This window comes from Carettochelys insculpta, chromosome 7 (genome assembly GCF_033958435.1).
Source record: "Carettochelys insculpta isolate YL-2023 chromosome 7, ASM3395843v1, whole genome shotgun sequence".
In the NCBI taxonomy this organism is placed as follows: domain Eukaryota; kingdom Metazoa; phylum Chordata; order Testudines; family Carettochelyidae; genus Carettochelys; species Carettochelys insculpta.
Genome location: NC_134143.1, coordinates 60401312 through 60473400, shown reverse-complemented (window position 1 = coordinate 60473400; position 72089 = coordinate 60401312). Strand labels below are relative to the sequence as shown.

The window sequence follows — 72089 nt, the reverse complement described above, 5'->3', positions numbered from 1 at the left end:
ACGTATTTACGCTAGCGAGACTAGGTAGGGGAGGAAATATCTTTTATGGGATCAGCAGACATCCAACACAGGTTTGTGTATTCCATAAAGCATTTTAATTTGCATTTAAATGATGGTGGAAATAAAAGGCTAAAAAAGGAAAAAATTAATAGTTACTCAAGAAGTCAAGATTTCAAAAGCATGTCAATGCTCAGGTGCCCATTGTGAGACACTTTAAAAGGGAGCAGTTATTCAGGAACTTCAGTGTGCCGGACCTCTGAAAATCAAGCTTGTATGTAGTGTGTTGACTATGCAACCAAAAATTATTGACGTCAGTGGAGAATGACAGTCCATTTTTGGACTGCATTTCTGCTGTTGAATGAGCATGTGTTGCTCCTTTTGGACATCATTTGGCCCTGGACCCATGCATCCAATAGCAAATTTCAGACCTTAGTACTTAAATCTGTTTAATTCAGTTAATCTAGGCCAGTTGTAGCAATAGTGGTGAAAGTGGTAGAGGAATAGCTATTTCCAAACTGCTGAGGTCAGCTGTTTACACCATTTTTCAAGGAAGAAACATTTCACATTGCATAATATTTATCCCTACTTACTTGCTATATATCCCTATGTTTCTGACATAGATTAACTGCTCTTTTATCAAGTCATAATTCAAAAGGAAAAGGCTCTTTTGTGGAACCCTTGGAAAGAGCATAAGGGCAAGAGGGAGATACCAGATCTTCATGCCTCCAGGTAGTTCAAAGAGGAATCCCGTGGTGAAGAGTATGAAAGCATAAAACCCACAGCAGATGGAATCCTGGCCCCATGAAGAAGATGTGTACCATTGACTTAGGCTATGTCTACACTAGCCCCTTCCTTTCGGAAGGGGCATGGTAATAAGCCACATTGGAAGATGCTAATGAGGCACTGCCATGAATATGCAGCACCTCATTAACATAATGCTGGACATGCGCGGTTCAAAAGTGCCACTTTTGAATCGCATGCTGCCTGTGTAGATGGGGACCTTTCAAAAGGACCCCCTGGACTTCAAAAGACCCTTCTTCCTATTTAGTTTTAGGAAGAAGGGGCTTTCAAAGTTTGGGGGGTCCTTTCGAAAGGCCCCTATCTACACGGGCGGTGTGTGATTCGAAAGCAGCACTTTCAAACCGCACGTGGCCGGCATTATGCTAATGAGGCACTGTACATTCATGGCAGCACCTCAGTAGCATCTGCCGATGTGGCTCGTTACCATGCTCCTTCCAAAAGGAAGGGGCTAGTGTAGACGCGGCTTGACTATGATTAGATAGATACAGTAGATACAGCCAATGAACAAGCACTTTGCACTGAATACTGGATCAGCACCTGGGCAGAGAAGTGTCCAGCCATTATAGAGAGAGGTGCACAGTGCTCTGCAAATTGTGCATAGCAATATGTGCACGCTGCGTTGAGGAGAAAAAGTGGGCTCAATAGACATGCAGAAAGCAAGAAGCTATCAGCAGAACATGGGTGTCCTGCACTGGCAACCCAGTGAATCTTGTGGGCTTGATGCAGAAGTTAAAAAAAAAAACAAAACAAATCACATGGTTTCAGAAAACGAATATGAAACTATTGCTGCTACCAAGAAACACTGTGTACACAGCGCAGCTAGGGCTACACTGAGTTGTAGATGCTCATTTACATAGTCATGTGAGATCACCCTGCTGGCAGAGGCTGCTGCTGGCAGAAAACAAGTAATATAGACATGGTTCTGCTGGAAAAAAAAAAACACTTTGTTGGCAACCTCTTATGTCTGGAAAAAATCAGGGATAAAGGGCTGACGACAAGGGTGGCTTTTGCCCGCAGAACCACACCTACACTAGTTGTTTTCTGCCAGCAAGGTGATCTCATGTGAATATGCAAATTAGTTGTAAAATATGCAAATAAGCACCTATTTGCATATTTTGAGACTGCTCATTTGCATCAAGCGGCCAGTATGGCTCAATGTAACCCTAGTCCACATGTATGCTGGCTTTCTGTATTAACATTTCTTACAAATCATGAATGGATCTAATTAAAATTTGTTTCACCTTTCAGCTATTTTGCCAAATTTTATTTTTCAGTTGAAAGAAAAAAAATCCTTTCCTACACCCCTGAGAATCAAAGCTGGGGAGGGAAAGAAAAAACCTCCCTAGGGCTTGGGGAGTGGGGACGAACAGGAAGAAGAAAGGTAGAAAATGCTAAGAGTGCCAAGGCCATAAATACTTTTGAAACATAAAGATCTATTCTCTCATTACTGAAAAAGGGGAATTACACATATAACTACCATTAATAGGATTCACCCACACAAATCCTTCATACATCAATGGGAGACTAGATCCTGTGTAACTGTTGGTATGGTGCCTTTCACTGTTTCCTTGAAGAATGTGTTTGCCATCATATACTCGTTGAATCAGAAATGAGTAGGTCAAATCTTTATGTGACAGTTCATTGTCATCTGCCTTTTAAAGGACAGTTTTCAAGAAACTATTAGGTAGCAGCATCTTAATATCATACTCTACTACCTTCTACTTATAGCCTATAACAAAGGAAGAAGCTGATATGGTATAAAAATATTTTCATAACGGATTTTTCCCTCTTGTTGTGCATACCATACCGCACTATTTCTCCACAAACAAGGCCATGCACTTTTCATACATATACATATTAAAACCTACACTGAATCTCTTATACTAGGGCAGGGCATACGTGAAGTAAAAAGTTTTATTTGAGGAACGTAGCTCTTCGGTTGTGCCCAGATTTTACTTCTTACAAATGTGTTTGTTATTCAGTGATTAGCTTTAATTCCTGTGAGCTTTGTTTTGTAGCAGCTGCTAGGTCTATGTTATTACAAGCTAGTAAGAAATGGTTTACAGACACCATAGGTCTGTAAGAAATCTTGGATGTTCCTTTGTAAGAGAAATTACTTTCTCTGAAGTGAGCTTTCCTTTGTGTAAGTGAGGAAAGTGTGAATGTGTGTGCAATGAAATCAATCTCTGAAGCTGGCCTGTTTGGACCACAGGCTGCCATCAGCATCTTGATAGCCAGACACTAATACACGCTGAGCCCTGCAAAAGAACCCACCCAAGAAAGAGAAAGAGAAGATTGAAGTCCTATGTGACTCATGGGCTACGTCTACACGTGAAGCCAACATCGAAATAGCTTATTTCGATGTAGCAACATCGAAATAGGCTATTTCGATGAATAACGTCTACACGTCCTCCAGGGCTGGCAACGTCGATGTTCAACTTCGACGTTGCGCGGCACCACATCGAAATAGGCGCTGCGAGGGTACGTCTACACGCCAAAGTAGCACACATCGAAATAAGGGTGCCAGGCACAGCTGCAGACAGGGTCACAGGGCGGACTCAACAGCAAGCCGCTCCCTTAAAGGGCCCCTCCCAGACACAGTTGCACTAAACAACACAAGATCCACAGAGCTGACAACTGGTTGCAGACCCTGTGCCTGCAGCATAGATCCCCAGCTGCCGCAGAAGCAGCCAGAAGCCCTGGGCTAAGGGCTGCTGCCCACGGTGACCATAGAGCCCTGCAGGGGCTGGAGAGAGAGCATCTCTCAACCCCCCAGCTGATGGCCGCCATGGAGGACCCAGCAATTTCGACGTTGCGGGATGCGGATCGTCTACACGGTCCCTACTTCGACGTTGAACGTCGAAGTAGGGCGCTATTCCGATCCCCTCATGAGGTTAGCGACTTCGACGTCTCGCTGCCTAACGTCGAAGTTAACTTCGAAATAGCGCCCGACGCGTGTAGCCGCGACGGGCGCTATTTCGAAGTTGGTGCCGCTACTTCGAAGTAGCGTGCACGTGTAGACACAGCTATGATTATACAGAGTCCTGGGCCAGTGTTGATGACTCATGGTCATACAGCATTCTGAAGCAGAGGGACAGGACAAAGAACTATGAACAAAAACATATAAAAATATGGGTGTAAAGCTATAGGGGAGTTCTTCTTGCCATTACCACTCTGGGAAGGCAGGAGGACACCCAGGGCCCTGGTCGTCTCCCTGTCACCCCAGGATGGATGGTACTGACTGCTTCTGAGTACGCTGCTGACAAAAGAGCGCAAGCTGACAAGAGAGAACAAGCTGACAAAGACGTTGTAGGATAAGCTTGCTGCCTCATGTTCATGAAATATTAAGTGGAAATCTGTTTTATTACTCTATGTATTCTAGTAAAAGTCATTAATGCTACTTTAGGAACTTGATGGCTTGATGATCAAGTCAATGACCCTACAAAGACCTATGGTGAGGCCACCTGATGCTGGAACCCATTTTTTGGACCCATTTGCTGCTGCTAAGCTGTGTGACAAATTTCCTGACACTGGAGCTTGTCTGCCTTACAAAATCCTTCCACTCCAAGCCTGTCCTAACAAACAATCCGAGTTCCCAAGTTCCCCAGAGACATCTTCCTGAAGAGCCCAGGTCTCTCCTGAACACTTACAGCTGTTAAGTTCATTGGTCCTTTAAAGAGATAATAAACCACAGCTCATTAATTTAAACAGAGTTTTACCAACATTTGTTTCAATCACAGCACTGAACTAGTTAGTAATAAAACCAAAACAAGTGTATGTAATAAAAATTCTTACGATTAAGTGACCAGGTAAAAGTTATAAAGAGATAGGGTTACACACAGGCAGAAGTATATGTGTTGGAGGACAAACCTGATTTGCCAAGTTGAACTCTTTGTCTGATGTCTGATTTGTGGCTGTTTATCCTTTGGTGCAGAGACTGCCAAAAATGGATCATACATAAATCTTTAGGGGAATACTTTAACCTCCCTGGACTTTCAATAAAGGGTTTAAAAGTAGCCATTCTGCTAAAAACAAAACAAAAAAAACCACCTTCAAAACTGGATAACAAAGGGAAATAGCTGAATGGGAGCTCAATTGCAAATTAAATACCATACAATTAGGTCTCAGTAAAGGACCTTAATTAAGGATCTTAATCGGTGAACGCTCTACAGAGGCAAGTTCCCCCTGATGGACATGCACATCTCCTCAATAGCTACATTGAATGGCTGCAATCTCCCTGACTGATCACCGTAATTTACAATGGATAGTAACTTCTTTCTTTTTCAGTTATTTTCTTACACATACCTGCCTTTGTATTTCAGCTCCAGTTCATCTGGAGCGGCAGTCAAACAGGATGTTATTAATCATTAAAAAGGAGATAGAGGCTACGATGGAGAATATCTTATTGCCTTTATATAAAACCCTGGTATGCCCACATCTTGAATACTGCGCACAGATGCAGTCACATCTCAAAAAAAAGATATATTGGCATTAGAAAAGGTTCAGAAAAGGGCAACTAAAATGATTAGGGTTTGGAATGGGTCCCATATGAAGAGAGATAAAAGAGAGTAGGACTTTTCTTTTTAGAAAAGAGGAGACTAAGCGGGGATCTGATAGAGGTATATAAAATTATGAGTGTTGTCGAGAAAGTGAACAAGGAAAAATTATTTAATTGTTCCCATAATATAAGAACTAGAGGACACCAGATGAAATTAACGAGCAGTGGGTTTCAAACAAATAAAAATAAATTCTTCTTCATACAGCACACAGTCAACCTGTGGAACTCCTTGCCAGTGGAGGCAGTGAAGGTTAGGACTATACCAAGGTTTAAAAAACAGCTAGATAAGTTCATGGAGGTTAGGTCCATTAACGGCTATGAGCCAGGATGGGTAAGTAATGGTGTCCCTAGCCTGTTTGTCAGAAGCTAGAGCCGGATGGCAGGAGAGAGATCGTCACCTGTTTGGCTCATTCCCTCTGGGGCACCTGGTATTGGCCACGGTCGGCAGACAGTATACTGGGCTAGATGGACCTTTGATCTGACCCAGTATGGCCATTCTTATGTTCTTATTTAGTGAAGTAGGTTTTACCAATGGATGCTTATGCACTAATAAATCCATTAGTCTTTAAGGCTATGTCAACACAGCAAAGTTATCTCAAAATAACTTTGCAAGCATCTACACGATGGTCTTCCAAAATCAATTCAAAAGAGCGGGTGCATTATTAAGAGGGGGTGCATTATTTTGAGTTTTGTAAACCTCATTGCAGGAGGAATAATGGCTATTTTGAAATAGTTATTTTGAAATAGACGTTGTTCATGTACAAAATAGTGCTATTTTGAAATAAGACATAACGGCGTCCAATGGCACTATTTCAAAATTGGCACTGTGTGTCCTGACATGCAATTTCAAAATGTGTTCTTGTTTGTAACTGTTATTTCAAAATACGCTATTTTGGAATAGCTATTCCAGGATGGTTTATTTTACCTAGCCTAAATGGGTTATAGGATTCCTTGGTGTTTTCACAGACACAGACTAACACAGCTAGCCCTCTGAGTTGTCTTTTTCAAACAATTGTTTCTCACAATCTTTTTTCCAGCATGAGTGATTAGACTCACTTGCCAGGATACTTCCTGGACCTCCAAATGCTTTGGAAGCCTTCACCTGAAAAGGCACAGGAACCAAAGGCCTTTCTGTCCTTGTTTACATCTTCCCAAGTTCGAAGGCCTTGTTTTAGGAGGCAGGAAGCTCTCCTGAGGCTGCAGCTTGCTGTATCCACCAGTGAACAGATACCATGTTAAGTTTTTTGTTGTTTTCTCCCCTTATTGTGATAGCCTATTAACTAACCCCCCTTGCTTTGTTGGTGGCTTTGTATAACTTATGTAAATGCATTTCCAATCTCTCTCAGTTTACCTTGGATACACATTTCCTTGCCTAAGGTGAGGTGTTTTATCTTTTCTGACAAGCTTTTTAAGACCATAGTTTCAGAACGTCTGTAATTTTATGTAAGTTATTTGTACTTACCTCAGGGAATAATAATAATCAGTGAGCTGGTTTTCCAAAAATGCAACACATGCCATCTTTTAGGTACAGATTCTGATAACTGTGCAGCATGAGGTGGAGTGAGATCATCGGGCCTGACAAGGGTAACTGACAGAGTAGTGAATCACCAGTGGGTCTCTGCATTACACGCCCACAAAGTTTTGCCTTCACAATCTAGTCTAGGCCTGATCACATTGTACCAAGACCTTCCTATGAACACTGTATTATTAGGTAGTATATGTAAGGCAGCACCTAGAAGCGCCGGCCCAGATCAGTGCCCCATCATCCTGGCCATTCTGCAAACACAGTCTCTGCCCAGAAGAGCTTACAATTTAAACAGACAAGATAGAGAAAGGCTAAGGGGAAAAAACAGAGGCACAGAGAGGTGAAATGTCTCTCCTGAGGTCACACATCAGGCCAAAGTCAGGGCTAGGAATAGAACCCAACCACGGGTCTCTCAGTCCAGTACTTTACCTGTTAGTGGGTTCCGCTTCCAGCCTACCAAAGCTGGGATGCAATGTCTAAAAAGTCCAGAATAAGGGATACCCACCAACAGGTCCATTCCTAAGGGGATGCAGGGCTGTGGCATGAGCGCTGATTTTTTGCTGCCGGGTGTGGTCTCCCTTTGCAGTGTCCAGGTCCTGCCTCCACTCCACCTCTTCCCCCAAAATCCCACTCCTCTCAGCCTCTTCCTGCCCATTTCTGTCCCATCCTCCCCAGTGCCCCCTGACGATGTGAAACACCTGATCCAGGGTAGGCACTGGGAAGAATTGGCCCCCAATCAGCACCTGCCCACCAGCAAGCGGGAGATGCAGGTTATAGTAGAGGGGGCTGCTGGTGGTTTCTCCAGCCACAGAGCCCACCAAATTGTGGGGCCTGGAATGTTCACCCTCTTTCACTATAACCTAGGGACTACTCCGCCTACCAATAACCATCATCCATGAAGTATAACTAAGATATGTGGGATTCAATTCTTTAACTCTTTCTCCTTGTCATGGTTCTTCGTGTTTGATGAAAATACTTTCCAATGATAAAAGTAAGGAGACAGCATAGCACAGGGAGCTTTTGGATTAACGTAAGTGGCATTTCTGGCAACAAGGAACACCTGAATTGTGCACACTGCCCAATGAAATTGTTTAAAATGGTGGGTACCTCTAGCGGTATCAAACCCTGGTGTTGCTGACACGCCTGTGTCTTAATACCTCAAGATACATTTACTGTTACATTTTTCTTGTGTGTAAGCTATTGAAGTGAGTTGGTTACCATTATTAGAGCTACATTCTGCCAAACCTGATCTATCAGACTGAGCGACATGGTTATATTTCTTAAAAGAAATGTATGTACTAAGACAGCTCAAGAGTATGCACTGTTTAATTATGTAAAGAAATAATTATTTGCTTACTCATAATCATTTAGAAAAATGGTTTAGTACATATAACATATTGTGCCAGAATGCAATTACTTTTAAATAGAATAAACCACATAATGGCTAATAAATCCTCTTGTCCTCCAAAAATAGATCCTCTTACCCTATTTTTTACTGATGCCAGCTTGAAGCTTTATGTTCTGTGAGACAATCTATGTTTGTGCCTCATGCACAGAACTTACATTCCTTGCTGTAGTGCAAAACGACCTCAGTTTTTGATCCTTTCTAACTTGCAAGGACAAAGAAACGCTGCAACACTTAACTAATAATCCTCAGCCGACAAAGGCTATTATGTCAGGTGCTGATCTCAGCCCTAATCACTGAACCATTTTTTACTTTCGAAACACACAATTATCTAATTCATTACAGACATACTGTATGTGCTAACCTAATTTTACTCACATAATCTCATAATGGGCATCAATGAATAGAGGATTAGTCAAAACCTATTAATAAAAAGATATAACAGTCCCTCACATTTTTCCGTTTAAAATGCACAGTAAGCCCCAAATTCTATTTCCAGTGCCTGAGTAGTTGGACTTCTCAAGGGCAGTAATAACTTCCTTAAAACTGTGGAGTAGAACCAAGTCTACCTTGTAGTTATGAGTGCAACTTGTAGCAGCCTCTCTGTCTTTGCAGAGCCCCCAACTCAAACCACTGCAACAAATTATTAAAGACCTACAACCTATCCTTAATCAGGGTGCCACACTCCAGAAGGCCCAAGGTGACAGGCCTGTTCTCTCCTACAGACAACCTCCCAACCTTATGAGGATCCTCACGAACAACCACAGTCTATACCCCAGGAATACCAGTCCTGGAACCTTTCCTTGCAACAAAGTCCACTGCCAGCTTTGTCCACAAATCTTCTCTGGAAATACCATCACTGGACCTAACCAGGTTAGTCACACAATCATGGGCACTTTCTCATGCTCCTCTACTAACATCATATATGCCATCATGCGCCAACAATGCCCAGATGCTTTGTATATTGGACAGACCTCTAACTCCCTTAGACAAAGGGTTAATGCGCACAAAACAGACATCAAAACACTCCAGATCCACAAACCAGTTAGTCAACATTTTAATGGAATGGGGCATTATATTAATGACCTAAAGGTATGTGTGTTACTGAAAAAGAATTTTCGCACCGTTCTGGAAAGGGAAGCAGCCGAGCTGGCTTTTATATTCTAATTCGGCTGAACCGAGATGGGAATTTTCTGAGTCACTATAGGGGCTCGTCTGCACACTTGGCTTAATCTAATTCTTGACCCCCCACCCCACACCCCTCCACTCTCTGATTTGCTCACCTTGATTATCTTTTTCTGATTTGTCCTCCTTGCTTACTGTTTTTGGTTCTCTGTCTCTTAAATGTTGAGTCTGTTCTGGTGTGACTATTGTCTGAAGAAGTGGGTCTGTCCCATGAAAGCTCACCTAATGAATTATTTTGCTAGTCTTTAAAGTGTTATCTAATTATTGTCCTCCTGTGATAGAATACACCCTGTATTCACAACCTGCACCTTATTGTAATAGTCATTGTACAAAGAATGCCTTGGGAGGTATCATTTGAAAACTCAATTTGCCAGACAGTGTTGTTTGGATAAAAATACATGTGGCAACAGAGTGTGTGAAGTTATAATATTTCCCTGTACAATTTTATTAACATTTTTCAAAGCCTCATTTGAGCATTGACCTTGCAAACCCAGGGTTGCAAGTTCAATCCTTGAGGGGGCCACTTAAGGGTATAAGGAAAATAAATTAATCTGTCAGCGTTGGTACTTGGTCCTGCTGAGAGAGCAAGAGACTGGGCTCAATGACCTCTCAAGGTCCATTCCAGTTCTATGAGGTATGTATGTAAAGCCAAAGCCCTGCCCAAACAGACGTCAGGTTTGTCCTAAACAAGTAAGGAATGCATGCTTGTCTGAATTAACATTTAAGAAAAACCATCATCATCAAGCAGGGAGGGAAAACTAAGGAAGTCCAAACAGATGAATGAATGAATAAATAAATAAAACCCAACCCAGCAGGAAATATCCTTCACGTGTTCACTTTGTTGCCTGGTCCTAAGGTGGGAATGTTTTTTTTCCCCACAGAGGGCCCGAAACTGTAACCACAATGGGCAACCCAGGCCAGTGAGTGCACTGCATGAGTGGCACTCAAGATCATTTTAACCAAGACGGTCTTCCAGGATAGGGTAGTTTTACTAACTGTGCCTACATTCCTAGAATTTGCTGGGTGTGCAGACTTAGCCGTTGCTGCACTTTGACTGGATACAGAAGGAGCAGATGGTTCTTACCCTCAAAGTTGTGTGCAGTCAGCATGCACCTTACTTCACGTGCATGTCACTTTAGCAATACCTGCAGGGAAAAAAAGACAGACAGAAACCCGTGGCATCTGGCAACCCTGCACTGAGCAACAGTAAACAAAACATCTTGTGGGCCACACACAGAACCCTGGTAGGCCAAATGTGGCCCTCAGGATGCAGGGTGACCACTGCTGAGAGAGGGGCAAGTATCCTCAGCCTCTTCTCTCTCTCCCCTGTCCATCACGTTCATTGCAGGTGTGTAGACAAAGCAACCAGCCGTTGGGTTCTAGGGAAGGGGTCTTGACCTGGGAGTTTGGTCAGTAATCTGTGGGAACAGGTGGAACTAGTTTGCTTTGCAACTAATTATTTTCTTAAGTGGTTAATAGTTAACATTTACTTTTTATTTTTCTTGCAACCCGGGGGCCAACAGACTTGCAGGACCTGTGGCCAAGGTTGGGGGAGGACAGCTGTGTACTCTCAGAAAGAGTCAGGCCTCAGGTGGAAGGAGAGGGGTTCGGGAGCTGGTCTAGCCTCCCCGTCTCTCCACAACCCTTCAGTGTTGACCATGAGCACACCACCAGCGACTCAAAGGTCCCAAGACTCTGGCTGCTGCATCGCAAGGCCCCAGGGCAGTTCCCCCTGTCTGCCTCCCTGCCCTATCAGCAGGCCTGCTTGTAACCATTTCTGGCTTTATGCCTCATTATTTGTATTCACTTAAAATCACCCTTTGTAGTTAAGAAACTTGTTTTGTTATTTTATCTAATCAAGTGTGTTCGTGTTTAAGTGCCCAGGTAACTCCATTTGGAGTAACAAGTCACGTGCATATTATTTCCTTAAAGGACCAGTGGACTTGGTGTATTTGTATTGTGCAAGAGAGGGCTAGGTGTTTCTGGGGGGGCAGAATCTGGGCCTGGGAGTACGTTGGGGTCATCCTACAGCATAACTCAGGCTCATAAGAGCCAAGGTGTAGCTGACTGCAGCTCATATGCAGACGTAACTGGAAGAGGCTAGAACCACACTGCCACAGAAGAGCAACCCTCTCAGAGTCGATCTTCCGGAGTTTCATTTTGCACATGGGAAAATGACACTTTCAGGGGTCAAAGTCAACCCCAACACTCCTTGCGAGATGCAAGGGATAAGAAAGGTCAACAAAAGAAACGCTCTCATTGAGCTTCCTCCATGTAGCTCTGTGTAGACAAAACATGGCAGTTGACCACTGATAAGCTGATTTTAGCTATGCAATTGGTGTAGCTAAAATTGTGTATCGACAGTCAACTTTGAAGTCTAGCGTAGACATAGTCTTACACGCTCTAGGCTGCTTGTTAGCTGTGCAGGCTGGAGACAACAGCAGCTACACATTGTAAAGGGCACTCCAGAATACATGTGACATAGCTACTCATTGGTCCGGGTTGTAGTCTGGGATGTCACACACTCATGCTATTTGAACCAACAGCAGTAAGCTGTATTTTTATCATTATAGGACCCACCTTCATCTGTAAAAACAAAAGCTTGAAATGGACAAACCAAGAGTTAGTGAAGGGAAACTAAATTATTCCATTCTGCCCACCCAATTCAGGAAGAAATTTTGGGCGAAATCACAGACCCACTGAAGTCAGTAAAGTAACTCTAAGGATACTGGTGCTGTTGCATTTCCCAGCAAGCAAAGTAGTGAGAATACATTTACATTCTCCTTTAAGGGATATCATTTACCTAAAAGCACTTCTCTTTCCCACTCCCAGTCACCTTCCCAAGACGGTGACAGGGTTCTTCCTGTGCTCCTGTCAGCAGGGCAGGAAAAAAAATAATTGAAAATGGTTGAAAAACTTCCATACTTTGGATTGTAGCGTTTCCTTCATCGTAAACCACTAGAAGGAGCAGAGGAAAGTCTACTGATTCACCCAAAACCCACAGTAATGTCTCACTGAGAGCACATGAGCCAATGCCTGTTAAAATCCTTGGGAAACATTTTAATCCCTGCAGTGAGTTTTGAGTTGGACTCTGAAAGACGCATATTTCAAAATATTACATTTCACTTTTTTTAACTAAATATACAAATTTTGGTGCTGAGACCAGAGAAGTCACCAAAAGAGATTACTAGCTCCTCTTCCATTGCAGTGCCTTACTTCTGAAAATGAAAATTCATTCTCAACAGAGAAACTTTGCATGGGAAGTGAATGATTTCAGTGTGAGTGACAGAGCCATACAAAAGTGTTGAAGATGCCTTGTCTACCACAGGCGACCTCGGCTATGACACTTATTTGGAGTGTTCCAACATAGACTAGTCAACGAATAGTGACACTAGTACAGATCCCTAGAGCAAGAATAGCCTATTTTTTTTTGCCAAGGTCCACATTTCATAATGAAAATCACCAGAAAATAACAATTTTGAAAAAGATACATATATAAGATGATTTCTGGGTCCATGCCAGTGTTCCTTGTAAGCTGAGTGCTTGGGCAGCTGCCCAGGAGAGATTCAGGTCCTGCCCAGCTGATTAGGAGATCACCCAGAGCAGGCAGTATGCATTTCTATTGGTAGTACACATCTGCATGTGCTTTGGTGTATATAACATTCATTCTGCCCATGCATAGGGAAAAAAAAATAGTGGGACCACAGGTCCATGCAAAAGAGTCTGGTGGTCTGGTTTGGACTGTGGTCCACTAATTGGTCCCTCTTCGCTCGAATAATCAAGCAGAGCTTGGATTTGTACTGGTGAAAGTTATTCCTGCTTGGAACCATGGTAAAATGCTTGAGATCAAAATCTTCACATGAACCTCACCCGTCTCTTCCCAGCCACAAAACCCCAGCCTCACCTTAGCAAGCCAACAAATATAAAAGCAACAACAGGACTTATTCAGAACAATATCAGAAGCAAATTTATTCAGTGTGGCTGGGGTGAGTGGTGGGCCACATCCCCATCATATGATATGTGTTTATTTCCAAGGACTTTTAGTGTTAAAACTCCTTTTGTTTCACAGAAGGCAGATTATCCCACTTCTGCATAATTTATAGTCCCTGCCTCTGAGACACCTGGCACCAGCCACTATCTGCACACTGGACAAAGATGACCATTGGTCTGCTCCATAAGGTATTTCTGCTGTCTGTAGGTTGCATACAATCTCCAGTGCTCTAGGCTGTTTTGCAGGACAACTTCCTACCCAGCTGCACTTTTTGGGGTCTTCTCCACTTGTTTGCAACAAGCCAAGGAGGGGTGTTGTATTATCATGAAACTTAATGGCTTAAAAGTAACTCTGAAAAGCAGGTCCCAAACAGAGGTATAGCTAGCCAAGTGCTTTATTTCACAAAGCCCGAGAATTGCTTTGTTGTGATAGAAGCCATTCGTTACACCTTCTAGAAGGGCTGGCTGCAGCACTCTTTGAGAACTGCTGGCTGATGGATTGAGTTGTCCCTTTATTCTGCACACTTAACTCCTGTTAGTGTTAATGGGAGCTGTGTCTAAGCATGATGAAGAGATCATGGCCACCCAATATTTACATATTTGTTCCTCATCTATTATATTTTATGCTATTGTCACAATGCATAACCCAGAGGTGTCATCTGCAGTTCACAGTCATTCTGTTTGTATTGTGAGATATATAGAATGCATGTGGAATTCAACAATGGCTAGAAGGAGTCACTCACTGTAACTTGAGTTGTTTATTTTAAATATGAAAATTTGCTTTCCTTAACTAAACACTGCCGCAGCACAGCCTAGATTTCATGAGCTTCATGTGACCCACAGAGCATTTTCTCATGCGCTGCTGTTGCCCTCATCAACTTCTATCACAAATGCTTTGCAGCAGATATCAAGACCTCCCACACTCCCTGGAGGATGGCGGCTCCATTATGCTGGTGGTTTACAAACATAGAGCTGAAGGGGAACCAGTGAAGTGTTGTGTGAATAGCCACGTGGTTCTCAAAACAGAAAACCAGTAAGATCACTTGTATTCTCTGCAGGGACTGTGGCAGGATTGATTTGTACATTGTGTTCTGCTCAGCTTTTTTCTGTTTTTGCTTTTAAGCAACCCCAGTGATGAGGCTTTCTTCACCTACCTTAGGAGATTTCTCCCCAGGCTGATGATCAACTCCATTAGAAGAAGTTTCTGCTGATTTTCTACATTTTCTTAAATTTTATCCAGGACTCACAGCCAGGCAGCAGGGAAGGGGATGTAGAGGCAGAGGGGGGTCCTACCAAAGGAATTGGAAAGGCTCATACTAGCTGCTAGAGGAGAGGAGGAATGAAGGAGACATTGTGAGTGGGCCTAAGTATTGTTCCACTTCCACCCACTTCTGGACACTTCTACCCATATTTGAGGTAGCCACATTGTATCCATTCAACCACTACCACATTGTGCCCATTCAGAGTCAGGCACTTCAACATTGCACCCCCCTTAAAAACAGAACCATTGTACCTGCTAAGAAAGCCTCATTCAAATCTACTGCTGTTTTGAAAGTACATATACTGGAAAGCTACTGATCTGAAAGTGAATGCTCCTTGGAGAGCGATTCTGTTGGAAACACAGCTTGTCTGAGAAGTGCTCCACTTTCCCTTTTAATGGTATCATTGCTGATATCCCCTCCCTTGGAACGATCATCAACATTGCTCCATGAGCCAATGTAAAATAGGAACTCGTGGTGTTAAGGGAAGAGGGTGCTGGGTTTATGGTATCAGAGGTCTGGGTGTGTGTATTTGCAGTCAGAAATCTTGTGGCATCTTATAGACCGACACATATTTTGGAGCATAAGCTTTCATGGGCAAAGACCAGCTTCATCAGATGCATCTGATGAAGCGGGTCTTTGCCCATGAAAGCTTATGCTCCAAAATATCTGTCAGTCTATAAGGTGCCACAAGACTTCTTGTTGTTCTCGAAGCTACAGACTAACACAGCTACCTCTCTGATACTTGTATTTGTAGTGTGTGCTAAAAAGTCCTCTGACACCTATTGGCAAGAGATGTAATCACATGTGGCTACTTATTTAGATTATCTTGTACCAACCTGTGCAGCAGGGAAGTAGGATTTGAGGTCAGTGGAAAGGACTGGGTGTTAGAAAGCAAAGTGGACCTATTCCACCGGTTGCTAGCGCAACAACACTGTTTGCTGCAAAAATAGGCTGCATTCTCAGACCAACAAACATTTAAAAAAGTGAATTTGCATTTTAGTATATTAGCGCTAGGCTGCCTTAGCTAGTGCACAGGCTAAAACACACTGACACCTCCAAACACAAGAGTTGTGCTGTGCTTTTTGTTTTTGCAAGTACAGTTTAACAATAGTTGACAAAGCTGATGGTCAAAAAGTTCAGGTTGGACCCTGTGCGTAATTCATATCTACACCTAAATTTCCATAGTTCTGGGATATAGGACTTTTTATGGCATTTTTTTGAAAAAAAACCATCCCTTAGGGAAAAACAGACAAAATATAAAGCCCAGATGCTAGTTAACTAATAAATTAAACCAATGAACCCACTAAACCAAGTTTAAAGCAATATACCTACCTCTCAGAACTTTCTACCAGCCCCATATGGGTGACCGTTGAGGCCTGCACCAGAAGGCACGTCTGCTCATTTTTCAGGATAATGCTGTTTTCAAGATCCAGCACTAGTCTGGAGCTTGCTACTACATTAGCAGCAAACCCCGTGACCAGTGAAGATTTGATTGCTTCCCAGCATACAGCAATGAACTTTGGAACGGTGAGAGTGGTGGAAAGTAGGCTCAATTTCCCATTATAAGAGCCCCAGGAGACAGGCCAATTTTACGTTAAGTTTTTTAAAGTTCTCTGTCTCAGCTGGAGTCCCAGTAATGCCTTGAGCTTCTGTCTAAAAGTTGCCTAAAACTTAATTTAAAAAAATAAAATCCAAGCTTGAGGCTGAAGTTGCAAAAACTGGCAAATTCTATTAACATTTAGATCCTGGAGTCCTTATGCTGCTAAAAACCTCATTGCAGTAATGGCACAGTGTGGCGGGGGAGCTTCGATGGGGGGCTGGTACAGTGTGTTGTGGGTGGATGAGACAGACCCCACGCTGGTATGGGCCCTGTGCTGGGTGGGGAAAGGGCTGTCATGGTGTCAGGGTTGGTGGGGGCAGCTTCATTGGGGTGATCCTGGGCCAGGCCCCCTGCTGGCCAGGGGAGGGGCTGAGGCCAGCAAAGTGCAGTGGGAGGACATGGTAGAACCTTGCCCAGCCAGCCAGAAGGATGGACAAAGCAAAAATGATATTATGATTATGGAATGCTATAAAAAATAATCAGACTCATCAAGACTCCATATGATTATACCAAATATACGGTTAGTGATGGGGACGACATCAACCAGTGGTTTGCACTGACAACTGAAGCAAGGCAAGGGGGTTTTCTATAGCCCCACTATTGTTTGCACTGCTCATTTTACTGTGTCATGAGACAAGTAACCCCAGAATACAACTGAAAGGAAGATGGAAGAAGGAATTTGAGCAATGTGTTCTTTATAGTCACTTATATGGAAGGGGAAGAGTTTCAGGGTGTGTCCATATAAATAAATAGTTGCTTTGCTTGCAAGACCTGCTGGGTAGCCCAAGAAGCAGTGGTGTTTCACCTATAGTAAACAGCTTTTTGTTGTAAAGGCACAAATTAAGCTATCGCCCAGTGTAAGAATTGTGGAATATCACCAATGCTTGGAATTATTGTTGGGCTACAGGGCAGTCATCACCACTGCATAAGATGTGGATTGCACAGGGCACTCAGCAGAGCACTGTGGAGAAGGGGATACTGGTCGAACCAGCCAGCTGGAAGCCTTTTAGCCATACAGCCATAAAACTGTCTTGATTACCCTTCCCTGCCCTATTCTGCTCCACACTCTTCAAAGATAGAACTAAAACCTAGACCATGGTTTCCCAAACTGGGGAGCAGTGAAGAAATTTGAGGAGGGGCATTAGGTGACCTTCTCCCCATCATTCCTCCACCCCAAGAAAGAGATGGCCTTTCCTTCTGGCTCTCAGCCCCTGCCATTTTATGTGGGTGACCCGGCACAGCTGCTATAAAAAGCAGACAGACAGCAAAGACCCACGTATTGCTGGCTGCCTCCTACAAAGGTGAGTGTGCGGGCTGGGGAGAGAGGATGAATAGGAGGGGGTTAGGTGGGGGGCTGGGAGTGTCTAGCTTAGGGGAGGGGGATGGGGTAAGAGAAGGGGTCTAGTAGTGCCTGGCTTTGGGGGAGGGGAGGTGCAGGGCTCAGGTGGGCAGCTGATGGGGCTCAGGCTGGCAGCTCACAGGGCTGGCACTGGCAGCTGGCCCCAGAAGCAAGGGGTGCAGGTGGGTGACTGGCCATGGCAACACAGGGCTCAGGCAGCTGGCAGCCAGCTGGTCCCAGCACTGCAGGGCTCAGTCAGCTTGGGCAGGCAGCTCTGGAAGCACAGGGCTTGGGCATGTGGGCAGCTGGCCTAGGCAGCTCTGGCAGCAGACACAGGGCTCAGGCAGTTGGCCAGCTGGGGCTTCACCAGGCACTGGCAAGGGGCCAAGAAAAAACTATTTGTGCTTATTTTTTTAATTTAAAACAACATTTTTATATCACGTTTGTGTTTATTTTAAATTACAAATTGAATTTTTTGTTAAAGGGGGGTTGGATGATGGTAAAGAAGAGGCAGGGGGCATGATGCTGAAAAGCTTGGGAACCGCTAGCCTAGACCAATGCTGGGGCCTGTAGTTATTCTGTGAGAATCCACCCTGATGGATACTGAGATTCTTGCGGCTCGGTACGGAGCTGCAGCCACAGAGAGTTAAATTCTCTGAGTTTTGCTAGAGCCAAACCCACAAAGCAACAGCTGCTATTGCACGACAGGGAAGAACTGTCTTTACAGGGACCCAGCAGGTTGGTTGACATTTTCTCACATTACTGGATGGGGGCTTGAGCCACTTGGTTGCATTATGGATGAAGTCCCCTAGGAGCTGAACCTGGCCCTTCTGTCACCTACCACTTAAATATTGAGTCTGTTCTGGTCTGGCTATGGTCTGAAGAAGTGGGTCTGTCCCACAAAAGCTCACCTAATAAACTATTTTGCTAGTCTTTAAAGTGCTACTTGACTGCTTTTTGTTTCACTAACAGAAGGGTTACACAGCTGAAAAATTTTACGGACAAATGATAAAGCACAATTGGATGACCTCATGTTGCTGATGGCATTGTTCTGCTCAGTTCAATACATTGCTTAACGGAAGAAAAGACATCTTTTGGCTAACAAAACAAGCTGATATGTTTGTCAACAAGAGGAAGACAAAATATATGGCTATCAATGCCCCTAAAATAACCATCAGTGAAGGGAGAAAGACTAGACATCAGACATTTTTCTTACCTAGGGAGTGAGCTATGTAATATGAAAAGATTTGAAAATGTAACACGATTGGCACAGTTACCAAAAATACACCGTTTAACATTGGCACCACATCTGCTTTCCTTTAAAGAGCAGAGCCCTGGCAATCAAAACAGAAACTGATAAGGAACTCATTCCAAAACGAAAGCCCTCAGATCTTCAGGGTCTAATGGACAGAGTTTCTTGCAATGTTGGATTTGTTTGCTCTGCTCAGAATTTCTAGAGCACCAATATGGGAAGATGATGACAATTTAGGATACACCAGCATCACTTCCACACCAAATGATAATATGGAAACTACCTGGGAAGAGTGAGAAGATGATCAAGAGAAATATTATGCAGAACAATTATGAAAGAAGCTGACTCCACGTTCTCAGGGGTTATGTAGATAAACAGACCAGCACAAGACCAAAATATGGGGGGTAAACTGATAGACCTAAGGTTGTGTTGTGGAACGATGATAAAGGAAGAGCCAGGCTGGAACTTCAATCACAGTTGCTGCTTTGAAATTCCAAAATATAACCTTTTTATTATAAGCACTGATTAAATCTTTATCCTTGATGAAAATAGATGTTCAGACATAATATCTCATTACTCACTTATTATTAAGATTTTTATCAATAACAAATTCAACTCTCTGGTGCTGCATTCAACTTCTTTTTATGAACCTTCTAACAGGGTTACATGTACAACTATCATATAGGATAAGCATATAACTGTGAATGCATGTTGTGTGTCCACCGAAAGGGGCAATACACCTCTATACTCTGTAGATAACAAATACTGAAAATAGTCATGTATTTATATTTGTTTCTATAGTAAAGGACCAGAACTTTGAAATTTGGAGCATGTTTCTGTCTTGAATACAATCCATGCAAATGATCTACCCATGGCTTTTGCTGTCTGGACATTGGGGTACAAGATCATTATGCAGTTGGCGCTGAGATACAAAATTGAAAGGTACCTTTAAATACCATGGACAGATAGACGTGCTTCATTCCACAATGCTTTGAAATCTACATTGGCTGATGGGATGTGCGAGGTTTTGGCTCCCAGTGGTATCTGCTAGCAGAGTGTTCTGTCCAATGTTTGCTTTAGCAGAAGGCAGACATCAATCCAGGGACTTGCCCCATAGGTCTTGCCCTGTAGTAGGACTTTCATCAACCAATTAGAGAGTGAAGGCACTGTCCCAACTTCTGAGCAACACCATGAGGGTAACTGGAAACAGCCTGCTCTTGACAGTTGCATTCATAGTAGCTTTCATTGCAAGAACTCAGGTGACTAAATAGCATGACATTGGTCAAGTGGAACAGATTTCCATATTTCTGTCTGTTAGGTTATGTCTACACAGCAGCATTATTTCAGAAGAAGTTTTCCGGAATAGCTTATTTTGAAATCGCACATCTACACACAAAATGCATATTGAAACAGAGCTCTGCTATTTCAAAATAGAGCATCCACACACAATACAGCCTATTTTGGATTAGAGCCCCTGGAAGCACGATAGCTTATTTCAAAATAACCTCTATTCCCTGTCTATACAGCCCCTATTCCAATATATGTATGTCGGAATAGGTGCTATTCCTTGCAGAATGAGGTTCGCAGAATTCGAAATAAACTGTCTGCTATTTCAAAATAGCAGTTTTGCTGTGTTGGTGCTCACAAAGATATTTCAGAACAGCGGTTGTTATTCTGAGATAACCTGCTGTGTAGACACACCCTTGGTGATTTCCAGTGGGAGGAAGATGGATCTGGCCTTGTGAGCTGACAGTGCTCGAGGCCAGACAGAATTTGTGGGATTTGCTTCAACACAGAGCCAGTTAGGGATAACTGTACTTTATTAAGCTTACCTACTCCAAGTTACTGTGAATTATTCACAAGGTAACACATTAGCGAGCAAAGTACAACAGGATGTATGTGTTTGGACGAGAGGCTATTTGGCATGCCTACATCCCTTTCTACCACAGGGAGTTCCATTCCCGAAGTGCCTCACATCAGGGCCACAGTGGATGTTGCTCCAGCTGGGGAAAAGTCTGAGGCACTCCTGAGGCAGAGTCTCCTTGGTGAAATTCAGCTCCGGGCAGGACCTCACAGTGATTTTATCCCTTAGCTGTTTACTGGCTGTGTGCATACTGGCTCAACACCACTTTTAATGTTCTCATGGGACTGAAGCCAAAGTAACCATCCTGGTTACAGCTCCCTGTAGGTACCCAGGTTCAAACACAAGTGTCAGGGCTATCTCAAGTGTTGTGGCTATCTCACATTTATGTTTATGGGATTTAAGACTGTAACACAGGGATGGGAACTTGGTTGTGCCCCCAGCATGAAAGTTCCCACTCTTGCTCTCTGAGGCCTGGAGGCTGCTCTTTAAGGCCTTTAGGCCTGCAGACAGGTCTGTTGGCATGTTACATGGCAACCATCACCTCAATTTACCAAAGACATATTACATGAAGGATGGTTTTCCCTCTGGAGTGTGGTGGTGGGGAGTTGTTTAGTCAGCATAGAAGGTACAGGAAGCTTTGCCTTTCCATTGTGCTAGCTTCAGGCTACAGGTCATTGACATGGGTAGCATGCCACTGATATGTTTTCAGTGTTACTAAAGAAAGGCTGTGCCTTCATCCAGTGATGTTTGGAAAAATAGAATGTGGACTCCCTGAGCAGGCAAGGCTGGCATGACTGGGCTTGATTTTCAGCCTGTGAACAGGTGGCATTGTGACTGTCAATAGTTCTACATCAGGGCAACCCGGGAATACTATTGTTATCCCTTTTAATTTGTTTCTCTAGTACCTTTGGCACACAAAGCACCATACAGACATAAACCCCCACAATCTTTGCCCCAACAAACTACATTACAGATATTATTCGGTTGAACTAGCATCCTGGGTGAATAATTTTGTTCCCCTTTTCTTCTAGGATCAAGTACATTAAAACCTCCCTCTCAGGCCACTTAGGCTACGTCTACACGTGCAGCCAACATCGAAATAGCTTATTTCGATGTTGCGACATCGAAATAGTCTATTTCGATGAATAACGTCTACACGTCCTCCAGGGCCGGCAACGTCGATGTTCAACTTCGACGTTGCTCAGCCCAACATCGAAATAGGCACAGCAAGGGAACGTCTACACGTCAAAGTAGCACACATCGAAATAGTGATGCCAGGCACAGCTGCAGACAGGGTCACAGGGCGGACTCAACAGCAAGCCGCTCCCTTAAAGGGCCCCTCCCAGACACAGTTGCACTAAACAACACAAGATACACAGAGCTGACAACTGGTAGCAGACCCTGTGCCTGCAGCATAGATCCCCAGCTGCCGCAGAGGCAGCCAGAAGCCCTGGGCTAAGGGCTGCTGCCCACGGTGACCATAGAGCCCCGCAGGGGCTGGAGAGAGAGCATCTCTCAACCCCCCAGCTGATGGCCGCCATGGAGGACCCAGCAATTTCGACGTTGCGGGACGCGGATCGTCTACACGGTCCCTACTTCGACGTTGAACGTCGAAGTAGGGCGCTATTCCTATCTCCTCATGAGGTTAGCGACTTCGACGTCTCGCCGCCTAACGTCGAAGTTAACTTCGAAATAGCGCCCGACGCGTGTAGACGCGACGGGTGCTATTTCGAAGTTGGTGCCGCTACTTCGAAGTAGCGTGCACGTGTAGATGCAGCTTTAGAGTGTTAGCCACAACTTTTTATACTGGTATCACAAGTAAGTGACAACCTAGAGGCAAGACTCAGAACTTGGTTCCAATATTACCAAGGCCCTGGTAGGCTGTCGAGCATTAGTGAGAGATGGTCGGAAATAATTCCTTGCTGACACTTAGACGATGCTTGCTGTGTCACAGGTTAACATCTCATCCTTCCAAGGCCAATCAGAAAGGCTGTACCAGCAGACAGGGCTGTTACCAGTACACGTCCAAAGACTGTTTGTGGCAAATACCAGAGCTCTAAGCCCAAATTGTAATCATAACCTTTGGCTCCTTTCATTCTGAATTTAAATGTTCCCTTTTAAACTATTAGCTGAAGTAGCTTTACCACAAATAATGTACTCGACGAGTTTAGTCTTTTTCCTGCTAATCAGCTTTCCTTCAGTAACATGGTCAATATTTTTACTCTATGCTTTGATCGTAACTCTTGGAAAGTCAAGCTGTGCTATTAGAAAAATTGCATGGTATTATTTCTTTCCCTGACTGGATGATCCTGCAAGCACTTCCAGTGCAATTTCTTGCTCATAAATTTAAAAGACAATTTCCAAGAATTCTTACTTATGTAGCAGAGAAATGCATTCCCACTAGTCATTTTGCTAGTAAATCTCAATAGCACAAATGCACATGGAAACAAAAAACCCCAAAGTGACTTATAGTGGGGGAGAATGCACCATTGTGTATAAGGCTGTCATAGGAGGTCATGTACTGACAATTAGCATTTGTGAAATTTAAATGCTGGCCTTCTTCAGGGGACTAAATTTAACATTTGAAAACTTGAAGCAATATTCATGAAGCTTTTTTTTTTGCATGTTTCACACAGCCCTTCTTTGAAACTTGAAATAGAATAATTTGTTTAAGTGTGAGTGATCTTAATCAGGCATCAGCAGCCAAAACAGCAAGAAAAGCCATTTTTTCCAATTCAGTAAAAAATTCAATAATTCAAGAGCCACAGTGCAGGTGACTGAGAGACATTAATTAATAAATAATGTCAAACTAAACCCCCATGTTAAGAACAGCAACCACACAACGATTCGTAATGTGATGCATGTTTACTGCAGGACGTTAAACTTTTTACATATTCTATTTCCTCACACTTTACATGTGTCTGGGTTTGTACCACTATCTTCCTGACTTTCACTCCCAAACCCTCTCTCTCTCTCTCTCTCTCTCTCTCTCTCTCTCTCTCTCTGAAGGCCACTAGGGGGAGTTATCCAACATTTCAAGATAACATAGCATTTGCTATTTAGATAAGAGTTTGTTCTGGGGCTTTTAGATGTTCACTGTTGATCACAAATAACCAGGAGGTTTTTATTTTTGCTTTGCAATGATAGAGTCGGAAGCCATAAAGAAGTCCTTAGAGAGCCACAGGTTGCAGACCCCTGGTCTAAATGAATTCCAAAATACAACAAGTAATGCCATATTAGTTATGGACACCAGTTTCTCAAAATTCTTTCAAAGTCTGAACCACTTTGGCCCCAGTCCTGCAAAGGCTGGAAGTCACTGGGATGATATGTATGTGCAGTTAAACACCTACACAAGTCTACATAGGTTTGTGGCCTTAATAAGTACTTGGTAAATAACCACTACTTTTTTATTTTTCCCCAGTCTTGTGTTATTCCCTTATCAAAACACATTATGAACATGTAAAGGAAAATGTCTGATTGGAAATGTGTCTAGGGAATGCATTTGGATGGTTTGCAATATCATCTATCTTAATACTAAAGAAAAAAAAAATCTATCCCCTAAAAACAAGTCACTCGGTAAATAACTACAATCCTTTTTCATTTGAAATGCTTCTCTCCATGGGGCCAGTAATCCAAGACTATTTCCGTAAAACTCCATTGTTTTACCAGCTGCGACTATGGTATAAGGTTTCACCTTTGGAGCCTTTACGCACTTAAAGCCTTCCCCCACCAGCTGATGAAATGGCTTATGATTTACTAATTCCCCTCAATAATCATTTGTACACGGGAATATTTGAAGTACTATGCCCAGAGAAACATGGAGATGCTCTTGTTGTGTTCCTTGTTTCCTCTTTATGGTAGATGCTGCATTTTCTTTCTTTAGTATTATTTGTTTTACAGTAGTATTAAGAGGCCTTAATAAGATCAAGGCCACATTTTACTAGATGTTATACATGTTTCTCAGGTCTACAAAGTGGAGGTATATTCACCAAATTATTTACATTTCTCAGGACAGAGCTCATCCTCTTTCCACCGCTCTAATCCTCCTGGCAATTGCAAGAATTTGTGGGTAAGGTGTGAGGGTTCAGGGAAAAGAACTGTGTGAAGTTCCCCAGTGGTGTTTTCTCTTGTCTGCGTGTGTATGCAGTCAGGGGGTACAACCACCCTCTATTGCACTCAGATTCCCCAAGATCCTTTTGGATTCCAGGGGGTATGGAGGTCTCCAGAGACATCTACGCAAAGGTGCTATGCCTCTGCGCAGCCTGCAGGCATGGTTCTATAAATTGAACCTGTCTAATCCAGAACTCTTGTCCAGCAAACTCCATAGTCTGGAATGATTTTTGTTAGCTGGATGACCACTTATCATCGGTGTGACCAAGCATCCCATGGTCCCATAAAGTTTGTTTACACCCACTAGTCCTGGCTGTCAGTGTTCTGTGCTGTTATTTAGCTGCAATTTACCCCAAAATGTCTTCTAACAGTCTAGCAATCAGTGGAAGTGCTGGTAATGTGCTAGAAAATATTGACCTCCCCTCATCCAGCAAATTCTCTAATCTGGCACTGATCTTGAGGTTGCTGGACAAGAGAAGTTCAACCTGTACTGGAATGTGAAGGGGATATTGTACAGAAGTTAATACAGCTCAGGGATGCATTATATATGGAGTAAATTTACCATTGCAGGACAGAAGGCAGAGGAAAAGAGACAGGTTTCCATTTTCATCTTCCGCAGCCCACACCCACATTATATTCTTCAGGCTCCAGAACAGCCCAAAATAGCTCCCCAGAGACTACTAAACCTTACTTCTGAACATGAAGGTGGAGGCTGGAGGTGGGAAGAATTTTATAGATGTTTTTCACCTTTTGACACCTACAGCACTAGAATGTAAGTGAAGAACCTACCGTTCTATAGCTTAGGGTCCTTCATCTTAAAGGTGAACTGAAGCTCTTTTTTAAAAAATATAAGCTGCTTAAGGATCTTAAATGCTATGATCCTGCATCTCTTTCTTAAGTGGGTAGGTCAGTTGAAAACCCCCCTAACTCTTTATTTTATCTAACATATTTGTTAGTCATGTGCATTTTACCCCTTGAGAGACAGTGAATTTTGCTTTGACAGGAATTGAAACAGAGGGTAACATAACTATACCATGTGAGAGTTCACTAGCCCATGCCTGAACAACAACATAATTATTTTGGTGGGAGATGCTGCATTTTTTAGCTATAGTAGCAAGACCACCAGCAGAGCAAGGCTTGCATGAATCACGGTGCACATTAGACTAACTCCTGTATCAAGCACACAACCGTAAGTGACCAGGCAGGTAAAGCCTGCTGTCTTCCATGGCATGGAATCTCCTTCCCCTTTTCCCACCCCCAGCCACAGCTGACACAACACAAAGGTGCTGCCAGAGCTCCTGCATTCTGCTGGATATTCTAGTGCCCTCAGTAAAAATGTTGGTTTCCTTTGTTTTCTGCCCATCTCTCTTGGCCTCTCTTGGAGAGCTAGTAACCACAGGAACCAGTCAGCAAATAGACCTGTTATTCTGTTCAAAGCCTAGGTACTGACTAGAACAAATAGAATGTAATTGAAACTTTTCAGTTTGGATGGGGAGGCTAATGGATCCACATGGTCATAAATCCTCTGGTGCCATCACTTTGTCAGCCCTCAACCTGGAATGATCTTCACAGTGACTGTCACAGATTTCACAAGCGAGACAGATCCTTAATGCATAGATTAAGAGTCATCCCCACCTTACTGTGTACTCAGGTAGCAAAACTCTATAGATTTTACTGTCTTCCATGCCCAGATGTGAGGCATGAATGCTGGATTTGCCCCACTCACATCTGAAAGAACAGAAAAAGCTCCTTTACACTGGTTCAGAACAGAAATACAAGGACCATTCTCAGAATTAAAATTAATCCCCAGAATAACTGACAAGTGCAGTTGTGTCTGTGTATGAATATGTCCCCAGATATTCACATTTCCTCATTATACTTGTATCACTTTAAAATTACAAAAAATAAAATAAACCCTTTCAAACCCTTCTTCTCCTGCCCTTTGTTTCTTCTTTGTATTTGGGATACAACAGACAAGTCAGTGTGATTTCTAATCATGTGCACGTTCTGGTTCCCACAAGTCAGCATAGTATTGTGCTACATCTGTTTAAAGTATCAGAGGGGTAGCCATGTTAGTCTGTATCCACAAAAACAACAAGAAGTCCTGTGGCACCTTATAGACTAACAGACTTTTTGGAGCACAAGCTTTTACGGGCAAAGACCCACTTCAGCAGATGCACAGATTTGGCAGATTAATTGATGTACTCACAAAGATGGTATCCCTATTCCATAATAAACTATATGTTTGTAACTCACTCCTCAGTGTATTTGTCCCTCTCTGGGCCTGATCGGAGAAGATATGGATCTGTTATGACTCACAGCTACAGAGCTTGGCTGCCTAGTTTAACGTTTACAGACTCAGATTTTGAGGCATGAGTTAATGCCCACTGTCAGCAAAAATGACAGGCCATGCTATAAAGAACTGAATTCTAGACAATTCCCCATGCGTGTGATGGGCTCCATCCTGGCTGACACCAGGGCATTGACCTGACTATATATATTTGAGGAGAAGAGATCTAGAAATGAATGCATTTTTCTCCCTAACTGAAGAAAGGCAATGTTTCTTTGCTAAGGGTTGCACTCACTTCAACTTGCTAGAACTGTTCGTTAGAAAGGACTGTTTACATTAGAAAAGAAACAAATAAGAGGGGACATGATGAATGCCCTAGAGAAGCTATACTGGGGATTTCTATTCACCCTCATAACGAAAACAAGGATGGGGGCATTCAATGATAGGAAAAAGAAGGGAAATCTAAAACTGAAAAAAAACACTTCTTTTTTTTAAACACACCAGATGAGATGAGTTTGTGGAATTCATTGGCACAAGAAGTAGCTGAGGCCAAGATCTTAAGATTCAAAATGGGATTGGAAATCAGCTCTCAAATGCATCTACAGTGTCAATTAATAACAGAAATATTGATTTAATTATTGAAACACAATCTCTGTGAGACACGAGTGTGTGGGGTATATGTGCCAACTGCGATGTTCTTACATCTTTCGCTGACGAGCCGACCAGCCACTGCCAAAAGACAGAATACCGGGTAGATGGCCTTTGGGACTGACCCATTACAGACATTCCTACATTTGGATCCTACAAACTATACCCAGCATATTGGTAGAATTACACCAATGGCTCAGAAATACCCAGCTGCCCTCAGAACTTTTTGGAACACAGTGCAGTCTGGTTTGTTCCGGTGCTCCCTCTATTTTTTTCTGTCCCTGGTGGGAATAAATTTTGTTATATACACCAAGCCATGTGTAGATGTGCACCACTGATAGAGAGACATACTGTCCACTGTAGGTGCTCAGCTCATCCGCTGAGTGGCACCTGAATCTCTCCTGGGCAGCCACCCAAGCACTTGACTTAGAAGGAACACTATCTGTTACTATTTTTATTTTTGGGGGGATGGGGGGAGTGTTTTTATCTTCTCTAAGTGAATGATTTGATTAGAGTCATAGAACCCATCTCATCCTTTCCTTAGGTGGTAGGAAGGAGTGTGGGAAGAAGGGGTCCTAGAAAACATATAAATACATATGGACAGGGTTGCAACCATTACTGTATATCTCCACCTGCCTGGACCACAATGCAGGATTAGGGCCCCAATGAATTAAAGCAAGCAGGAAAAAAGTAATACTCACACTGCAAGAAGCTCATTATAGGTGAAATTCACCTACACTGTGAAGGAGCCTTGCCCAGAACTCCTGGACCTGTAGCAGAAGCCCTTTGTGGGGAGGGAATAGGAAGAATAGCTAATCAGAGGCTCTCTGCACTTCCATTCACGTCACCAGGTGTGCTCTGCGGGGACACTAACAGGCTAATATGGGGGAAGCTTGATTGCAGGAGCTGCTGGATCTGCACTCAGGAGGAGCAAAGGCATAAAACCTTTGCACAGGAGGCCGGAAGGGACAGGTAGTCATGAAGAGTGTGTTGTAGCTACTGCTGGGCAAATGCCTTTAAAAAACCTCCATGAAAACATCTTAAGCCAAAAATAGTGTTTGCTTTGGTTCTATTCACACGTCTTTTGTAGAGCTTCCCAGGGATAATCTAACAAATGAATTTGCTAGCAGAAAAGTCCATGACAGGGGCAAATTTTAAGTGAATATTTGTTAAAAGAGAATATTGAATTAATCAACATCAGTATTCACCCCAGACTCCTGATTCTGCTCCTCCAGTAAGAAAACTCTCAACAGAACCGGTGATGTTGGTTTCCAATCAAAATTAGCCCACCCCACACAACTTTCAAAGGCTTACAATGAGCTCTTTGCAAACGCTGTGCTGGGGAGGATGAGCTGTAGTAGTTCTTCAGTGCGTAATTCTGACTCTCCAATCAGTGTCAGCTGCTGGCAGCCAACTGGTGAGCAGAAAGTTTAAATAATCGACTAGCTGTCAAGGCTTTGCTCAGTGTTACCTACAGCCTCATCACCTGCCTGTCTGTGGGCTGGGCAGCCGTGTGTGGAACCTTACCAGTGTTTCCCTCCCACAGCTGATGCACCTTGTGAGGGAAGGGATGAGGTTCCAGACAAAAGCTAGGGTTTTGCTGAGTCTTTTAACCCATATTTGTCCAACGGGGGGGCCTTGATTAGCACGCACCTGACTCCTTTTCCTGCTAAAAGTCTCATTTGCCTCAGGATGGCAGTTTCACAGAGAACCACTGGAAAGCTGGCATTTCCCCAGGCATGAGCATCACTGATGCTGTGTGACATGGGCTATATGGGTCCCTGGCCTGATCCTTGAATTCAGTAGGAGGGTCACTGCTTGAGGGCTGCTGCAGGATCAGGCCTGAGCCAGTGCAACCCCACAGTTTGGCTACACAAGGGCAGACTATCAGGGCCAGAGGCTTAATCCCCAACTCAAATGAGGTGCCGCACATAGGCCTTACAAAAGCAAAGAGCTATGAGGGTCAGTCTAAACGTTTGCATAGGTTCATTTTTTAAACCCCCTGGAGATGGTTTTGGTTCCCCCACCCTGCCTGCTGCCCGAGCCTCGGAGCTCGGCTGCCTCCGTAGCGAGCAACCCCTCAGTAACTTGGGCAAGCAAACCGCTTGACCAGGAGCCCCAGGAAGTGAAACTGATCAGGCACCAGAAACCTGACAATGGCCGCTTACGTTTCTTGCCCAGACCGAATGAAACGCAACAACCAAATACAATAAATATGCGGCACGACCTGCCAGCCTGGGGCTTCGAAACAGCCCGAGCGTTTTAATACAGGACCCTGGGGCGGGTGGCACAGAAAAGGGGGGAGACGCAGGAATTGTAACCTGTCCTTTTCAAGGACCAGGCGGGATTCCCTTCTCCTGCCACAGGGGTTAGAATCACAGGGCTGGAAGGGACCCCAGGAGGCCATCTAGTCCAGCCCCCTGCTTCAAGCAGGATCAACTGCACCTAAGTCATCCCAGCCAGGACCTTGTCAAGCCCGGACTTGACCTGGAGGCCTGGGGCTAGCTGACCATTCCAGGGCTCTGTTTTATCCATTGTGCTGCCAAGCAAGGGAGGGATTTACAAACGCGGCGCTCGGCTAATGGTTAAAAACAAAGGGGGAACCTGCTCCCCGCCCCAACTGGGAGCCAAGGTGGTGGAGTTAGACTGGAAACAGGGCCGCCTTACCGCGGCTGAGGTACTGGCTTTCACTCGCCTCCACCACCTCCTGTAACGCCCCAGGCTTTGGCGGACTGCCTGGGTAGAGGGAAGAGGATCCGGGGGTGGGATTTCAAGGGGATCGACAGAGAAGCGCCTGGACATTCTTGCTTCAAAATACGCGCGCCCGAGTCTCAACCTGCGAGCAGACCTTAAGAACGGGCTCGCTTCCTACGCGTACATCCACCGCCAAAGGCCCCTCCGACCCGTCCCGTGCGTCTCCCTTTACCCGCCTGGCTCAACCCGAATGCGGATCAGCTACGTTTACACCGGCTTCGATATCCGCGTGCTGCGCCCTGATGGAACACAGCCCCGGCAGAGGGAAGGGCCAGCCCTGCTTCCCACGGGCACGGCCCCGGAGCTGGGAGCGTGGGAGAAAGCGAAGATTCAGCAGGCGGAGCGGGTGGAGGGGGGTAGAAACCTGCAAGGGACTTAAGTGGCCCGGGGATGGTTTTTAAATTGCAAACACGCTGTGCCTGAGGGCGGGGGAGGGCTCTTTGCGGGCAAGAGCCGCGCCCTGCGTGGGGCTGGAGGAGGTCCGTGGAGCCCCTCAGAGAGCGTCCCGGCTGCAGGCTCTCAAGATGAGAAGCAGTTACTGTACCACCCAAGTGTGCCTCGGTTTGACCGGGGAGGCAGCGGAGCGGGGGGCTATTTAGCAGCTCCTTTCCCCAGTGCAGTTGTGGGCTACCCTAATAACGCGTGCGAATGGCAACCGGGGCAGGCCCAGCGAAGGGCGGTGCGGGGAGGGGGCTGGAAATCGGGAGGAACTAGGAGCTGTTTTACCAGCTGGGGGTTTTCCCCTTTTAGTAAAGAAAACTCTGGCACCGCCTGCGGTTCCGAACGAGTGAGCTGCCGGGCCAGCTCGGCCCTCTCCCGCCCCTGGCTGGGCCGAGAAGAACCGTGCGGTGTTGTAACTGTAATAGAAACCCCGAGCAGCCGGGCGCTTGGCTCTACTCTTGCGGGAAGAATCCTTCGTCGCAGTCAACGTTTTCTCCAGTTCGGCTGATTATTCTTGTTTCTTGCGGGTTTAAAATAAACGGTCTAAATCGAACCTCGCACAAATTCCCTCATTAAACCGTCACCTTCTCTCTCTCTCTCTCCCGCTCCTTTGGGACACGTCCCGAAACTTTGCTTTTAAATCTCCACTGGATTTTGGAGCTGCGCATCTACCCGCGTGGGAAACACGCCTAAAATAAAGATGGGATGGGAGCAGTGCGCGGTTAACTCCTCAGCATGCGGCTGCTGGTAGCGGTGGCTATTACTGGGAAGCTAGGGATGGACACTTGGCTTCTGAATGTCTCTCACTCCTCCAGGCATTGACCTTTTTCTTAGAATTGGGTGACTTAGAATTTGGCAGCGCTTTAAAAATGACCGACCCCCTTGGCTAACTGAGCGCAACTGTGATTTCTGCCCACATCAGTTCTCTGCTAATCCCGCTCCAGCTAAAAGAGGAGTAAAAGGCTCGCCGGGGCTCCGATCCGGGAACCATTTGCTCTCCAGCAGGTGGGTAACGGGGGCTCGGCTTTTTAAGACGTGCCTGCCCGCGTTGGACGTTGCAGGTTAGTCAGGACCTGCCTTGCACGTGGGAGTCAAACGAGGGCAAACGAGATAGCGGGACAAGCTTGTACTGCGCTTGAATTCCCAAAACCCTGCGGGGCGGCTCACGAATTGCAGCCGGCGCTGGTTAAGCCTTTACACTGTCTTGAAAAAAAAAATCTCATTGTTCTTCCCGCATCTCTGTTGTAACAGTGGCGATCAGCAGAAAACCCATCCTGCGCTGATTGCTCAGACCAAACGCCCTCAGAGCCCAGGATCGGGCTCAAAGGTGATTCTTTGTTTACTAGGATCTCTTCGGTTTCTCTTTACCCTTTCCTTATCTTTCCCCTTTCGTAGGCACAAAGGTTGGGGGGATCGTATTCTGAAAATCCAGCGTAGCGGAACTGCAGGGTAGTTTTTTTGGAGTAACACCCGGGGACACGCAATGATCCTCGTTACTGGCCAGTAAAATACAGCTTCATCCATTAAATCACGGCCCCATTTAAATCAACAACTACATGCACCGTTTAGGGAGTCCTGATTGTTTTCAAACCTGCTGTAAACTCAGTTATTTCATGGTGAAATCCTGAGCGTCCCGTCTGCTGAAGACACACCACAGAGAGAACGATTGTCCCGGCAAGATAACCGAGAAAGGGTTCCCGACACTTTAAATTTCGGATAGAGGAGCTGACAGTTTTGCTGAAAAAACAGAAGACGAAAGTACACCAGATGCCGTCGTCATATAGATATAATATATTTCACTCTCACCACATAAATACAAAACACCCAAATATCCAAAAACATTCAGCACAAAAGTTAGTAGCAAGCTCTCGACAGACGAGTCATTCATTATTGTCTCCACTAGTTGTCTAGAAACTTCAGACGCAAATAATTCACAATAAAAGTACTATTTTGTTTTCCATCCTGCTCTCTCTCTCTCTCTCTCTCTCTCTCGCCCCAGTTCTCTTCTCTAGTTAATTCTCTAAACTACAGCAACCATTCCATTTCTGTAATTATTTTTGGTTAAGATTTGGTGGCACGTATTTATACAGTTCGTAAACGCCTTATATTAAAAGGTTAAAGGAAGAAAAAAAAAACTAAACAAACAAACCAATTGGCTAGACACAGAATTCCTTTTTTTTTCTGACAAATTCAAGTATTCAAACTTAGCATGAAATAGACCAGGATGCTGGAGAAAACAGCCCAGTAACAAATATGTAAAGGACCAAGGATTGTTACAGGGACGTATTGTAAAGTACAAAAGATACATATATATATATAAAATATATCTTTTGTACTTTACTATATATATATATTTGACTTCCATTTGAATGTAAACGCAAGTAATTTGAGAGAGTGTTGCCGAGAGAAAATGATGTCTCATTTGGGGACCCTTTGGAAGTTTGGGCAACTCCTTACTAGAGGAACCGCCTTTCCCATAGACACAGATACAAGCCGGCCACTCTCCCGCCGGTACTTCCCTTTTTAACCTCGCTACTTTCACAGCACTGCAGTGCTCAGTTTGGGTTCGCAGAACGAGCTCAGGCGACCGGGAGAAGGGGCGTTGCGTTACCTCGCAGTGAAAAGCGGCTTTCTTAAACCCACCGCTTGGTGCGGCCGCACGGGATGCGCACGGGCGCCGGGCAAGTCCGTTCCACTCCTTCTAATAGTCAATACGCTTTTGAAAAAACCAAACGAACCCAAGTCGCGGGACTTTCTCCTGGCCTGGCTCTGTATCCCGGGCACAGATAAATAGACTCTAGGCTACTGCCGGGCGAGCGTAGTGCAGTCAGGAGACATAGGGGGACCCCGAAACCTGGAGCTAAATTTGTGCTTAGAGTCACTGAAGTCTTGGCACCACAGCTCAGTGAATCCACCGCTGGTTCCATGGCCGCGCCCGCTCGCGACCGGCTTCCCCAGCGGCGCGCATTGCTTTCAGTGAGCTGCCGGCGAGCCTCCCCCGCCCTGCGCATCCCCCCGCGGGAAGGTGGGGAGCTCCCTCCCCGGCAGCTGGGCCTGGAAGCCGCTGAGTTAGCGGCCGCCCCGGGCTGTGGCGCTCCGCCGCCTGCAAAGTGGGGCGCCCGGGGGCCCCCAGCGCGGCCGTGGCGGGGCCGTTCCCGGGGCCAGGCTGGTGCGTGGGGGTGAAGGGAGGGCGGACGAGCTGCTAACGGGTCGTTATTCCATAAATATGGCCACACACAGAGACTATAAATAGAAACGCGGCGCGGGACGCGGAGTCAGTCCAGGGCTTTTTTCTCCGCGCCCTCTTTGCTGCCGGTCCGGGAGTAGGGCTCGAAGGCCGAGGAGCTCAGGTACCGGGCCGACAGTTCCTGCAGATTGCCCGCCAGGGAGCCGGCCATTGTCAAGGGGGTGGCGGAGAGCCGGCCGGCCACCGAGCCCAGCAGGGCGGGCACGGGCAGGCTGAAGAGGTTGTGGCCGGCGCCGGGCGAGGCGTGGAGTCCCGCCGCCTGCGGGGGCCCGGCCGCGCTGCTGGCGGCGGGCGGGTGCGGGGAGCCGCCCGCGGGCGCGGAGCTGGGGGTGAGGCTGGGGGCGCGCAGCGCGGAGCCCAAGGCGCTGGTGGCGCAGGGCGGCAGCAGGCCGGGCAGGCCGGGCGGGGAGAGCAGGCGGCCTTGCTCCAGCAGCCGCAGGACGCTGCAGGTGGCGGCGGTCTCGGACACCACCGAGCGCAGCTCCGAGTCTTTGCCCTGGTCCTTCTTCTGCTTCGTGCGCCGGTTCTGGAACCAGACCTTCACCTGCGGAGCCGGGGAGAGGCACAGCGTGAGCGCGGCGCGGGGAGCCGCGCGCCCAGCCCGGGCCCGCCGCCTGGCCCCTGGCCGGCTCAGGGCGCGCTCCGCCGCGGAGAGCGGCCCGGCCCGCAGCACTGGCTGCGCCTCGGGCACGAGCGGGGCTCGGACTCCCGCCGGGGCTTTTCTCTTCCCCAGCCCGGGCCGGGCAGAGGGGCCGCACGAGCCTCTTGCACCTCCCGCCCCCGAGCGCCCTCGCCTCCCTGCCGGCAGAGGAAGGCCTGGGCCGCCCCGAGCCCGCGCGGAGCCGCCGGCCACGTCCCTGGCGGCGAGGGGACCCCTCACACCTGCGCCCCAGCCAGGAGAGGCCACTTAGCGCCGGCGACCCGGGCTTCGTCCCCCGCCCCTCCCCAGCGCCCCCCGCCCGCCCGCCGGGGCCAAAGAGATGCAGCGCAACCGGGCGGGGGCGGCGTTATCGGCCGCCCCCCGCCCCCTGCACGCGGCGGGGCGGCCCGTCCGGCGGGGCGCGCAGGGGGAAGCGAGCGGGCTGCGGCCGGTTCGCGGCTTCTAGGCGCCCCGCCCCCAGCACCTCACTGTGTCCTGCCTGGGCCCGCGCGGCTCCCCCGCCCTCCAGCTGCCAGCCGAGCCTCTGCGGGAGCCGGGGGTTCCCCCTCCCCCGTGCGGACGGCTGAGCCCCGGGCACCTCGCCCGCCGCCCGGAGAGCTCAGGGGCTTCTGCAGGGCGGCGGGAGTCGGCTCACCTTGTGGCCCCAGCCGCCCTGGGCGGAAAGGGCCCCCCCGCTCCCGCCCCTCCCTGCAGGCCCCCGGAGTCAGGGTCTGTCCCGCCAGCGCTCACCGCCTCCGGCGTCGTTCAAGCGCTCCGGGACCGCCGGCTCCCTCTGTTACGCCCCCGCCTCCCGAAGTTGCACCCGCTGACCCACGCGTGACCTGAGCCCTGCCAGCTGCGAAGGGGCCTTTGCACATTGCAATTGAGCTGTGCACGTGACAAGCCCCGGTGGGCACCTCCCCCCCCCCGCCAGGTGACAAGGGAACAACCCCGCAACGCGGGTGGCTCAGCGCGTTTCCACGCGGCACGAGTCCAGCTCCCTGCATGGCCAAATTGCCCGTGGATCGGTCCCCCCGCACGCAAGCCTAGGAACCCCCCTCCCTACATCCCAGACGTGCCCTAACCCACCGAGGCCCAGGCCCGCGCGCGGCTCCAATCTCGCAGGGGAGGCCTGAGCGGGGGAGGCGAGCGCGGCCCACGGGAAATCCGCGCGGATCTCTGCACCGGGCGCTCGCCCGCAGCCCGCCTCTTTCGGCCGGCCTGGCTTCCAATGCGCCCCGCAGCTGGCGGCGCGCGCCGGACCCGGGCAGACCGCGGGCGCTGCCGGCTTGCGGGCTCGCCGGCTGGAAGCTGCTCCGCGCGGCTGGCATCGGAGCGCCCTCCAGGTCCGGCACCCTCCGCCCCACGGCCCAGCCCGGCACTCAGTGCAACCCCCTCCGCACTCATGGGGGAAAATGCCCCTTTGCAGGGAAGGTCCCGGCTGAGAACCCCTGGCCCGCTGCAGGGCCCCCCCTCGGCCGTCTGCGGCTCCGCTTTGACCCCCGCCAAGTTGTCGGCGACTTTCACCTTCCCCTTCTTGGAGGCGGCAGCAGCTGGGGCGGGGCGGGGGGCTAAGGCTGGGCCCGGCCTGTCTCTGTGCCGCTGCTCAAGGGTGGGAAAACGCTTTGCCGCTCAGGGCGCGCCGGTGCCTGCCCGGAGGCCTGCGGGGCAGCGCAAGCCAGGCCGTGCGCTCTACGGTTCAGCTCTGGCACCGAGCGCTGCGCCCGCGGCTGGGCTGGGGGTGGGGGGGTCTCCGCCGCAGCCTGATTCTCACCGGGCTCTCTCTGGCACTACCTGAGTTTCCGACAGATTGAGCTGCCGGGCCAGCTCGGTCCTCTCGCGTCCTACCACGTATTGGCACCTCTGGAACTCCATCTCCAGGCGGTACAGCTGCTCGGCGGTGAAGGACGTGCGGGTCCGCTTGGGGCGGTCCAAATCCAGTCCTTTGGGCAGGATAATCTCTCTTATCGACCCTTTGGCATCTGGCAAAGAGACGCGCAGTCACTCCCCGCGCGGTGCCAAGCGCGGCCGGGCGCGCCCGCAGCCCACCTCCTCCCGCAGAGCCGGGCGCCGGGGAAGCCCGGTACCGGGGGTGGGGTGGGGGGGATCTCTGTCCCTGGAGGCTTTTAAAGCCCGGCTTGACAAAGTGCTGCCTGGGATGATTCCGGTGGGGTCGGTCCTGCCTGGGGCTCGATGGCCTCCGCAGGTCCCTTGCAGCCCGAGGACCGCACGGTTGTAAACCAGGGCACGGAGGGAGCCGGGGAGTCCCACCCGGGAAAGCGGGCGGCCTTCCAGGCCACAGATCTCCTAACGCCTCTCCCGGCCCAACTGCCTCTGCAAGGCCCCGGCCCTGAGACAGCGCCGAGCTGCCACGATCCCGACCTCCGTGGCCAGAGCCGTGGGGCGAGGCTGTTCCGCGCCTCCGGGTGCTCCTGGCGGGGCTGCCCGCCGCTCGGGAAGCCAGTCCGGGCAGGCGACAGACAGCGGCCGCCCGGCGAACCGCTTCCCCAGCAGGACCGTGTCCAGCCTGCGGCTGGTTCGCTTCTCCACGGATCGCTTTTTGGATGCGCGGGCACCGAGCACCGGCTCAGGCCGCTTCTCCGCGAGCTGGAGTGCGGGAGACCTCGCACCCGCCGGCACTCCCGCCTCGGGAGAGCGGGACCAGCCCGAGCAGCGCGGCCGGATCGCGGCGGCACGGCAGCGTTCCCAGCCGGGCTTGCCGTCAGCCGAGCTCCAGAAACACTTGACATCGGAGGTAACCAGCGCCCGCCTCGCTGGCAGCCGGGCGCGCAGGGGTGACGGGTCGGTGACCAGGCCCCGCTTCGCGCTAGTTTTATTATAACCCCCCTCGACAAAACTGTCCTCCCCACCGGCGAGCTCTGCAGAGCGCTGGGAAACCGTCTCCCCGGCGCGCTGGCAACGGCGGGAGAGGACGGAAATGAAAAGCGGCCGAGTCACTGGCTCCTGCCTTCATTTTTAAAGGCTGATCCTGGAGACCTCGCGCCCCGCAGCCCGGCCGCTGAACCCCACAGCGCAGGGCGGGCGCTGGGACGCAGGACAAGGCTCACACAGCCCCGGCGCTGCAAATCGCCCTTCCGCCGGGGAGAGGAATTTAAAAAAAAAAAAAAAAAAAAAAAGATCCCCCAGCCCGGCCCAGAAGCGCCTCGGATGCGCCGCGATGGAAAGGCGAAGCGCAGCCTCGCGCCCGCCGCCCCAGGTGGGAGCCGGGCCCAAATGGAACAGCGAGGATCCATATCAGCCCGCCCGAGCGCTCGCCCTTCCCCGGGGCGCTGACACCTGCCGCGCGCTCTGGGGCAGGGAGCGCGGCCGGGAGAGCCCCCGGCGAAGCCCCAAAGGCTGCACAGAATGTCTCCCGCAGCCCCCCGGCTGGGGCCCGCGAAGCGGGGAACCCGTGTGATGCAGGAGAACTTTCCCCGGCCACCGCCCAGGGCAGGGCATCAAATGAGACCCCCAAAGAAAAAAAGCTAATGCAAAAAAATCAGAGCCCGGAAAGCAGCGATCGCCTGAGAGCCGCCGGCCCCGGCCCCGCGCCCTCCAGAGGCATTTCCCCCTCCGCATCCCTAGTGAGAGGGGACAGGGCGACACCCCAACGCGGGCAGCCAGGAAGAAGGGCAAACGCAGGCTTTCAAATACAGACACCAGAGCCTCCCCCGCTCCTACCTCGAACCAGGATCCTCCTGCAATAGTCCGGGTCCGCGGCGCTGGATTTACTTTTATTACAGTCTTCCGACCCGGCGGAGGCAGAGTAAGTCCCTTGCTGCTCCTTCAAAAAAGAAGTAGAGAGATTTCCTTCAGCCCCTTTGCTCTCCTTGTGGCCGCTCTTCGAGACCCGGTTGGCTTCAGTCTCTGAATTGCATCTAACGTCCATTTTGTCTTGTTTCCCAAACATGTAAGTGCAATGAAAAAGGAGGGAGAGAAGGAGAAGAAGAAGCAGAGAAGAAAGTCGGGGCTGGCTACTGCACAACCTGCGGTCGGCTCGGTGGGAAGCTGCCAGAGCCCCTCTGGCGAGGAAGGTCGGCTGAGATCCCAGCAGAAAAGGGCAGCAGCTTCCTCAGATCCCAGCGTCCTAATGTGACAGTCCAGCTTCCCTGAGCCCCAGCGATCAGGTACTCAACGGTACAAGTCCAAAATGATTTAATGTCTGCCTTATCACAGAGCCACGTCGTGGGTAGCCACAGAGGGACGCGCACTCGCCCTTCCTATTGATTGCGGGTAATTTTGCAGCCTCCACATTGAGGTTACCTCATGAATACACTAGATTGTTTGGATAATATATCAGATCGTAATGGCTGGGTTGTGTGCTTGTCCCCAATCAAGCAGAGTTTAGCCAGTGAATAAACTGAAATGATTGGTCTTGCTTTCAGGAAACACACAATCAAAAGACAGACTTCCAGAAAGGGGAGGGGGGGGTAAACTTTTGACAAGATTCACCCTGAATTGTTAGCACCATTAGCCGCCATTATTAACTTTCTTCAGCCTGCCTTTGACCCTCCAGATTATATGGTGGCTTTATCCCAGGCACGCCAAAGAAATCGCCTAGGAAAGGCTGGGGGAAAAAACGCCGTTGCAGAAAAGCAGCCTGGCGCGTAAGCAACGCAACCACAACCCGCTCGAAAAGTTTCCCCCTGCAGCCGGGGGGGAGCCCAGCAGAAACCCTCCTTAACGCATCTCTCCCCGGCCAGCCATCTTAAACTCCTACCTCTCCTGAACTCAGTGCAGAGGCTCGCTTTGTGTGTGTGTGCGCGCTTATCTGCGCCTTCCCCAACACCGAGGCCATTGGCAGAGCTGCTCATTGAAGAGAGAGAGAGAGAGAGAGAGAGAAACCCACCCAGCTTTGTGTGCGGATAGATCGCGGAGGGGAGAGAGGGAAAGAGAGAGAGAACCGGAGAAATATCTCCACTGCCTGATCTAGTAAAGAGGGAAAAAAAGTTCTGCCCTGGCTATTTCATTGTCTCTGCTACAATATCTTTGAGAACCGCAACAGCCAGTAATCCAATAAGACCATTGATTAGGCCACAATGATTCAATTCAAGCAAATGGCCTTGTGCAAAGAGCATGCTCCAGCCCTCCTTGTCACCTTGCAGGGCAGAAGCCCTCTTCATGCTGCTCTCCTTATTCATTCCTTTATGGGAAACGTAGAGCAAAAGGAGTGAAAGATGGCAATTATCTAATTGGACTATTAACAAACAATTCTCTGAGTGTGGCTGTCTGGCAGTGGTGCTTGGGCGGGGTGAAAGGCCACATGTTGCACTGGCCCCATTCACAAAGAGTTTAGGGGCCGGAGGGAGAGAAAGAATTTTCTTTGAGAATTTTTCACACAAATCCAGGAGCGTCAGGTTTGTCCCTCTCTGCCTCTGACTCCCTGTGTCTGAGGGGAGGGGGCGGGCCATTCTGGGCAGTGTGCAGACCACTCATACCGCCAACAGCATGGCAAACCACCACATTGAAGCACCCTGCCCGATTCTGCCTCTGACACACGGCTCAGACTTAGGGGTCTGGTTCTGATGCTGTCCCTGTAACTGCATTGATTTCGAAGGAGTTTTTACTGATCCAGGCAGGGATAACTGAGGGCAGATCCTGGATTTATGAGTTGTGTTAAACCTAGTGTAAATAGGCATATTTCAGGACTAGAAATAAAAGCACATTTAAAAAGTGAATGTCCTTTACACACACTTCAAATTATCCTGCCTTTAAGGAGAATTCTTCAAAAATCCCCCAGTCAGCTGAATTAGATTTTTTCTATTATAATTTTTAGAAGCGTCAGATGTCCATAAAGAAAAGAACTTGATTAGCCCCTATGCTTTGCATATATATATAAATGCAGAATGCCTCGAGCTTGGAAGGGGTTTCTTTTTCCTTAAAGCAAATTAATTTCGGCAAGCTCTGATGGACTGCTATTATTTCTTATTTCCTGTCTCGCAGTTGCGGCTAGAACTCCAAATCAATTGGGGGCCCTATTGTTTGAGACACTTTCCAGCTAGAAGGAAGAAACAATTCCTTCTCCAATCTAAGGGCCCAATCCTGTGAGGCGCTCCTTGTGGGGATGGCTGCATAATAAATGTGTAACATACACAAGTGGAGGCAACAAACAAGCAGAGAGCAAAGGTAACAGGAGTAGAAACACATTTTTGTATGAATAAGCTGTATGCAAAACTGGTGGATAGTGAAGGATATACATGTCACGGTAAGTAGCTTGGCAGTAGCTATCCTGGCTGGGCATCTGATTTAAAAAAATGCTAAATAAGCCAGTATTATTTTAAATATTTTTACATAACAAATGTTCTAAGACAAAGTAAGTTTTCCATAAAGGTCTATTGTGAAATGTAGAGAGAAATTATAATTATATTTGTATAGGTGTGTGGGTGTGTGTATGACATTTCTCCCCCATGTTTTTAGTTATGTTAATATCTAGGCATATGGCATAATAATAAACATGTAGATACTCAACTCAGTTACACTGTGTGAGGCAGGATATTTGGAGTTTAAACATCAGATTCATGTGATATTAGTCTCTGCCTTTCCTGCAATAAGCACCTGATCCAAAGCCCATTGGAGTTCATGGGAATTTTTTCCCTAAATGTATGATCTCCTACAGACCAAGCCATAAAATTCGTTGGCAAACACCGGTAGCTCTGTAGAAACACAATTCGAGAAAAATGTTTTTTCCCCTAGTAAACGCGCTGAATTTGCCTGCGTATAGTTATAATCCAAGGCGGGTGCTTGGGGAGGTTACAGAATCTCCGTCATTGGAACTTAGAAAGGAAGGGTTAGACAAACTCCTCTCAGGGATGCTCTGGGTACTTTTAGCCCTGGCTCAGTTCAGGGGACGGGACTAGGTGACTCTTTGAGGTCCCTTCCAGTCAGAACCATTTAGTCCATTGGACAGTTCAGAGCATTTGCCCTGGGCCCCACACTTCAGGGGGATGTGGGATGTAGATGGCATGGGGCCCAATGGCAGCACGACCAGCTCCACCCCCCGGCGTCAGGCTTGGGGTGGGGTGGGGCACTATTCCCTCTAATTTTGAATTTCAAAAACTCATGAAAATGCCTGGAGCAAATGATGGGAAGAATAAAAACAATCATGGCTCCAGTCTGACGTATAACTCTGTGGGAACAAATGTCTTCACCCACCTGGAACCTAATGAGTGCACCAATATGCAGGATCTGGGCCAGTGCTTGTCAACACTGACTAGCTCAGAGATCACTTTTTTGATTAGCTCCCCCACACCAAATTTGCTCCCCCTGAAGCATCTTACTTTTCCCACTCCACTTAAAATAATTTTTATTGACCATTACTTCTCCCCAAGAACTCAGAGAGAGGGAGGCAGCTTGTCCTTTCATTGGAATTAGAATAAGTCTGAATGACTCGACTGAGTGCAGAGTAGTGCGGTTTAGTCTGGTGTGAAACTGGAGTAAGCATTTCAGAATCAGACTCAATTAGCACTTTTTAAAAATATTTTTAAAAAAATAACCAAATGCGAAATACACGACCGCACGGTTCAGTCTTTGGAAAATAGACTTTAATGTTCCGCTTAGAGCATGGTTTTGAGAAGCTTATATTAGTATGTTAATTATGTTGATAATACTTAAATACATTGATCTTCTTAAACATTGATGGTTTCCCCACCCTGCCACAGTTTATCTTGTTTAGCAAAAAAACAAAAAAAATCTATGCAACAGTGTGAAAAGTTTTGCTTCTGATTATGCTGCTTTTTTGGTCTGTATTTTAATTTCCTTTCCGCCAGTAATGCTGAAAAGCCTTGATTTCTATTGAGTTCCAGATTTTTCTTTGGGTAGGTCTATATGTGTGAAAGATTGATCTGGTCAGGGTCAATCTTCTGGGGTTCAATTTTGCCTGGTACGGACAGGGAAACTGAACTGTCTGGGGTCAACCTGTACTCCTCTATATCGCAAGGAGTAAGGGAGGTTACAGGAGAGTTTCTCCGATTGACCTCCCTCTGGGAGGAGGGCCAGATAAGTCAATTGCAGATAAGTCAATTCTAGCTACTCAGTTGCCATAGCTGGAACTGCATATCTACAATCAACTTATCTGCTTAGTATAGACCTGCCCTTTGATTGTAAAATAGTCCAGGTGGGGGGAAGGGGGTCTGAAGTCCCATAACTGATCTTGCTGCCAGCATGTTACTACTTACTGTAATCTGTGTGGTTTTCTTAAGCTGTTGTTGAGCTACAGTCCCCAAGGCCTGGGAGGCGGGGTGGGAAACTGCAAAAGGGTGCTGAGATGTAACCCGCTTATTTGATTGTGTAAAACAGACTCTTATTCAGATGGTTTTCCTCATGGGCCTGAATTTCTGTCCACCCAGAGAGCCAGGTCTGAAGGTTCTTTGACCTGCAGAAATGGCAGGATCAGCCCAAATAGCCCTTTTTCTTTGTTTCGAGTTTACAGCCTCATTTGGAGATGACACTTGCCTCACTTCATGCAGGTGAAGACGTAATGAATCTCCTGAGGCAGTTAAAACCCCCAGAGTTTCTGGGCAAGTTCTGTGGTTTAAAACCAAATCGACATTCAGCACAGGGTGAAGGAACCTGTACAACTATCTTGCACACTTTGCTACATATTTCTACTCAAAGGGGCACGCGGGCAGGTTACATAAGAGAAGCAGAAGTACATAAGAGTCAGGGAAGGTGGACCATGACTCCATATTATAGAAAAATGAGTATCCAGTGGCTAAGGTGGAACCAAGCAATACTCCATGTTATGAGCTAGAATAACAGCGTCTGAGCAGGCTACTGGCCTCCTCTTCCTCAGGGGCTGGATGGATGAATGGAAATATGGCAAGATGAAAATCCTGCTATCAATAGCTGCTAAACAAATCCCAAACACCCTTGTTCCTTGGGCAAGCCAAATATATGGGAAACAGAAAGCAGAGCTCCCAGACGCCAAGTTGTTAGTGAATGGGTGTAGACCATCCACGTGACGCTTTTTATGCTCTGAGAAGTTAGTTTTATGGCAGCAGGCTACACATCCCCATTGAAAGGCTTTCTTCTCTTTCCTGTAGGTTCTTGTAGTGCACTCATCATTGTAGTATCTCCTGCACAGATGAGTTTGAGGGTGTATTTATACTTACCTGGGATCGACAATACAGAGATCGAGCCACGGGCAATTTAGTGGATCTAGTGAAGACCCACTAAATCAACTGCAGATCATTCTCCCATTGACTCAGGTATTCCTCCAGGATAAGAAACATAAGATAAATTGATACGTTCTCCCATCTACCCAGTGCACCGTAAACACCACAGGCAGTGGAACTAAGCTCCATCAACTCCAGCTACATTGTTCACGTAGTTGTCTAACTTAGGTGGATTTAGCCCCCTAGTGTAGACCAGGCCTTACTCTTGGAAGTGGACAGTGCCATTGTGGCTCAGGAGCCACAATCCCCATCCTGGAACTTTGGGCAATCTTTTAGACATCCTGGACCTAGGAAATTCACAGCCTGGAAAATAAAGACTGAGATCTTGAACTTGATTTGATATTCCAGGCAGAGAGCAGAGGACAGGTTTGATGTACTCACAGTAGACTGAACTGATGGTTTAGTGCCCAGGCATATGTTCTTGCTATAGTCCAGAGACATGGACTTGTAGAACACTAGAACTAGAAGGAACCTCAGGAGGTCATTGCAGCCAGTCCCCTGCACTCATTCAAAAACTCTACCATAGCCAAATGATATGAGATTGTAGATTCATCTTACACATAAAGCTGCATATTTGAAAAGCCCATAACATGTACCTCAGCAGAAGAATGACAACTTTAGCAGTGGCTGGACTTGTGGACTTCTGTCTCATAAACGGGACCCTTCACAAAAGAGGACTATACAAGAAAAACTGATATGAAATGGGTTCAAAAGGCATTTTTAACAAACGCCTGCACAGGGCTGTGATACCTCTGTATTGTAGTGAGTGTGCCATGCTTCTTCTGTGAATATGGGCTCAAAGCATTGGCTAATCCAACTGTTTACATTGAATAATCACACATAGAAGTTCTTGGCTACTTTCCTGACGCAATTACAGTCCCACACTTGTTTACTCAGAAGAACACCAACTTGCCAACCTGATACCCAATGAAGCACTCTGGATTTTTACCTCAATGCAACCTTGCAACTATGTGCCAGAGTCTCTCTGTCTTATTTAAATATAGGAACTAAACTCAGACCATCGATAAGTAACAGTGCCGCTATCCTGGATGTGACTATTAACAGGTACGTGTAACACATGAGGCTTAATCATTTTTTGGCCCCTACATGCTGCCTCTTTGGGGTTGTAAGTCAGTCAGGATATTATCTTGCAATAATTACCTGTATTTTTTTCCATCTGCCATATCACAAATGTGCCATATATAAGCCATTTAAATGTTGGCAAATAGTGGGAACCCCAAAGACATGGCTGTTTTTGTCCAAGAAAATATGAATCAAGATGCAAAGTTATCTATAACGGGTGGAGAAGCTGGACTCTCTGTTTTTCTGCACTGCAAATACAGACCCGCTGCAGTGAGTCTCAGAGCTTGGGCCAACTGACTGAGGTTTGCAGGACTCATGCAGGGGTCTGAAAAGAACAGAGTAGATGTTCACTTTTGAGCTGGAGTCCAGGCCCAGAAACCAGGTCTCAGGCCCTGTGCTCCAGCCCATGCCCAAATGTCTTAATTGCTATTTTTAGACCAATATCACGAGTCCCATCGGCTGCCGTCTATTGTCCTGAACTCAGACTTGCTACTGTGTTTTATTGTTGTGTGTGTGCATGGCCCTTTTTTTTTCCCCTCAGCATGGATGTACTCTTTGATTATAATTCCCAGCTCCAGTTCTGAGGCAGACTGAGACACTGAGAACAGAGGCCCTGAGTGCTTAACTTCTCTATGCTTCATTTTCTCCATCTGTACAGTAGAGATAATAATCTTTCCCTAATCTCTCCTGGGCACTGTGAGGATTCATTTAATATATATAAATCAAATTAAAACTTTATATTATAAGGGAAAAGATAGCAACATGTTGTCAAAAAACATTCACATATGCCATTTCTAGTCTGGTGGTAACTACAATCTAAATCTAGCTATTGACCACTGGCGCTTGGGGTGGGGGAAATATATGAGATAATGCCCCATGCCTCCTATCGAGCAAATCTAGGGTGTCCTCCTGCAAAGTTCCCATTAAAATCCACTAGGATTGTCTATTCTCCCAGCAGGGTCAGAGAAATGTCTACGTAGTTTTCCAGAATCAGGAATGCAAGATCAGGCCTGGAACCTGTCACACTGTACAGAACATGGAGAACTTGAAGTGGTCAGAGACCATATAATGGGAACTTTGCCAAACAAACAGGCCAACCAAAAAACACCACCTTCCCCTTGAATATTTAGAGATTGCTTACCTGATGTGTACAAAACCTTTCTGATAGACACTAGAAAGACACTAGAATTCTGCCTCTTTCCAAATCAGATGCGTACAACCATCTTGAAATTAAAAGACATGATGTCTTCATCATTTCGCACATCCTTTGGGCAGCCAAAGACCCCATCCAGTGGGTTATTTGTGTTTCTCCAGGGACTTGAGCAACAAAGGCCATTTTCAGTGCAATGCTTTTATAAAACTTCTGCAAACTGACCGCATAGCAGAAACTAGCAGGTTGAGGAGGTGTCCACCCCACACAAGGAAGAGCAGTTTAAATTAAGTTAGTTAACTGGGAAGAGAGCCAGTGAGCAGTAAAGATTAATTGAAGATGAAGTTCAGCTGGAAGGAGCAGATTGGGGTTATATAAAGTGATGAAACTGAAACCAGAAGGGGGCTGTAGGGGAAATGGCTACAGTTATTCCCTGGGAAGACGGAGTTTGGGCCAGTAAATGCAAAGGAAGGAGGAAGCAATCCAGGCAAACAGCATCAGGGGTGCGGGGGAAGCAGACAGAAGTTGCTGGATCAGGATCCCTGAGCTGGAACTCTGTAGTGTACAGGTTTCCTTACCAGCTGCTGGGAACATGGCCCAGGACCTGGCTTTGGATTAGAAGACTGTCTGGAATGACACATGGACAGCAGAAGATGTCTATGTAGTGATCTGGCTGGAGAGCTGAGTCATGAAGAGGGACCACTGGGAGCCCTATGGAGGGGCAATGTGGTGTGAGCAGCCATTGGCAAAGGGGCACCTGGCCTGAATTGAGCTAATCCCTTGCCACAGCCACAGGGAGGTGCCCCAGTGGTGAATGAAGCCTGTTGCCAATAGAAAGACAGACAAAACAGCCCCAAACACATATATGTGTGGGAGGGGGGTGGGAAATGACATGAGAAGCAAAAAGAAAAGCAAGGACAGGGTAGGCTAATGACGCAAGAGGAAGGAGAGACAAGAACAAAACCCACAGCAATAGCCAGCCTTATTGTACTTCTCACCAAAAAAGCTAGCAGTGATTGGATGACTAACTGTGAACATCAGTGTAAATGAAGTCAAATCTGAAGCTAAAATAGACAAAGGACAAGCTAGATGTGTTCAAGTTGGCAAGGGCTGATAGAATACGCCCTAGGCTGCTTAAGGAAGTGGGTGATGAGATCTCTGAGCTGGCAGCAATGAGCTCTGAGAACTCATCAGAAAGAGGCCTGGACAGGGGCAAATATAGCAGCTATTTATACAAGGGGGAACAAGGACAAGCCAGGGGATTATAGACCAGTCAGGGGAAGACTGATACCTGCAAAGATTTCTAACAATGGGGCCAACAGCCACTGTGGGCTCTACAGCAAGGTAGGGGTGGTGGGGCCAAGGGCAGAAGGGGCCACGCCTAGGGCAGTCAGCCCTGAGCACTTCCCTCATCCAGAGCCACATGGAGTGGCAGAGTAACGCTGCCGTGGCACTTCAAAGGGGCCCGAGGAAACTGCCCCCTTTGCCTTGCTCCCCTGGTATTGGCCTGATTTCTAAGCTCTGTGTTCACAGCCACTGGCCCCTCCTTCATGTGGATCCCAGGGGAGGGTGTTTCAATCCATTGCTCTGCCCCTGGCTCCACCCCCACTGGACTCCTTCCCACAAGCCCCCAGCCTGCCCCTTCCTACCCAGTTCTACCCCCTCCTGTCCTCTCCCCCCATACTCTGCAAGACAGCTGAGCCTGGTGGGAGGGAAGGGGGACCAGACTGCTGCTGAGTGCTAAGCAGATATTAATTTTATGCAGTCAGAGCATATGCCCCTGGCAATTAATCGGGAGGGGGGTTGTGCCCCTAGAACTCTGCACCCTAATGCAAGCTCCTGAACCAACCTCAGTCTTCTTTGACAGGGTAACAAAATTTGTGAATGGGAGGAGGGAGGAAGCAGTAGCTGTTCTAAATCTTTACTTCAGTAGGACCTTTGCTTCTCTCTCATATGATCTCATAAACAAACTAGAGAAACAGAACTGAAATGAACCCATTATTGGGTGGCTGCACAACTGGTTGGAAAAGTTTACTCAGATTAGTTATCAGCAGAAGGGGCACATTGAGCTTGGTCCTGCTGGCAGGGATCTGTCTTAGGCATGGCTGTATACAGGAACTTCATAAATAGTTTGGATAAGGGCACCAAGAAGAGAGTACAGTTAAGAAATCTGTGGAGGATACCAAGCTGAGAGGGGCTTTTGCAAGTGCTGTAGAGGACACAGTCAGAAATGAATCTGATCTGGATAAACTGGAGAAATGGTCTGAGGGAAACAGAATGAAATTCAATAAGCACAAACACAAAGTCCTCCCCTTAGGAAGCAACAATCAGTTACACACCTACAGAACGGGCAATGATTGCCCAGGAAGGAGTATTGCGGAAAGGGATCTGGAGGCTGTGGTGGATCACAAACAAAGTGATTCAACAATACAACACTGGTGCAAAAAGGCTAATGTAATTCAGGGATGTATTAGCAAGAGTGTTGTAAGAAATTCTTCAACTCTGCTCAGTGCTTGTAATGCCTCAGCTGAAGTACTGGGTTCAGTTCTGTGCACTGCACTTCAGAAAAGATGCGGAAAAATTGAAGAGAGTCAAGGAGAGCAACAAAAATGATTCAAGGGCTAAAAAATGCAGCCTTCAGAGAGAGACAGAAAAACCTGGCTTTATTTAGTCTGAAAAAGAGAAGACTCGGGGGGGTGGGGCCGCATAAATGTTTGCCAGAGGTTCTTCTACAGAGAATAATATATTGAATTTCTTTAACCAGTAAGGACAGGACAAAAAGAACAGGATTAAACAGCAGCAAGGAAAATTTAGATTAGACATTAGGAAAATCTTCCTAAAACTCAGGGTAGTTAAGCTCTGAAACAAATCAGTAAGGAAGGCTGTGGAATCTCTGTCCTTGGAGGTTTTGCAGAACGAGTGAAACAAACATCTCTCTGTAATGGTCTATTTTACAGAACACTTCACTCTGCCTTAGTGCAGCAGGCTGGACTAGACGATCTACCGAAGTCTCTTCCAGTCCTATGCGTCTGTGATTTCTATGATCAGGAGCGTGAGTGAGGTTGCAGGAGTACATGTCTTTGAAGGCCCATGGCCAGGGGCATGGAGCTGGGGGACAGTTACAAAGGGGCCTGGTGTTTCAAAGGGGCCCAGAGCTGCAGCGTCTGCCACGGCTACTTCAGCAGTAGCAGCAGCCTCAGCTCTGGGTCCCTTTGACCTGCAGGGGCAGCGCTGCTCTGCCCACTGTGTGTGAGGTAACGGGTGGGGGCAGGGAAGCGATGCTGCAGTCCAGGAGGTGCTAAGGGCTGACTGCCTTAGTTCCTGTCCCTTCTACCCTTCCTGGGGCACAGAGCTGGGCCCCCCTTTCACACTGCCTCAGGGCCTGTGGTGGCTATCAACCCTGCTGTGTCTTTGTGTCATTTTGCATGGATTTTTAATGATCAAAATTTGCTTTGAGCTTTATGACAACTCTAAAATCAAAATTCAGCCAAAACCACCACAGCATCTTATTGGGGTGGGGCAGTGGTCGAAACAGGACCAAACCATTACATACCAACGTTTTCTATCTGGTGTCCTACTCTGATGTACGATTCACATGAAGTATGTCCCAGGCTTGCTGGAAAAATCCACACACCTTGTAAAAGTTTTGGAGAAATATAGCAGGAGTTGATCTGAAAAAGGGAAATAAGATAAGTTGAATCTGATCTCTAGGTTTCATGAGAGAGCTGGAATTGCTCAGAATTTCTGAAAATCAGGCAGTAAGTCAATAGCTGTTTCCGAATGAGGCCAAAAAGCAAATCATTATGAGATCAGAGTTTAAAAATAAGTGCATTTGTGCTGCAGCAAAAGCTCTTTATGGCTAAAGAATGATCCGATGGAACAATACAATAGGGACTGATCCAAAACCTATTGTGGGTAATGGATCTATTAACTTCATTGGTATTTGGCTTAGACTCAGAATTCACTGTTGTTTGTAAGGGGATAAATGTTTGACTTCTGTCAGCTGTGGTCAGCAGAGCACTTTCATTTCTCACATAGTCTTAGACTAAAATGAGCAGGGTGGGCACAATCCTTTCCAAAAGGTAGATGAATTGAAAACTTCTTGCATGGGAGCTTCTTGAGTACAATGACATAAAAGGTGAAGTCTTGTTATGGATCACAACCTCATGGACTCATCATCATGGGCTACTGCTCACAGAAGTGAATAACAGAGAGCCTGATGAATTATTAAGACAAGCAGCAGAGTTACCTTAGGTTGCAGACAATTAATTTGTGAATGAATTGTAATTACTCCCTACAAGTCCATAAGAGGGACCCTCTAGGAAAGAAAGGTAGATCACACAAGGGAATCTCCATCCTCCGATACACTCTGGCACCATCTAGAGGCTGGGATTACATGACGGGAAACCCATGTTTACACTGTGCACCCTATCTCTAGCATATCCAGTAAAGGCTGGCATCACACAGACTTTGAGATCATGCAACAGTTAATAGAGACAGTTGGAAAATGTTTGAAGTTACATTTTTGCTATTTTTTAAAAGCAGGTTGAGTGGTTAGTTATTTGCTTTTAAAAATCACGAACAATTTCAAATGGGTTCCACCGATTTTTTCTGTCAGGTGTCACAGTTAGGAAACCTGACTTTGCCCTGGAACTCTTGATCTAGTTGATGTTGAGGGTTGGGGTATACGAAAAGTAAATTTTACTTACATTTACAGTACATTATTGGATTTGACTTGTGGCCTGGACACTGGGAGAATTTCCTTACTGTCACTTAACTCATTCCTCCAATGGGCCCCTCTAATACTTAAATATATTTACAAATGACTTGTAGGAGAAAGTGGATGAAGAGTTAGGAAGAGTGGTCAATACCATAGCTGCTTCGGTAATGAAAATCTTTGGAGGAGAGTGGGATGATCTGAGGTGACTTCACCTTGTGATGGATATTTTACCTGATGGATATAAGCAAACTGGGCAGCACAATCGAAAATTATATTATCACAGATAAAAATACACACTGTCAATGATTAGCTACATTGCTCAAATAATGTGATGGGCTCTGACTTCTCAGGTGCAGCTGAGGAAAAACACTTGCAGCATGAATCATCCATGTCTGTTTCTTCTCACTTAAAAAAAATATGTTGCTTGGATGCATTAAGGAGGATACAAAAGAAAGCAGAAAGGCCATAATGATAAAGAATTGGGGCACAGGGTCATGTAAATACCATGTTCAGTTTTGGTCAATTTCCTTTATGAAATATATAACAGAATACTGAAAAAATCCAGGAAACTGGTGAAAATTCTTGCATGCATGTTTGGATTTGTAGATGAGACCAGATTGCAAACCCTAGAATTATTTTGCATGGAATAGTGAAGAATCAAAGGAGATTTGATTGTGTCAACTAGAATTACAAAGTGTGCAGTGAACATTGATCAGACCTGCTTTTTACTTTGAGACATTCGAGCACAAACTCCAGATTAAATTAAAATGCAAGTAAATTTGGAATGAAAACTAAATGCTTCTCCACACGTATAGCTAACCTATGGGATTTACTACTGTGGAAGGCACAGCAGAAAAGCCTGTCTTTACCACTGTTGAGGAAAATATCCTGGCTCGATTTAAAAACCAGACTGGTAACATTTTGATCACTTAGTTATACAAGGTAGGACAATCAAATTAATAGGTTTATCAAATCTCAGAGGATATAAACGGATCACATGCTGGAGGCAGTAAGGCCCTTCCCACCCTCTTCACTCACTTGCAGTATTTCACAGTCCAGCTCCAGAAGAGTATATTTTTTTCCTTTTGTTTTTGCTTTTCTCTGAAGTATCAGTTAATGACTACTTCCAGAATCAGGAGGCTGGATTTGACTATTTTTAATTAGACACTAATAAATATTTGGGGGTTTCATTATTTGTTTTCTGGAATAAAAAACAAGACTCTGTTCCTTGGGGAATGCAAGCAGTATACCCACGAGATTGCTGTGGAACAGCAGCCAGGAAGAAAAGCAAGTTCTCATAATTAGATTATAGCACTAGATGCTCCTTGTTGTTTTTGAAAGCAAATGGAAACACAAGTCTAGGGACACAAGGAAAAAGCCTCCACAGCAATTTTAACCGACTCCCTAGAAAACTCCCCACTAGGTCTCTGTAAGGTTTAGACCTTGTAAATTCACTGATTCCATGGCCAGAAAGGTTTATGACCTCCTGAATAACCCAGGCCATAGAACCCCCCAAAATAATGTCTTGAGTTTACACTTCAGAAAAACTCTCCAGTTTTGATTTAACAATGCAAGTGATGGCAAATCCGCCACACTGACCATTGGTAAATAGATACGAAAGATGGCAGGAGCTAAGGAGGGAAGCTGCTCTCCAAGGTACTATTCATCCCACACAACTGTGGGGCAGAGCATCGCCGTGTAATGCAGGTTACCTCATGCACTATGGAATCTGTGGGGGTACTGGGGGCAACTGTCAGTGTACAGTTCCTGGGAATGGAGCTTCATTTGAACTGTGCTATCATGGAAGAAGGACAAGGGGAAGTAGAAAGCATTGTAAAGAGACATTTTCTACAATTGCCTCTGACAGATCCTTCAGCCTCAACATCTGCAGAATATAAGGACCAGACTCTGGCCATTTGGTTGGCTGGGGGCCAATGCCATCCCTCCCCGAGGAAAACTGGGAATTCACTAAAGTTCCACTTCACAACAGAGAAATAACTTAGAGTGCGGAAGTTACAATAACAATCCCTTGGGTCCATCCTCATTGAATCCAAGGGAAGTTTTCCATTGTCTAAAATAGTAGTTGGATCGGGCCACAGTGACTTATAACTGATTGATCCTGTTGACAGAAAATTACCTGGATTACGAGACAGAATTTCAGTTTTCTTATGATAGCTCTCCTAGATCAAACATTAGAAAGTTTCTCATTAATCGTAAGAAAAAAAGACTTTACAATATTGTTTCTACTCTTTAATATCAATTTCAGTTTCAGACAAATATAAATCTCAGTGTCTTGAGCGCCACTTATGAGACTGACAGGGTGTCCCATCACCCAGCAAACCACAAGGAAAAGGTGATTTGTTTGTTGAACAGTAATACCTACAAGTCCAACATGTGTTCAGGTTCTGGTTGTGTTAAGTGCTGCACGTATACCTCAGAAGACTCAGCCCATGTCTTAAAGAACAGGCAAGAAAAACAAAAGGTGAGTAGGAAAAATTATCATGATTGCCATTTTATAGATGGAAAAAATAAGAGACAGAAAAATTAAGTGACTTGCCCAAGGTCACAGGCTGAGTCTGTGCCAAAGCCAGCTTGCCTCTCCGTTCCAATGGAGTGCCTTACCATAAGAACATCCTTCTTTTCAATATTATTATAAAACAGATAGATTTGCATTTAGGTAGATATTCCATTTTGGCAGCTACCATCATAATAATTTTAAAATATGTAAGTGACAGTAATCATTCACTGCTACTTAAATAGTCTGTGTTTAGAGCTAATTATCAAGCAGCACTAGCAAAACACATGTTTCGGAAAAACAACGCAACAGACATTCTTGAATGCTTTAAGGAGAATTCTGTGTAGAGTCGACATCAATGGTTCTCAAACTTTTCGGCCTGCGGCCCACCCTGCTCAACATTAACATTTCCATGGACCACCAGTGAATCACCCATGATGACAAAATATATTCACTTATCTCTAAATATTCATATGAGGCTACTGGGAGGCAGGGGGTGCAGAAGTGTGCTGGGGGTGCAAGGAGGGAGGGTTTTCATAAGGGGGATGGGATGGAGGGTCTGGGTGGGAGGCGAATGAGCGGGTACTTACCTGCCTCCTCACTCCCTGCCTCTCGTAGGCACCACCCTCTGCTGCTCCCATTGGCCATGGTTCTGGCCTATGGAGCAATGGGGAAAGCCTCCAGGTGAGTGGTTTCCTGCACTGACATTCCCTCACCTGGGGGGAGAAGGAGTGACAGCATGTGGAACTGCTTCCTCCCTTCCCCTGAGAGCCAGATCCAGCCCGTGAGGCTAGGGGTCCCCCTTCCTTGGTGGAAAGCCAATGGTGGTGCTCTAACCATGTGGAGGGGAGCCCTGTGGGGCTGAAGTGCTCCCCGCTGCATAAGGAGGGGTGGGCCCCAAGCAGATGGCCCACCTGCAAGACAGTCGCAGACCTCTATTGGTCAACAGACCACACTTTGGGAGCCACTGGTCTAAGTGAAACACTTGCCACTTCTGGCAGAAATACAAATGTGGAAATCCTTTCTGGTTCAGATAGCTCACAGCCAGGTTCTGTGGTTGTGTGCGTGTCTTGCAGTGTGTAACTCCACTGATTTCAATAGACTTGCTTCCGATTTGCAGTGATAGAACATCAGAATTTAACTAAATGTAACAAGTAGAAACTGCTGGAAATCCATACAGTATGCAGATACCCCTGCTCTCCCTGGCCCCCGACTGCTTATTTTTCTTAAGCCTTTATTTTCTTCTGAAGGGCAGAATTTGACCCTTTCAGAGTGTATTCCCCCAGCCCTCCATCCTTATTTGCTGGAACTGATTCACAATTCTGTTGGCAAAGCTCCTATTAATGTCAATGGGAATTCTATCTGTTGAACGAAAGGAGAATGAATCCCATAAGTGTTTAAGAATTATGTTGTTAAAACACTACAATGCATTTTATTTTTTAGTGTGCTTCACATGAAGTACCATAAAAATGCTTTGCAGAGAGAAGGTATAATAGGAAGCCAGGAGTTCACAGAGCAGTGCAGAACGACCGATTGAGATGGCAAAGGACAAATGACGTATAAAAGTGGAGGAGAGGAGTAGAAAAGCTGAATTTTCAAAAAGGTAAAGATGCAAGTAGCAGTCCTCACAAAACACAGACAGCAAAGGAAGAATGGAAAGCTGCACTGCTGAGGTGGGTTAAGCATCTCTCAGACTAAAGCAAACAGGAAAGTTTCAGGGTGATACCTGAAAACACAAAAGTGGCTTGCAGGGAAGGAAGGGTGGAGTGAGTTCCAGCCAGGTCACACAGATCAGTGAGGAAAGGACCTGTCCCATCATCTTGGCCATCCTCTTGTTCATGCAGAGTATTAGCAACCTTAGTGTGGTCTAGAGTCGAATGCCTGCAATGCTTTGGCATCTACCACTTCCAGGAGATCACGACCATGCTCATTTTCGGGAACTTGAATAAATAGTCATTGAGACAAAATTTCCTTTTGGTTTGTTTAATTCCTGTAGACAGCACACAGGAAGAAGACAGATTGCCCAGGTATGTTGTGGGACTGGGGTGTGGCTTTGTTTTCTTTCTATTAATCGTTATAACACTTCCCATAATCACTGCATTATGCAAAGTAGCCTACATGAGGAAAAGGAGGCATTATTACCCCTTGTTGGCAGGTTTGGAAAGGGAGACACAAAGAAGTGAAGTGAATTACCTAAAGCCATGTAGCAAATTAGTGTTAGCATGAGGATGAGAACTCAAAAATCCCTCAACTCCATACTTAGTGCACTTTATCTCTTGTAGTCCAGAGTAAACAGCTTACAGACCACGGCTAACTGTAATGCTGTAATGTAATCCCAGAACTCAAAATTAAACACATGAACAGCACCAGAGCTATCTAATTAATTAGATCACTCTGAAGGAATCCATGATCTAGGAGCTTTGGATGGTAGCTCCTACTGTTTCCCTCTTTGGAGACTAGACACATCCATCTAGATAGCCTTAAAGCTAATTGTGGAAGCCACCCTTCTTGACACAACAGTGATATTACAACTGCCTTCCTCCAGAAACAGGCAAACTGGCGGGGAAAGAACTCCTGTCCACATCTTTTGCAGTAATTATGTTTCTAGTGACCAGCTCACAGTGGCCAAACTAGTAGTGTGCTTTTCCTGCGTATACACACCATCCAAACTCCATCCACTTCTGAAGCCAAACCAAGATGCCATTCACTGGGGAGTCTGCAGTTCTCCATAATGGCCCAGAGGCCAATATCTTTAGTCATGTTTCATTGTGTCATCTTCTACAAGTAGCCCTGCTGAGATAGGACCAGAGCTGAACCCAAGAGTGCAGCTGAAGACACTGTAAAGAGGCCTCAGGGATCTGAACTTGGAGAATCAACAACTGGGCTTTTAGGCTCTTTAAGCCCTTTTGAAAAAAATCTCACCCATCAGTAGTTTACTTAAAGGCAGCTAATTGGTTTCAGTATTAGTCTTAATCTCCTTCTTTTGCGCCTTAACATTTTGTTTGCCTTTTTTTTTTTAAACCACTGCTGCACTGAGCAGATGTCTTCAATGAGCTGGCCACAAGGCTGTTGTTTTCCAAGCTCTTATAGCTAATTTAGACAGAGCATGAGCAGGCCACATGATTCCTTCTAATATGCAGGACTTTGTATTTATCAACATTGTATTTTGTTTTCCATCGTTTCCCCCAGAGATCTTTCAAGCTGTTGTTGTTGTTGTTGTTATTACTATTATTATTAAGGTGCTCCAGTAGCACCTAAAACCTGCAACTGTGATCAGTGCTCCATTTCTGTAGCCACTGCATAAACACATAATGAAAAACGGTCCCTTTGCTAGCTAGACTGTTTAGTCCATTTGCAATTTAAATAGTAAGGAAAAGGATTATCCTTATTTTACAGACCGGGAAGTTGAAGAACACAGAGATTAAAGTACTTACTCAAATGACAGAGGGAATCCATGATAGATCTAGGAACTGAAACCAGATGTCTTGATTCACAGTCCAGGGTCTTAACTTCAAGATGATCCTTCCCCCCTGCCTGGGGTTCTACAAGTTTATCTTAACAACCCTCCTGTGTTCCTATGGGAGCCAGAGAGAGAAATGAGGGGATGAATTAGCATATGGTGCTAAAAAATAGGCAGATGACACGTGTCAATCTTGTCAGTGTGATATCTTTGCTTTAATGCTACCGCGGCTGAAGTTGGCACTTGATAAGGGCAAGTTGTCTGCAAGTTAACCCAGCTAAGGGGTGGGTGGAGAAGCTTTGAAAAGTCTGTTACTTAGGAGGGGATTTCCACCCCTAATGAGAGGACATGTCCAATTCATAAATTGGGGATAATTTTGGATCAGCTACTGTTGGAGTTACAGGCAGCATAGTGACTCAAGGTATTTTCCTTCCCCTCATTATCAGGTTAGATATTTGTTATCTTTGTTCTCAGCTGTGGGTCTCATTTTATCTCTGTCATCCATGCCGCTTGGACTTCTTCACTGGACTATGGACATGTGATCCACATGAGGCTGTACTTGAACGCTATGTGGAAGCTTTGTCTTCTCCTCACCTCCTGGTTACTGTTAATTATCAGACATATGATTATACCTCTTCTGCAATGACTGCACTAACTCCCCACGTGCTTTCTGGGGCAATTCCAGGCATTGACTTTGCTCTGCCCAACCCTAAATGTCTTGGATGAGCAGGGAAATTGTCTCCTCCTCAGTGAGCCATGATCCATCAACAGCTTTTAGCAGGCATGTTCATTGCCTAGGGATCCTGCACCATGATTGTTAGTAGGAGCTTTTCCATGGATTTCGATGAATTTACCATAAAGCTCATAGTTTCTAGATTCAAGCATCTTGCAGCTGATCCCCTGGGAGTCTTAATAGAGAGTTTATTTACATCCTTGCTCCGAGAGCGACTAAATTTGTTTATATTCATCTCCCCTGAGCCTCTGGCCTGATGGATCAAGTGTTGCCTTTCATTTTTCTTTTGGGGCACACAAAAGTGTGTTAGTGAGTACTGGACACATGCCTGGAGAGATGTTACTGTACAGATTTCAGAAATCTAATAACTGTATAAGGACAGGAATATTAAGAGTTGTATAGAATTACAATTAAAATGGAAAGCTTGTAAAATTCCAAACGTTAAATTAAGGCCAGTTTATATAATTAGCAAGGGAGCAATAAGAGTATTGAAAGACACTGTCAGATCCATGCCAGATTGTGAAAACATGATTTGGAATCTTAAGTTTCCTGGGAATATCAACACACATCAAAGACTTCTGCAAGCAATTGAACACAATGAAAGCCAAATGTGACCAAGAAAATGATTTTTTTTAAACTTGTGGCACTAGCAAAATTAAACGGTTGAAAAGCTTTTGTAAAATGCTGGGATTTGTTTTCCCTTTCATAAGGCTATGTTTACATAGCATCACCGGTTCTTCCCATCCTCACAAATACACTAGTTAAAATGTTTTATTGAAATGGAAATCAAATACAACAAGCGATGGGTGCTGATTCAGCAAAACACCGAAATATATGCTTAATTTTAACCACAGTCATCCCACTGATTTTGATGTTCACATGCTTTAAGACAACCTGTGCTTTAATCCTTTGTTGGATTGGGGCCAGGACGATGTACATGTAGACTGAATCAAGATCATTCAGACAAGATTTTAAATCCCCTTTGTTTAAGAATAGGTAGCTGACTGGCTGCAAACATAGCTAACAAACCCACAAATTGAGCATAACTTTTATGTTGAGCCACTTGACACATCTCTAAAAACTACCTATTGCTGGAATTTGGTTCTCAATAAAAATAATTATTCAATTATTTTAAAATGAAATAGAGTTCCATGAAGACCTTGGTGACTAACTGATTTTAAAAAAAAATTAAAAGACCATCTTTGAACATTGGATGAAGTACAGCATGAACTGAAAGCTGCATGATGCAGCTGGATTACTGGATTTAAGAGGCACTACTAGATAGTACATATGACAGGACTGTCTGACATTTTCCATGATATTTTGAGATAGTCTGAGATTTTGCATGATATTCTGCACCATAATATTCTGAGATTCTCAGAATAGCAGTGGGAAAATATCAGAGTGAATAACTATAAAATATACTTTACACTTATTAAATTCAAGGGGCTTCAGTTGAGGAACTGTTCTCCTAAGCGTGCTAACAGTTACACACATGGGTGATCTTGTACATCAGAGTATTCCCTCAGACATCAGAATCACTAAAGAGACAAGACTCGTGGTAATACCTTTTACTGGAACAGCTTCTCTTGGTGAAAGAGACAAGTTTACACAGAGCTTTTTTCATGTTACTTTTGAAAATTTAGGCCACAGATACCATGGTGAAATCTTAGACACACTGATGTAAACAAGAGGTTTGCTATGTGATTCTGAAGAGATCTAGAGAAAGACCTACTCTCATTTATACAACACTTAACGGTCCTCTCTGTGGTCAAGAGGCTCAAGAATCTTTTTAACTTACTTCCACTTAGAAAAAATTGTTGGGGTGTTTTTAAGGTAAAAAACAAAGTTATCAAAAGTTGATGAAAGATTTCATTCTTTTTAAAAACACTGCCACAGACATATTGTGCATCACTGAGAGGCCAGAAAAGCAAAAGTGAATGTAATATACAATAGCCCCACCTTGGAGGACAAACCTAACACTGCTTCAATTACTTAAGAAACAATAACAATGCAATAGAATATTGTCACAAGATAATTGTTTTTTGCTGGTAAGTAAATACCACAGCAAAGTGGATGCACATAATATATTTATAATAAACATAAAAGAGCACAGATTAGAAATGTATTTTAAAGCAAAAAATATTTGTTGTGTAACAATGGTCTAATCCAGCAGCTGTAATTGTTCATTTACATCTTTTCATGTCTGTAACATTCTCATTTATACTTTGTTATTCCCTATGCAATTATTTAAGAGTATTCAATTTTGCCTAGAAGACAGAGTTTATTTCAGCCAATCAGAGAACACTGTATGCATGCAAACACTTTTTTTTTTTTAAAAAAAAGCATGCTTATTTTTCATTGGCTAAAGTTTTATAGTTTTGTAACTGTGACCGATTGTGATGAATCAATATAGTCTACTTGGTGTCACTGTGCAATGGTTAAATAAGGCACAAGACTATAGAAAGGTATTCTGGGAATATAATGAAAAAATGTATTAGTGTAACACTCAGCTCACACTTTCACAGCATATTGTAAATTTGTTCCATTTGAGATAATGTTTTGCTTGAGTAGATGCTTCATAAAGTAAAACATACATTGAATGTGTGTAGACTCCTAAACCAAACATTAGCTCAGAACACCAATCATTTCAGAGAAAAAATATAATTATCGTTATGTAGAGCATCAAAAATGTGTTTTTTTTTTTAAAAAGGAGGAATTTAGACCATCTGTACTAATAGCTGGACTTGAACTCTCGCTCTTCTGTTTAATCTTTCATAGAAAAAATAAAGATGATTTATAGATAGAGAGATAGATAGCCATCCATTTTATATATACAAAAAATCTTCAGGACATTCTAACTTGTAAATGTGAAGAAAGGATTAAACATTATGGTGACAAGGATGCGTAACAAAGCGATTGGATAAACTGAAAATTAAGCAAAGAAATTTTAGGCTGAATGTTAGGAAACATTTTCTAAAAGCCAGCTGGGCACACTAAGGCAGTGCTCAGCAACCTTTGTCACCTGTGGCATGCTTCAGCATTCATTATAATTTCACAGCACAACCAATATATATAACCCCACCCGCTCCCCCGGAACCAGGCATTACCAGCTCCCCACTATAACCCAATCCCCCACCCCACCCCCAGAGCCAGGAACTCCCAGCCTCCCCCAACTTGATCCTGGTAATTCACCAGAGCTGCTGCCACCGCTGCTGCTGCCACCATTTCTGCCACCACATGCCTCTCCCACCAAGTGATGGGCAGGCGCATAGAGCAGCGGACAGCATTCCTGGCACACACCTCTGAAGCACACTACGCACTGCTTTGTGGCACACCAATGTGCCATAGGACACTGGTGCAGAGCACTGCACTGAGGCACAGAGACTTGGGGATTGTCTACATGTAGACACTCAGGAAAGTTAATCCAAAGGTATGGATTTAAAGTGGGTTAGTTAAACCCGTGTGGATGGTCTCATTCAGAATTCAAGTGGCCTTAATTCAATTAAGCATTTCTGGTTTCCATGCCAAGACTCATGAAGGAATGTGTATATAGACAGATGAGCACTTCATCCCACTGCCTACACATCCACAAACTCTCTTCCCCCTCATCCCAAACACTCTTGAATCAGACACTGACCAAATGTTTTAACCAGAAAAATATTTCATTATGAACATACCAGTGTATGATATTATTTGTGGCTTTATTATTTGCAGTGAATTAGGTTTAGAGATAATTGGACTTGGAGACAGAAGTTGCTGGGTTTTATTTTACTTTTTATTTAGTATCATTCCTTTCCTCCGGGCATGAACAACTTCTGTATTATTTGCAGCTATAAGTGGGCTAGTACTGCACTTCATTGCAGCCATGTATTGCACTTGGAGTCCAGTGAAGAGGGGTGTGGAGGGGAAGAGTACTAAGCCTGATGTGTTATTTTGGCTCCTTTAGATTCCACCAAAAGTGGTTTGCTTTTCCTCTCATTTGTACCAGCTGAAACCAGGAGCCACTCCAGTAAAGTAAATGAAGTTATGTGGGTGAACAGAGATAGGATAGTCTTGTGGTTAAGGTACACTGCAGATTCTATGTTGGGCCAGTTCCTACTTCTGCCACAGACTTCCCGTGTGACCTTTGGCAAGTCACATACGGCCAGACTGTGGATTGCTGTAAGATTTACTATCCATGGCTCTATTGCTAGGCACTTACAGAGTTTACAGTCTGACTGAGTGGTAGCTTATTGCAGTGTTTCGCAACCTTTTTCTCATAAAGTGCCCCTTTTAAAAAAAAAAAATTACAAGTACTGTTGGTACCTACAATTTTCAGACATAAAATTATTTTCTACCATTGCAACACATTGGTTTAAACAACTTAATTGTATAACCGGTTGGTTGGAAGAAATTGCCTATAGGAAATAAACTTGCCACTGTACTTACGATTTTGCAAAAAGGATACATAAAAAAATTAGATGAACATAAAATAAGTCCAAATTTTTATTCATAAAAAGGTTGAGAAACACTGAGTTAAAGTACCCTCTGGAAGAGCTCTGAGTATCCCAGAGATACATGTACCCCTGGTTGAGAATCACTGGTTTATTGAACAAGTAGTCACACTGAAGTCAATGGGAGAACTCAGGGTGTAAGAGAGTACTGAATGTGATTAAGGATATCACAATCTAGCCCTTAATATCTCTGTGACTCGGTTACCATTCTATAAAAAGAGGGATATTAAACACCTCCTTTTGTTTGGGTGCAGCAGTGGGGTTGGAGGCAAAAACTATCTGTTACTATGGATATTTATAGCGGACTACCTCAGTGAGGTTCTGATTTTTCTGGATTGGAGCTATTATAAAATAAAATCATTCCTTATAACAATCCACAGATTCATGAATTCATAGATTAAGGCCAGAAGGGACCATTAAGGGCATCTGGTCTGACCACCTGCATAACAGAGGCCAAAGAACCTTACTCAATAATTTCCTCCTCAAGCCTGGGACCTCTGAGCAAGTGTAGCACACAGTAAAACCGGTGAAGGAGGAATTAGGCCAGGACAGAGTCTCAGAGACATGAAATATAATTAATTTGCCAGTGGCAACTGCCTGTGTTCATTACATGGTAATATTGCTTCCTTATTCATCCAGAATTTAATCTCCTCTTGGGATCTGTAGGCAACTGTGCCCTTGTCCTTTCTTGACTACACCCTGCCAGCTGAATGGCTCCTTCAGTTACTTTTCCATCTCTGCACCTGCCACCAGTGAAACAGAGGGAATTTGCTGCTCCCAAAGAAATTGTCAGCTGCTGCGAATTTGGAGGGTGGGGGTGACATCTGAAACGATGTTTCAGCCCAGTTTCTCTGCTCTGAGGGCCACACCAGTGCTGACAGTGATCCCAGAGAGCAAGGTGGTCAACACTGCCACTATAATCATGTAACAGCATCTCCTATTTAGTACTCACATGTGGCCCAATAAAAGTATGTGGAGATGGCCTAATGAACTCCCCTTGGCAGGAGTAGCCTTCACTGCACAGAGCCACTGCGTATGTTTACATTGTAACTAGACCCAGGGGAAGGTGGCGTGTGAACTCACCCATTCCACTGGGACACGACCTGCAGCTCCTGGCCCTTAAAACCACCCCGTCATTCATACTGGTCTTCATTGTCAACCCGTCTGTTGTTCCCTGGGGGAGTCTCTCTCATCCTCTCACCCAGCCTCGCTTGGCCGTGGGAAGCCCTAAGTCTGGCACCTGCCTGCGGAGAGCTCGCCGGTCATACAGTCAGTGTGTGTGCATGTGAGAGCCGGAGAGCTGCCAGTTTTGGTTGGACGTATTCCCGGTGGCTTTCTCACACAACACAATATTTAATTCAAGATTAATTCTTGGAGCCTGGCAGGTTGGCAGCTGTCAGAAGAGGAAGGCAGCAGAGCCAGAGGCTGGGTGCCTGATGCTGAGCTGGGGTGCAAAGAGGTGGACCAGAGAAGTAGCAGCCCCAGTCCCCAGCCCACACCCCCTTCCTTCTCTAGCCAGGGCCCTGCAGGGCCTTTGCTGCTGTGGGGAAAGTTAGCTTGGAATGGCCACAGGAAAATGCCATGAAACTCACCATGAATGGGCCAGCCCGGCCTCTCTGGGGTGGCTTAGGAGTCTCTGGGTTGGGTGTGAACTGGAGTGGGGCATTATGGCAAGAGCGAGGGCTCCGGGATCCGCCTCCTGTATCCACCCCTAGTCTGGCTCGCGCTCTCCTACCCTCAAGGTACTTCCGCTCTCCTGGCCAGGGCCTTCAGCCTCCCCCACAGGACTAGGGGGCTTCCCCCTGCGGGAGAGCGCAGCCTCCGGGGACCAAGCTCAGGCGTTCAGCCAACAGGCCGGCTCCACCAGGGCGCGGGGTGAGCGCCATGGATCCCCCTGCAGCCAAAACAACCTCCGAGGCGCCTGCGCGCTCCGGGCGCGCCAAAGCGGGGAGCTGCGCCTCCGAGGCGGGCTGAGCTCGCCGGGGGAGCCGGGCGCTGGACGGACCCCGTGCGCCCCTTCCCCTCCTGCGGCAGGGGCCCCGTTTCTGGTCTCGCCTGGCCGGGCGGGAGAGCCCCTTCCCCCGCCGCGCGTCTGCTCCGCGCCTCCCTGGGCCAGGGGAGGCAGCCGCCCGCGCTGGGCGCCGGCCTTACAGCAGGCCTGACGCCCGGCTTGCAGGCTGGACAGGAGAGCCCAGGCCCGGTCCGCGCCGCGGCGGGGGCCGCCTCGGGGCACACACACAACGCGCAGGAGACGGGGCACCCGCGGGCTGCTTCGGACATTCACCTGCCCAAGCGCAGCGGGGCCGCGGGAACGTTCGCTCCGCTGGCGCAGGGCGCACAGCTGGGGGCCCCGGCGGGCGCCCGCGGCTCTCCAAACAAACGGCTCCGGGTGAGGCGGCAGATGGATCGAGGGGACCAGCTACTCCTTCCGCCTTTGGGCCGGACAGCAGGCGCCCCGGCAGCCGGGAAGGGCTCGGCCGCTTCTGAGTACCCCGCCTGGGAGTGCCCGTTTGAGGAGCGCTGGGTCGTTTCCCGGGAAAGGCTCCAGGTTGGGAAAGCAGCCAGCAGAGGCTGGGAACGGTTTCAAACCTCCCTCCGGAGAGCCGCGGCTTTTAGACGATTGGTCCGGGAACAGAGGGCAAATCTCCAGTCCCCGCGGCTCGGCCCACACGGTAGCTGGGAGGTTTTCAATGGAAAATGAACAAACAAAAGCAAGTGCCCAATGGGGCATTTCGAAAGCGTTAGGAGAAGTCACAGGCTGCCCGGCTAAGCTCTAAGGCCGCTGTAAGACCCTGTCTTGCGGGTCCCGGGACTTGAACGACTTTTTTTGCGCCTGAGAAAGAGGCCCAGGATCAGGCCCAGGGCGCAGGTCGGCCAGACCCAAGAAACCCCTTTTAAAGCGAGCATCAGCGGGGCAGCCGAGTCCGGCTGTAGCTGCGAAACCACGGAGGAGCCCTTGCGGCTCTGGGCTCCCGAAAGCTGATGCGCAAAAATCTCTCGCGGTCTCTGAGGTGCCCCAGGACGTCTTGCTCCTTTCGAAACGTTTGAAAATGAAGCGCTTCCCGCACCCCTTGAACCTGCACCTGCGGGGCTGGCTGGAGGGGCCGAGCCCGAGCAGCAGGCGGCCTTTCTCTCCGGGACCCCCAGCCCAGCCGCGCACAGCCCCGCCTCATCTCCCAGGTACTGCGGCGCGGCCGAGGCTGGGAAACCCGCGGCAGCTCTCGCTCTCTCTGAGCCCCGCTGCCTGAAACGACGGGGGCTGCGCCGCCGAAGCTCGGCCCCTGATGCAGCGTTTTGTGAGGCTTTCAAGTGCTCCGGGCCTGCGGGGTTGTTCTCCCCCGGAGGGCGCTGGCTCGCCGCTTTGCGCTTCCCCGGGTGCGCCCGGCACAGCCCGCAGGAAGATCGCTCCCCGGGCGTTCCCCGCCAGAAAACCCGCACCCAGGGGCCGCCGGCTCCGTCCTGCGCTTCCAACTTGCCCCCGGGTTGGGGGCGAAGCACTTGTCAGGGCCCTGATGGGAGGAACAGCCACCGCAAACTGCCTCGCACGCCCGGCCCGGCCCGGCCCGCCGCTCGGGGTGGTCGGATTCCCACCCGAGGCTGGGGCAAAAGCCACTTGGACACGCACCATCGGCTGGAGCGCGGGGGCACAGGCGCTTTCCTTTGGCGCTGGCTGTCCCCGGGCAGGACCACCGGCCCCTTCCCAGCGGGAGTCCGCGGCTTCTCTGGCGCCTGGACCGACTTTACCGCCCACCCGCCTGGCCCTGAACGCCCGGGAGGGAGCGGGGGAACCGGGCGGCCATGAAACGCCCGGCGCAGGCCTCTGCAGTGGCACCACCGGGCCCGAGAGACGGGAACGCGGCCGGTTCTCATGCCCGTGCCCTGCGCCCGGCGGCCAGAGCTGCCAGGCCGGAGCTCAGCCCGCCAAGGGGGCGGGGGTCACTGGGGCGGCCAGGGGGTATAAATCTCTGCCTGCGCCCGGGGGCTGCGGCGGGAGGGCCGCGGACAGAGCCAGGAGTGCCGGGGGGCGATGCGCGTCCCCCATGTCCCAGGGCAGGGGCCGGGGGCAGCTCCGGCGGGGTGCCCGGGGGAACCCCACGCGATCGCTCTTCCGGGCCAGCCGCTGTGGCCGGGCCGCCCCCCCACGGCTCCCCAAGGCCGTGCGCGCCGACAGCGGCAGCCCCGCACCCGGGCCCCCGGAAACTGGAGCTCCCTGCCAGGCCGCCCCGGCTTGGGCCCAGCGCCCCACTTGCAGCCGGGGGGCACCGGCCTCTCCCCGGGGCGGCCGCCTGAGCGCTCCGCTTACGGGGAGTTGAGCGGGACCCGGCGCGGGGCGGGGCGGGCTGGTGGGTTGTGCCCGGGGCCCCCGCCCCCCACTGCGTGTGTCCTTCAGCCAGGCTGGCCCGGCCGGCCGGAGCGTGTCTCCCTCCGTGTCCCAAGGGCGGGTCCCTCGCCGAGAAGCGGCGCACTTGGGGGGGTCCCTCTTCTCCTCCCCGCTCCTCGGGGGCTGCGCGCCAGGAAGCGCTCAGCTCCGCTGCCGGCCCCGGCCCGGCTGGCACAGACCTGCCCCAGCGCCGCTGCCCCCCACGGCCCCTTTGCCGGCGCAGAGCCCGGCTCCCAGGGCGCTCTCACCCCGCGTTACACGCGCACCGGGCAGCCCGGCGCCCAGCAGCGCGCTGCCCCCGCCCGCAGAGAGCGAGTCGGGGGCGGGGGGATCCCGGGGCGCCGGTGTGGGGGCGGGGGGGCTTGAAATACCCGACACCAAACCGGCCCTTGGGCGCTGACTTTGGGCAAACGCGGCCGGAGACCAGCGGCCCCCGCGCCCGGCCCAGTCCGGCCTCCTCTCCCCACGCCCCCCGTTCCCCTGGTGCGGCCCCGGGCCCCTTTCCTGCCCCCCGCCAGAAGAGTCACTGGCCGGGCCCGTTCGCTGGGAGCTCTGCCCCCCTCCTGCCCCCGCGCTACCAGCGGGCCGGGCCCAGGGCCGGAGGTGTTCGGGAAACACCCACGAGGCCCCCAGACCGGCCCCGCGCCGCCCGCGGGCTGCTGGAGGCTCCGCTTCCAAAGCAGCGCACCCGGACGGGCGCTGCGGCTTCCCGGGCTCCAGGCTAAGGAAGGCGCAGCCCCGGCCCCGGAGGACTCCGCGGAGCCGCCCGCCGCGGGAGGGGTCTTTGGGCTGGTCCCTGGCCGAGGAAAAGGTTATCCCCAGGCTGCGCCCCTTGGCCCCGGGAAGCGCTGGGGGAGCTGCCAGCTGATCCCCCGCCCCGCCCCGGTGTGGATCTGCACTGAGCCCAGTGCAGGAAGGAGCAGCTCCCCATGGAAAGGGGGATGGGCTCCGTCCCAGCCCCCTAACGCCTCGATTCCCGCAAGGCGGAGCAGCCCCCTGTGCGGCCCCCCCGCCATCCCTTGGGCGGGGGCAGGCTGTCCTCGCCTCCCACCCCAGAGCCCTCGCCTGCCCCCGATTCGATAGCGACCGGGCTTAACGCTCCTCTGTCCCGCCGCGAGAGGTTACTGCCGCCTCGGGGCTCAGCCCGGGGACGTAGGGCGCCAGTAGATAATCGAGATGGGAATCGAAAGCGAGTGAGTCCCTCTGCAGCGCGCCCTCGGGGATCCGTGGGCTTAGAAGTGCAGGGGCCTGGGAGCACGGAGTGAAAACAGCCCAGCGCCCCAGGTTCAGACCCTCCTTTCCCTTACCCACCTGTAGTCACGGCCCGGGCAGTATCTTACCTTTGTCAAGGCCCGCAGGGTCCTGCCTCCTGAATTACCAGCGCTGCAGGCCACGTTCCCGGACATGCTCCAACCTGTCCATGCAGGACAAGTTCCTCTGACCCAGTGCTGCAGGACATGTTCAGCCGGGGGCCCGGGCATCCTACTCCCCACCTGCAAGAGGGACCCCCTTGTCTCTGCCACGTCACTAGCTCAGGGCCTGGGGACCCAAAGTCTGCCCTTGAAGCTGGATTTTTCTACTGTTGCCAGCCCCAAGTATTGCTGCTGCATCTCCCCCCCCGCGAGCTCAGCAACGCCTCTCCGGCGCACGTGGCCGGGCGCATTCATTGACATTCTTGCGCGGAACACTGACCATGGCACACACGGTAATGGCACGTTTGAAAGAGAAAACTTTCCACCTTTACTTTTAAAGAGCAGCCCTGGGCGGAATGTGCTTGATCGCAGCCCGGCCAGTGAGCGACCGCCCTCTAGTGGCAAAAGTGATGCAGCCAACTTGCCTGGCTAATAAATTGTAGGCAGTCCGTCTCAGAACCAAAACAAAACACAACAAAACACAAACTACATTTTTCTGCAATTTTAAAAGTATTATTTAAAATACTTCTGTGTTTCCTAAGCACATTTCATTCTTCATGAAAATACTTCCCAATACTTCCCTTTACAGTTAAAAAGGCAACTGAGTCAGGTTTATAAACCCTAATCACCTTGTGCCTGGGGGTTGTAGTAATTCACAACAGAGCAGGGAAAAACATAGTTCTCGCGGGGGGGGGACATATCTTGTATTGTTGTTTCAGGCAGTAAGGCTAAGAAAGAGAGAGAGAGAGAGTTATCTTAAAGCTGCTTCTCCAATGACTACAATGACAAAAACACTCAATTATACCAGCTGGGTCCCTGGGCTCATTCCAGATCATGGATTTTTTAAAATAGTATTCCACTCTACTTTACTTTTCCATTTTTACTCAGTATGGTGACTGTAAATTAAATTAATTACCATAGCTCTGGGTGTAAAATGATTTTTTTAACCTTACCTTCTCCAACTTATTTAATGGCGCTTATCTTCTTTCTTCACCCTCCAAAAATCACCCCTGCCCTGCCCTCATTGGAACTCAGCTGGAGGTAGTCAGAGCTAATGGGCTATACCTGCCATTCTCTTACACAGACTTGTAAAAATCTAAACCCACACTCTTGTGCATGGAAGTTAATGGCAGTACTGAGCACTTACCTCATACTTTTCAAGTTCAAAATGTCTGACAAATATTAGGTCTACCTGCACTCCCACTGAAGTCAGCAAAGCCTACACATGATAAAGTCTGCAAGTCTATGGAATGAGTACAAGTTTAGCCTGAGTACATGCAGCAATCCTGGGACACACATTCTCTGCATGCCATTTGGGAAGTTGTAAAAGCGTGTCATGAAATCTAAGAAAGTTAGGCCTAGGGTTGTGCTACTGATACAAATTAGAGCAGGATCACATTCAATAAATCACTAACCACTAAAAACCCACCTCCCAGTTTAACAAAAACCTTCTCCCAGTTTAACAGATGGTGGCAGAGGTGAGAAATTGAGGCAGATGTGACTAGCACAAAGCTATGGGTAAATTTGAGACAAGGCCTGGTTTGGGAGTCTAGATTCATTAGATTCTAGGTTAAGCTGAAGAAGCGGGTTTTACGCATGAAAGCTTGTAACTCAATCAATTTGTTAGTCTTTAAGTTGCTATAGGACTGCTTATTATTTAGATTCATTATGTCAGTGTTCGTACCACTGCCTTGTGTGTCTCTCTATTTTTCCTGCATTTGAGATTCTACAGGTACACAGATGCATTTAAAGAAATGTGTTGGCTACAGTTCTTCCTGGGATTATCCCTGCTGGTTTGGGAGGATGAAATGCCCTGGGCATAATCCTGTTCTGAGTAGTACTGAGGCCCCTATCATGGAGCTTGATTGGGAGAAAGCTAACTTGCATCAGCTCTTTTATGCAAACTTGGTATTTTTACTAAGCACTAACAGGTTAAGAAATAAAACACATATCACTCAAAGCCTCAGAGAACTGTATTTAGAAACAACATTGCAACTGGGACCAAGAGGCTATAATTACAATTTAATAATCTTAGTGGAGGAGTAATATGCACACTGCTTGAGAAATTGGAGCCTTTTTTCTGCACTTTTGAACATTCTGCTTTGTAGATTAGACTCCAACTTGCTTGACACAATGCCTGTCCTACTGAGGCAAACGTGTTACAAATAAGAACAATAAGATCAACAATAATCTAACTCTAATACTGTAAACAAAGGGAATAATCAGAAACACCTCCTGCTTCAATGGAATCTGCACAATTGAGGTAAACAATTAGAATGGCTATTTAACAAAAAACACTCAGGAAAAATAGGCTTCCTGTACTTTGGAAAGACTGTTTCTGGCAAATTCAATTCAGGTTTTCCCAGAGATGAATATTAAATTCTGCCTTACCATTTATTTATAATGTCTACTTAAGCATGGACTGATACTCAGTGTAATTGATGAAGAGGTTTGTGTTTTTTTAAAGCCTAGAATAAACTAGAGTACCTCCACAATTTAGGCAGCATATTTAATGTAATAAGCCCTGGATGAATAGTTAATTATAAACAAAATCATGTAAGAATTTATTTGTGAACAATCATGAGATTTGCCATATTAATTATTTGCAAATGTTTGCCCAGCTGGGCAAAGAGTTTAAAAATATTCACTGAATAATGTATTTTCAAATATATTGGAAACACATTATTTGGTGTTAACATTATTATTATGTTAATAACCCTTCATGCATGTTACCTGAGGTCTGGGAATATTTTACAAATATTAATTTAGCAGTATGAGTACTTTTTGGTATGGAAGTTTTAGTATTCCCATTGTAAAGACAGGCACAGAGAAGTTAAGTGACTTGCCTGGGATCACAGTATCAGGCAATGGAAGACTCAGCAATGGAACTCTAGACAGGATGTATGAGGCAAACGAAAGGTCACCTAATAAACTATTTAGCTAGTCTTTAAAGTGCTACTTGACTGCTTTTTGTTTTGATAGTGTACAGACTAGCATGGCTCCCTCTCTGTTACTTTTTCACAGGACATATTGGCTCATGTCCTTCATCCAATCATGACATGTCTGCTTCCGCTGTTGGCTGGCCTGCCTCTCTTCTCCCTCAGAAGGCCAAGTCTTTGCATTAGGACTCTTCATGGGCCCACAAGAGTTATTCTGTTCTTCTACCAGACCCATTACCAAGTTGCTGTCTCCCCGTTTCCAACGATGATCTTCCATGTGATGGCTGGTGCCATGACCAAGCTTCTCTTCTGCCAAGAAACAGAGATTTTCTGGTCAGGCAGCCAGTGATGGTGCTGCTTTGGGTTCTCAGAGCAGGGCTCTCTTTCAACTGCCCATTCACACATGACTGGCTTCCTTGTGGGTCTTGTTATCCTCTTAAGGTATGGGGCTGTCACGGACTATAGATGCTGAATCCCAGTCCTCCTTAGGAGCTAGTAAGTTTGACCTGCCACTAAGCGGCTTTTACAGTCATCAGAACTAGAAGCTCAACTATAACGGCGGACTCCAGTCCTGGAATATGATTGGCAGAGTGCCTGAGTGTCATGATTGGTTCCTTACTTCTATTTAAACCAAGCAGAAAAACTGGAAGTAGTTGCCTATGCAACATTTTCCTCTTCTTAGAGCCACCTGCTCTGTGCACCGCTGCCTGTCCCATCTTGCCTCCTGAAATGACTTTCTAGCCACCCCTCTGGCGTGTCTCAGACTCTGATTCCCAGGATCTGACCTGGCCTGGCCAGCAACACTAGCTCCAACCCATAGGTCAGACATGACGGGGATTTGAGTGGTCACTCACTCAGCGTGTACTATGGGCCATAGAAGGATAAACAATCTTTGGCTTGCACTACAGGGACTGAATGGGGAACTATACTCAGAGAATGATTTTTTGCCTGGAGTGGTGGTGGCAGATTTCCATAGCTAATTGATTTTTCTCTTAGCAGCTTCTTAAAGGGTCCCCAAAAGGCTCAGATCCTGAAAACAGGTGAGCTGAATCACCTTCGTTCCATTGCCTTGCCTTTTTGCTTATACGGGCTTACACCCCCAGGTTTAGTATTTTA

The 72089-nt window shown here is 47.2% G+C and overlaps 1 protein-coding gene across 1 annotated transcript; it reads right to left on the bottom strand.

Moving 5' to 3' along the window:
• Window positions 1-34299: 34299 nt before the first annotated feature.
• Window positions 34300-38821, bottom strand: VAX1 (ventral anterior homeobox 1). Its single transcript, XM_074999804.1, has 3 exons — window positions 38593-38821; window positions 36706-36893; window positions 34300-34815 (listed from the first exon to the last, which is right to left on the bottom strand). Exons 1-3 carry the CDS (start codon window positions 38819-38821, stop codon window positions 34300-34302), a joined length of 933 nt encoding a protein of 310 aa, XP_074855905.1.
• Window positions 38822-72089: the final 33268 nt, after the last annotated feature.

Excerpts from the sequence above, each read along its gene's own strand:
- VAX1 (XM_074999804.1), bottom strand. The coding sequence starts at position 38,821 with ATGTTTGGGAAACAAGACAAAATGGACGTTAGATGCAATTCAGAGACT. Across the intron at positions 36,894-38,592 it reads CAGGAGGATCCTGGTTCGAG|ATGCCAAAGGGTCGATAAGA; the intron begins GTAGGAGCGGGG and ends TCTCTTTGCCAG. Across the intron at positions 34,816-36,705 it reads TCAATCTGTCGGAAACTCAG|GTGAAGGTCTGGTTCCAGAA; the intron begins GTAGTGCCAGAG and ends CCGGCTCCGCAG.